Source organism: Glandiceps talaboti, chromosome 23 (assembly GCF_964340395.1).
Source record: "Glandiceps talaboti chromosome 23, keGlaTala1.1, whole genome shotgun sequence".
NCBI lineage: Eukaryota > Metazoa > Hemichordata > Enteropneusta > Spengelidae > Glandiceps > Glandiceps talaboti.
The window spans coordinates 2,026,741-2,098,829 of NC_135571.1; the positions used below are offsets into that span (position 1 = coordinate 2,026,741).

The window sequence follows — 72,089 nt, forward strand, 5'->3', positions numbered from 1 at the left end:
GATACAATGGTTAATGTATCTGACTTCACTGAATGGGGGAACTTTGAAGCAGATGACACTGGAAGAGTTGTTGAGGATCTATTTAAAGCGGCTAAATTACTTCATGACTCCGAGTACTACCTTGACAACATCACCATTAACAATGTCATGATTGATGTATCCAATGTATGTGTTTTTTAGAATATTTGCGCTGAATCATCTTTTAGTTATGATAAACGTGAAGCCTTCTGAAGACAATACTGTATAATTTGATTAGCATGTATTCCTCTCATGCAACATGTCAGCTTTTGTTCTGTTAGGATACCTATTACACTTTTCAAGATCACAAATATTATGAATAAACTATATTTCCTGACCAGATACACGATTAAAATGCTATCATCAATAACTACATACATTTTCTTTAGTGTATACAGTAGAAGGCTTTGTTCCAGTGGAAATTGTCAAATTGGGGTGGAAAGGCAAATAATTAACTTGTTCATTGTATTATAAACTATATTAACAGCATAACAGATCTGAATTCTGCTTCAATAAAGAAATAAAGAAGTATTTTGAGTCATTCGTCAAATCAGAGAAATCAAGATATGTAAGGCGAAAAAAAAATTAATTGCGAGTTTCCAATAACATGGCCTAGAGAATTTGGTAGGTACATCGGGGTTTTATTTTATTTGATTTTATTTGTATCTGTTTAGTTGAGAAATATTGCTTCGAACCAAAACCAAACAAAATGTCGGACTGAATACCCCTTCTGTGATAGATTGTTGAAATATGTACATTCATTACTGGGGAAAGAAAACACAGAATTTTTTATCTTTTTGACAAGTTTTAATGTTTTAATAACGTTTAGGGTCGGCGGCTTAAACCAGGATCAGTCAGTTATCGGAAACACACAATTTTTTTTTAAAATTTTTGCCTTGTAGATATTCTAAATTATTCAGCAAATTCTGGGTATTTTCCCCAAATTAATAGATATATGCCGATAGTGATATACTGTGTCTTTCTTTTTACAAGAATGCAAACACACAAATATACGCATTGATAAATACAAGTATGTTTGGAAAAATCATTTTCGCTCATATTTTACTCTCTCATATAGAGTACGTGCTATGGAGCATTTCTGATGGCTACACAACTGAAGCAAAGACCAAAGGAAAATCCTAAGGAACAAAAAAAGGAAAAGGAACCTAGGACAGAGACAATGAACACAGGGGGTGAGACAGTAATGCCAAAGGGAGATACAAAGAAACAAGTGGAGGAGAAAACATTGGCTGCTACAGAGGAGGAAGGAAACAAATCATTGGAGAAAACAAAGACGCTAAGTGAACACAATATGCAAATGGTTGAGATAAGTGTGCATAATGAAGAAACAATAATCTCAAAGGAGGGGATAAAGAAAGCAATAGACAAACGAGTGAAACCACAAGAAGAGATAAATGTACCCTCGGACGAGACACATGAGCCAGAGGGTAGGACCCCCGGGGGGACCACACAGACATCGCAAGAAACAAAGAAGTGTTTGGAGAAAAGAAATTCAATTGAGGAGACAAGTGATCCTAATAAGAAGAGGGAGAGACCGAAGGAAGAGGGGGAGATAGATGGAGGGAAAGCGATAACAGTGGGAGCGACAGCAAAACCAGTGAAAAGGAGGGAGAGTGAAACCACTGGAAGGGGCGACGGATCATGTGCAAGGGAGAGTGAAAACAGGGAGAGGATTATCGAATCGGATATCGAAATCGGAAAAGGGAGTGAAACCAGTGGGAGAGGGCTAGAGAAACCAGTGGGAGGGACAACAAAATCAGAAGGAGAGACATGAGTCAAGTTGGGGGAGGGGGGGGCAGAGAATCTGGTGGAGGAACAATTAAACCATAGAGAGGACAGTGAAACTAGTGGAGGGCGGGGTGAATCCATTCATAGCAATACACTCGGTAGTAGTGTTTTGTGTGACTGTAGATGTCTTTCGACCCATTACGCCAACTTTTAAATTATGTCGGCTTCATGTGCCCTCCTAGTCTCGGTTACCCAGACTCTCGCCTTTGAAGGTGTTACACTCCCCCAGCTGACTAGTGTTCTCCCTATTCATGTTGTGAGGTTGTTTATGAATATTAAATAGAGTATCTGTTACTCACCAACCTTGGCATATACGTAGCAGTGTTTTGTAGTGTACTCTGTGAATTTGGTTGTCTTGGTATGTAACTTTAGTCTTAGACTCATAGCAATAAAGGTAGCAGTGTTTTGTAGTGTACTCTCTGAATCTGGTTGTCTTGGTGTGTAACTTTAGTCTTAGACTCATAGCAATAAAGATAGCAGTGTTTTGTAGTGTACTCTGTGAATCTGGTTGTCTTGGTATGTAACTTTAGTCTTAGACTCATAGCAATAAAGATAGCAGTGTTTTGTAGTGTACTCTGTGAATCTAGTTGTCTTGGTATGTAACTTTAGTCTTAGACTCATAGCAATAAAGGTAGCAGTGTTTTGTAGTGTACTCTCTGAATCTGGTTGTCTTGGTATGTAACTTTAGTCTTAGACTCATAGCAATAAAGATAGCAGTGTTTTGTAGTGTAGTCTGTGAATCTGGTTGTCTTGGTATGTAACTTTAGTCTTAGACTCATAGCAATAAAGATAGCAGTGTTTTGTAGTGTACTCTCTGAATCTGGTTGTCTTGGTATGTAATAACTTTAGTCTTTAGACTCGTAGCAATAAAGGTAGCAGTGTTTTGTAGTGTACTCTCTGAATCTACTTGTCTTGGTATGTACATTTAGTCTTAGACTCATAGCAATAAAGGTAGCAGTGTTTTGTAGTGTACTCTCTGAATCTGGTTGTCTTGGTATGTAACTTTAGTCGTAGACTCATAGCAATAAAGATAGCAGTGTTTTGTAGTGTACTCTCTGAATCTGGTTGTCTTGGTATGTAACTTTAGTCTTAGACTCATAGCAATAAAGATAGCAGTGTTTTGTAGTGTACTCTGTGAATCTGGTTGTCTTGGTATGTAACTTTAGTCTTAGACTATCTAGTGCCTCTCCTTGTCCACCCTCTTCAGACAGTGCCCACTATGTCCACCCTCTTCAGACAGTGCCCACTCTTGTCCACCCTCTTCAGACAGTGCCCACTCTTGTCCACCCTCTTCAGACAGTGCCATAGACATCATACCTGACATATTCACCAGAAGGATCCATTCTACGACCATATCGAACTGGGCAAAAGCACTAAGGCCACTGCAAGGTTCGTTCAAATGCTGAACTGGAAACCCACATCCAATTACCAGCGCAAATGCTCCAATCAGCATCAAGAAGGTTCTCCAGGAAAAAGTGAACATAGAGTTGAATAGAATATGTTTATATTCAAATTTTCATGAAAACAAAAGATTGCAGAATTTGGCCATTAGGAGCGCTATTCAGACACAGCTTTTTGACCAAAAGTTAAAGTCATGAGGGCCGAGTATGAGAGCCTCTTTGAAAAACATTTCAACCTGCAACCAGCCTGTAACACTGATGTTATTCCCAAATATGTTTTTTTTCTTCATCCACGAAAAATTCTCATGACCTAAGGGGGCTTTGTAACGACAAGTTGCTAGACAAGTAGTGACAAAACCCTTTGGTCATGAGTATTTTTGGCTGCCGCTGAATGAAAACAAAATACTGGAGAATAACATAATTATATCAGCATCAGTAATATTAAAGGTAATTCAAAATGCTCCATGCCACAACATTGAAAAATGTTCTTTATATGTGTCTTAACCAGTAAATGCAAAGCCGACTTTTCAAAATTGCATGATAAGTGAGAAAAAAGAGTTAAAATTGGTGATCAGTGGCGACCCGAGCAGCCCTGAAGTTGAAGTTATACTGCCTATTGTTCTCCATTTTGAGGATTATGACGTCATAGAGAGTTCCGGTGCATGCCAGTTAGTATAGTAAGAAATGGCAGACAGTAGTAATACTGACTTTGATGTCTTAGGTGTCATATCCTACGATATTAGCAACAATAGTGAAAATGCTACTGATGTTGGAAAGTACATTGGGTTCAAGTTGATTGCCGATTCGGCCCTCGATAAAACTAGGAGCTCAACCACTGTTACAAGTCGATATCAAAATGCCCTATTCGAAACGTCGGATTGCATTTATTGATTAGGACTGCATCATTCGTTGCTTATTATGCACTTCTATGTATGTATGTATGTATGTATGTATGCACGTATGTATGTGTGTGTATGTATGTATGTATGTATGTATGTATGTATGTATGTATGTATGTATGTATGTAAGTCTGTCTGTACAGTCCGAATCAATAAATGCAATCCGACGTTTCGAATCAAAATTCTTTATCAAGGATATATTTGTGTCAAAAACGTAATGTCCAATGAGTGTAACACCAAGCCTTCATCATTTTAGCTACTAACCATTTTGCTCTAACATACGATTCTTAACTATGAGCATGCGCAGTGAATGAATGATGTCATCATATTCCAATAGGTTTGTAAGATTGACAATCCTGCGATATGAAAGTGCTGACTATATCAATAGATCATGATGACATTATGTTTGCCCGTTTAAGAAATACTGAGCTTGCTACTAGTCTCCAGTGTATATATCACAAACTGTATCACACAAATACTGTAACTGCTGTATTGTATATAGTTATTCCCTGTTGTACATGCATCTACCTGTAAATTGTCAATGTGGCACTCATAAACAAGCAACAGATGTGGAACCTAATGTTTGACTGTTATTAACAGCACCTACTTGTTTTGAGATTTCCATTTGTACCTATCATACCTAGAGGGAATATCCAAGTAGTTTGATTTTAGAAATTGCTTGAGAAATGATGTTGTACGTACACTCTATTGTCGTTGACCGTTTGTATGTACAAAAAAACTGGTTGACCGTTTGTATGTACAATTCCAAGGTCTAGGGTTTTTTTCCGCTTCTTTAGAACAGTGACGTGATCAGTTGACAAAAAGTGAACATCAATACAGTATCTGTCTTTACACTCATCAGCAAATTCTCTGTCAAATTCATTTTTTCCAGAAGGTCCATTATCGTTACTAATTACATATAGAACAAACGATGGCGATTTCACTGCTTAAGACAAGCAGACGTGGTTTAAAACCAAAGTTTTACGGTACAGGTAAATAAATCCAGTCTAATGGGGTATATATCAGGAAACAACTCTTTCTTATCCAATGTATACAATATTAATCAATAGCGGTATGATGACACCTAAAACCTTATCAACATATAAAAAATAATGCTGTCACATAAGAACACATTTTAATTTCTCATTCAACTAGTGAACAAATAAATGTAGATTTATAGGTATATAGATATGTATGGCCGTTCAGATATATAAATGGACGGATGAAGATATGGACGGACAGACGGACGGATGGACGGATGGATGGATGGTTGGATGGATGGATGGACGGACGGATGGAAGGATGGGTGGGTGGGTAGATGGATGGATAGATGGATGGATGGATGGATGGATGGATGGATGGACAGACAGACAGACATGCAGACAGAGAAAGACATAGATAGATAGATAGATATATATATAGATAGATAGATAGATAGATAGATAGATAGATAGATAGATAGATAGATAGATAGATAGATAGATAGATAGATAATTTGTTTATGTATAATCTCAACAATGAAGATTTGAAAAATAGTTTATGATATATGAAAAAATAATAAATTTAATCTATTTCTTTGCAAATGAAAAACTCAACATATTGCCATTTCATATGTTAAGCTTCTCTGTAAATATGTTGAAGTAGGTTGAAAATTAAAGCCGCTGGTGTTGATAATGTCGAGTGCATATCAACTAAGGAACCAGACTCTGTGACTGCACTGAATCTTTGTGGAGTTATACGACATTGTAAGTGCCTGTACGTTGATCAGTGGGTGGCATCTCTGAGTGATGACGTAGACTGAATTCAGCAAACTGCTTTGGTCCAGATTGCTTATATATACAGGGTAGATACAACAACCCACGAAGACAGACACGGTTACTTTCCCATTACATCTCCTTTGATACTAGTGCTGCCTGGTAAGAAACCTTTGCTTATTATTCACGCTTTTATACAACTGTTCACTTCTTTTCGTTGTTATTGTCGATATTTACGACTTAATTAAGGTAGACAGATACAATTCAATCGAAAGAAGTCAGAGAACATGTTTACTTCGTGACGCAGTTAAAATAGAAGATGAATATCGTCCATTTTTACAATACTTTTATTTATTTCTTAATACTGTTATTGAAATACAATCATACATGCAAATGTATCGCATTTACTTTGACCATACCTTCTTTGCATGATTTTATTTCCTTATATATCTCACTTTATATCAGGCTTAACAAATTGTTTGGTTCCGGTTACCCGACCCTGCTTAGTTTATCACTATCGACCCTCAACTTTTTTTACGTATTCAAGAAAAAAATAATAGCGAAAATTATGAAGTCTCACAAGAAATAGTATATGCGGAAACTGTACATCTGACGAGAAGAAACCAATAACACGGAGACCATATGGAAAAAAAACCGGAAACTGCTTTGGTCCAGATTGCTTATATATACATTTGCCCAGAGAGAATCGTATTCTTCATTAAGCTAAGAAATCTAATGTTCAAACACCAAGTACATTTCTTCTTTCTTTGTCCGTGGTTCTTTAAATCAATGTCTACCTGCCTGTCTGCAGAAAATCTTTTCACCCTAATAGTCTATGTTTGCTAATATTTGTGTTTTTGATAGGATTTTATTAAATGAAATTAAAGCTGCAATAGGCGCTTCTTTGACCAGAAAATATATCTTTACATTTTGGATGAAAGCTGTAGTATTAATTAGACTGAAATGTGTATTTGTTTCAAAAGCGATTTTATAGTTGTTGTTTACAATTACGGCCACCTAAAAAATTGCATGCTTCCGATTACGTTAGAATATATTAGAATAGAAGGGGTGGGTAGATTTCTTATTATATATATATTTTTTTTTTTTTTTCGTCTGTGAGTGTCTAGTTTCCTGTTGTTTTCCGTATGGTCTCTGTATGTATTATTGATTATCAGATGTACAGCTATTACAGATTGGGAGAACAGTTCTATATCGTCTTTTTTAAGTTGTTGTCAGTTCACACTTCCACTATTTCTTGCGAGACTTCACACAATTTTCGCGATTTCTTTAATTTTTTCTCGAATACGTTAAAAACAAAGTTAGGGTCCGCGTGAAAAACTAGGCGGGGTCAGATAACCCGAACGAAACAAAAGTTTGCCTATGGCTAAACATATTAGATTGAACAAAGACGGGGCACCTTGTGACTTGGCTCTGTGACACTAGTATTATATATTAGTGCTATCAATGACATTATGTTTCATGAACCCTCTGCATATCAATTATCGTAATTAATGTTCGCAATTTTTCACGATTTGAGTCCATACATTTCAAGGGATATTCCTATAGGAATTATAAATTGCTACATAGATTTAACTAATCTTTGGTTAACAGATGTACATATCAATTTGGCTTATTTACGTTTTCGATACATTCCAAGTGTTTTACGGCGGCTGCGGTGGTGGCGGTGGTTTCATTCAATACTGTGGTAGATCCACATTTTGATCCTATTCACAGACAATTCCAAAGATGACAAACACATCTACTTGTATAGATTTTTATGTTCGGCTTGCAATCACTGGCTTAGTGCTAATGCTGTACACAGTGTATGTGACGTCATTGTCAATATCACCACAAGACTTCATCACAACGTCACAACAATTTATTACTGCAACGTCACCACCTGACGTCACTGCGTCACAACCTGACGTCACTGCAACGTCACAACCAGACGTCACTACAAAGTCACCATCTGACATTATTTCAACATCACCACAAACGATTACTGCAACGTCACCACCAGACATCACTACGTCACCACCAGACATCACTACGTCACCTTCAGACACCATTACAGCGTCACCATCAGACACTATTGGAACATCACCACAAGATTCCACTGTAACGTCACCACCAGACGGCACTGCGTCACCACTAGACACCATTACAACGTCACCATCTGACATTTTTGGAACATCACCACAATACTTTACTCCAATGTCATCACCAGACGTCACTACGTCACGATCTGACATTATTGAAACATCACCACCAGGCATCACTGCAACGTCACCACCAGACGTGACTACACCACGATCTGACATTATTTCAACATCACAAAGGATTACTGCAGCGTCACCACCAGACGTATCTACGTCACCACTAGACATCATTACAATGTCACCATCTGACATTATTGCAACATCACCACAAGACTTCACTGCAACGTCACCACCAGACGTCACTACGTCACCATCTGACATAATTGCAACATCACCACAAGACTTCACTGCAACGTCACCACTAGACATGACTACGCCACGATCTGACATTATTACAACGTCACCACAAGTTGACATTGCAAACTCAACATCGATAACTGTTGCAAACACACATCGCGATTTAGCAAATGGAATTCTGCAAGATCAGTTGAGCATTTCCTGTTTTGGAGAAACTACCGACGAATATTTGAGTTGTTTTGATAAAGATGGCAATAAATGCACATGGCCACTGTCCAAATATCTCAAAAATCGCCGTTGGGCATGTTACTGTGATGAGTTTTGTTCTTACTTTGATGATTGCTGTCATGACTTTTACCAAGTTTGTGACTCTGTCGATACTACACCAACTCCCACTAGCCCTCTACAACATGGTGAATTGCAGGAAGGATCCGATGACTTGTATTATGTACAGCAATACCAGGTGTGCACTTTATATAATAAAGCATATAAAAGAGGTGTTTGGACAGTAGCAAGATGTCCCACTTCTTGGACTAACGACAAGACACGAGAATTATGTGAACTTGGTAAAACAGGTATGTTGGTATTTCTGGGTTGGTATTTAAACACCTAACTTCTAGCCTTCTTGTGCAATGGTGAATAATGATTTGGGGTATAGGGCTGTGTTCAGAAGGTAAAGTTACTCAAATACCTTGTCACAGTTAGGCAGTATTTCGAGGAAATATACGTATGTAGAGGAAATATACAATTTCATGAACTATGTATTCTGGTGAGTTCTTTCATGATTTTACATCACCTACAATTACTTGCGAACTCATAGAAATATCAAGTTGATCTTGTGCATGTATAGTGTATCTTTGATGTGACCACATTCCCTCATGGGATTTAATACAAATGATTAATCGTAGATAAACAATAAATATTCATGTCAGATGAATTTGTCATGAAGATACTTGCGTGATATAGCGAAAGGTGATGAATGAACATCACCCAATTACGTCATTTGCATAAATTTAGTCGTTTGAACGCCATTTTTTTTTATAAACGGTGACCATATAGTGCGAGGAAACAATACCGTATTTGTACAAATCGATTCAAAGTTGTGGAAAATGGTAATATGATTATGTATAATTAATAAATTAAATGTATTCCTAACTTCACAATCTTTCCATTTCCAGATGGGTTGTCATCGTATTTTATGTCCACACTTGTTACCAACCAACACGGCACTACGTTCAAAAATGTTTACTGTGCTATATGTAATGGGCAGGAAACATCCGAGCTCACCTTCTGGCAATTAAAATGGAGTTGTACAAATGATGGCGTGTCCGATTTTATGGAAAATCGACCAAATATCACTTCAGTATTCGAGTTTATGTCAGATTCCTGTCCATGCTCGCAAATACCCCCGGCGCCTTATAACCAATTGTTCAGATTCTGTACCTCAACTATAGACTCATGCAATCAATCAACGATAACTGGTAGGGACAATACATTAGTAGCATTAACTGAATTGTGTACGAATTCCAGCAAAGCTATAGTGTCTATAGTAGAGAGAGTCGGTCTCTATGTCAAAGAAATATTTGCATTTAAGAATATCTTTTGTGCTAAATGCAATGCCATGGAAGAGGGTTTTTATTTTTGTGGACTAATAAATCCAGATCCAAGAGTAATTACTTATAATTACTTTTTTGATTACAAGTCAGGAGACGGAAGCGAAGGAAATCGGGAACGTTTGGCCGTAACAGGCACAGGCATAGGCCAGAATATATTTCAAAATAATTGTCCTTCTCATAAAAGATTCGACCCATTATTGGGGTTGTGTGTGGAATTGAATCATGGTACCAAAAGGGCTCTTAGAAATGGTTGTGTACTGAACAGTTCATATGATATGTCCCCTCATAATGATACACACCTATCAGTGTTTCTACTTAATCTGGCTTTTCTTGTGAATAGATCACTGTCAGCATGTGCCGCTAAAACATATCTGAATAGCAGTCAGATGATTGCATGCTGGATTGAGAAATATCTAGCTAATATGACAGATTTCCGAATATCTGATCATGATTGTGAACTACAATCCTACAATATGGACGATTTCAATAGAACTCACTCTATGTCAATCTGGTTGACATTAACTAGACATGGTTTCCTTAAAATCATGGAACTGATATCAACTCAAAATCTAGACATACATTTAAGTGTACCTTGTTTCGGCTGTTCAGTTTCCTTAACGTCAATGTCAGTCCGTAACGTGAATGCAACAGTTTGCAACAATAAGACGTCTTACTATACGTCGTTAGGACTCGAGGACTACAGTTTTGAAACTGGTAATATATTGCGCAGTTTGGGTACGAATGAAACCTACCAGTTTGAAGACGTCCAATGTGGTATCCATCCATCAATGTATGCCACATCTTCAAAGACACCTATGGTATGTGTGTTCAAAGTTTGTAGTTTCAATGTCACGATGGCAGAATTCCGCTGTCCGTATTCGACGACTCAAATGGTTGAAATACAAAATTTTACGTTGAGAAATGGATACATTTCGTTTTCGACAAATGGTGTGATGGAGGAAACATATTTATTTCATCTCACCAACAATGCTTCTTCAGTATATGTATGTATCAAGACGTATTCAGATACTTTAGGATGGTTAAGTCTTGTCTGTACTGGTCTATCATTGCTAGGCTTAGTTGCAACAGTCATTCTCCACATCTTGGTTCCTCATCTGCACAATTTACCGGGCAAACTTACTTGCTCGTTGTGCGTTGCTCTAATCTTCGCACAAACTATGTTTATGTCGGTGGTGAAGGATATAAGAAACCCTCTTCTGTGTATTGGAATCGCTGCATTGTCACATTATTTCTGGTTGTCATCCTTCATTTGGATGGCTATCATGGCATTCGACATTGCGCGAGTATTTACCAAAGATTTTGTGATGTCAGACTTATCTAAAGGACCAATATTCTTTTATTATTCATTGTTTGCATGGTTGTTTCCCGGTTTGATTGTTGGCTTAGCACTTTTTCTAGATTTTTGTGACGGCAGTGGCTTTACAGTTGGATATGGCAAAGTGGCGAATGGGTGTTGGATTGGTAATCCCACGGCTGTTCTCATTCTATTTATACTTCCTGTTAGCCTCGTTATTGTTTTCAACTTTGGATGTCTTATTTGTACTTTATATAAAGTAATTATTACCTCGGAGACAGGAGCAGAAATGCAGACTTCAAGAGAAATTGGTTTAACTCGCAGAATTACGTATGCCAAAATGGCTTGCAGGATGTCAGTCTTGTTTGGTCTAGTTTGGGTGTTTGGTGTTATTGAATCATTTGTACAGTCTGAAGCACTGACATACATATTTACAGTATTGTGTGCATCCCAAGGAATTTTCATTTTCCTGACAATTGTCAGTGGCGAAGCCGTGAAATCATACATCAGAAAACGTATCAAGGAATTCAAGACTCGGGCTTTCTGTTCGTCACTGCAAAGTCAATAATTTACATCTATGAAATGTTGGTGTGTTTCCAATAACTGCCCAAACAAGTCGAGTGTTATGGATCCACTGCCCACTAAATTGGTTAAAGCCTGCATTTCTTCACTGCTCCCTGTTTTTCTGAACATTGTTAATCTTTCATTGTCAATGGGGAAATTTCCTGATCGACTGAAACTGGCAATGGTAACCCCAATTCTGAAGAAAGCATCATTGGATCAGGATGTTTTAAACAATTATCGACCAGTGTCAAACTTAGCATTTATATCTAAGATTATAGAGAAAGTCGTCTCGGCCCGATTACAGAACCATCTGAATATCAATAATTTACATGTACCTCGTCAATCTGCGTATAAGAAATATCATAGTACTGAGAGAGCTCTACTTCGATTACAAAATGATATCGCTTGTGCCATTGGTCACCAGAAAGTTGTTTTGCTTGTCATGCTTGATTTGTCAGCAGCCTTTGATACTGTTAGTCATGATCTTTTGTTACACAAACTTCGTTCAATTGGCATTACTGGAAAGGTGTTATCATGGCTTTCTTCCTATCTCTCAAACCGTGATCAATGTGTAGTTCTCAATGGTACTGTGTCAGCAACCAAAAAAATTGGAATGTGGGGTCCCCCAGGGGAGTGTACTCGGTCCCATTTTATTTAATTTATACACATCATCATTGGCTGAGCTGCTCACTGATCGCGGTGTTTCGTATCAATTGTATGCGGATGACACGGGCATTTACATCTCGTTCGAGGTTGATGACTCTGTACCCGCCATTGCTCAGATATCTGATTGTATTAGGGGTGTGCAGTGTTGGATGCTGAGTCACCGTTTGAAGATGAATGACAGTAAGACGGAGGTCATCTGCTTTGGTACGAGGCATTCCCTTTCTCATCTCGGGCATGTGAATGTTGCAATCGGCGGCTCCCTCGTGAATTCGGCGCCGGTAGTTAAAAATCTTGGTGTTCTTCTCGATAGCCAATTGACGATGGAGCGGCATGTGACATCCACATGCAAGAGTGCATACTTTCATTTACGAAATATAGCTCGCATTTGTAAATTTCTTCCACGTTTGTCACTTGAAAGGCTCATTCATGCTTTCATTTTTTCTAAGTTAGACTATTGTAATGTACTGTTTCTTGGGCTTCCTTTGTGTTTACTACGGAAACTACAGCTAGTTCAAAATAGCGTGGCTCGCCTATTGTCTGGCTGCCGCAAGTATGATCATATATCTCCTGTTCTAAGATCACTTCACTGGCTCCCAATCGAGTGTAGAATTGAATTCAAAGTTTAATTACTGGTTTTTAAGGCACTTCATGGTCTTGCTCCTATGTACATTGTTGATCTTTTAACACCCAGAAATACTAAGCGTCGTCTGCGTTCTTCAGATTCGGGCTTGCTCGAGGTTCCGTTTACGAGGTCATCTTTCGTCTACAAACGGGCCTTCAGCCATGTTGCTCCGCGGCTATGGAACGATTTACCGAGTGGGATTAGAATGTGTAATACCGTTGACTGTTTTAAGAAAAGTTTAAAAACGCATCTCTTCCGCAAAGCTTTTAATTAATCGAAGTATTGTTTTATTGTCAAGTGCTTTTTCTTTTTTTTAACTTTGTGAACCGTTTAGAGCATTTTATGGATTTACGGTATATAAAAATAAATATTATTATTATTATTATTATTATTATTATTATTATTATTATTATTATAAATCTTATTAATTCATAGCCAAACTAAAGTGACATTTCGTAACCGGAGAACCATTTTCATATCCAAAAATATGCCCTTTTTATTTAGATTTCAATCATGTGAAAATAGAAGCAATTGCAACAAGGACAACTAACACTGCAAGAAGGACTGACACAAAAATTCCAACACGTTCCGCTATGCAGCATATTATATATAATAGAACTCAAAAACTATATCCAATCAGCAGAGTAAATATAACCCCAGACTATAGACGATTTCACAATAACGTGCAGCTTTTTCTATTTGATACAACCACGCAGAAACCAACAAAAACCGGATATGCCATTTTATCATTTTTATCACATTTTATGCTACATTTAGCCTAGAAGAAATAAACTATTTAAATGTATTGCAACTCCATGTAGACATGTGGGCGCCAATGTTTTTCTTAGTATCAAACCCCCGATGAAGGGCGCTTAAAATGTCAGTCAGGTGTTCATTTGATGTCTGTATGGTGGCATGTATAGTTCATTTCACTTAGACAAAATGTAGGAGGAAACTGTAGTTATTCAATCTTGCTATTTTAAAGTGTAGCATGTCCAGTTTCTTATTTCTGATTTTATCAAACAGATAAGCTGCACAGTATTGTAAAATTGACTGTAAATACAGTCTTATGTTACTTTTCACTTGGTTTATTTAAATTAGATCTAGTTTTTGCTTTTGTCTTTTGTCCGTCTCTTTTTTCTTAATATATAGATTTGGTAATATTTTACCATTTTCTGTTCTTTCAAAGCTCGTATGTATTTAAAGTGATCAGCCTTGCCCAGAATATACTAATTTATAAGATTGTAACATGTGAGAACTCCACTAGTTGCAGGAAAACTAATTTTCGGCTCCATTTCCCACAATATATACTTAATGTGTTTCAATGTTACTTGAAATTTATCTTAAATATATCTGGGAACAAAATATAATCATTAATTACTAATCATGTCACATATTATATGTCATTAATTCAAAATAGTTAGAATATTACTTGAACTGCACCAATAACATTCGTCTAAATGACAACAACAAATCGTATTTTGCATATGTATCAGTGATTACTTAAACTGTTGCGCATGTATGGAGTAGTGGTATTTGCACGACACATGTATACCTGTATGCAAATGACATGCAAATGAAGGCGTTATTGTTCATTGTACACAAAAGCCCGAGATCGCATAGTATTAGTTTTATGGAAATTTGGTGTTCGAATAAAAGTATGTAATAATAACAGAAACCGTTCCGCTTGAGTTCCGGTGTGGATATTTTCACTCGTGTTTGCAGTATTTTCTGCTGCACTTTCAATCGCTAAGCTCATGAAAGTACAGTTGCAGAGACCAAATACCTCGAGTATGCCACATTTCCACTCGCGTGTGTCATGGGGTTCTGTCGTATTAAACTATCACAATAAAGAACAGTTTGAAGAGCAATTTCTCTGTCACATTTCATAGACGTCATTTATATCGTATCATTTATCAATATTGTGACGAACTCGTGGAAAGTACACGAAAAACTCTGATATTTAACACCTAATAAAACTCTAGAATAGATTGCCTACGAAAGCTAATAAGTGGTAGAGTTAGCAAGCCTTCGATAAGCGTGAAAAACCCGCTCCGTCACACCAAGCTGTTCGATTTGACCTTGTGTATGGCAGAACATACACTATAAAATTGAGTACAGACACATTCGCCAATGCCAGCGTCTCTAGACTATGGCACAACCCAAGAAACCTGAAATATAACGACCAACTCGTGAAAACCCACGACCCAACCTCACAGAGGCATACAAGAAAACGTTTCCCTAAAGGAAGAAGTAGGTTTTAACAGAAAAGAAGTGAAAATGACGGTAAACCAAGAGATTATGTCAAGAGCGTATTTGACACGATGTTGACTACTCGGTGTCCAGCAAGAGAGAGCGAGCATGGGAGAAAAGTGTTGCTATAGCTACCTGACCATGTGACCAAGACTCCGCCCCTCAGCAACTGACTAGCATATGAAAAGTGTGCTTCGACTAAACACGGGATATCTAGACCTGAAATACAGGGAAAAATCCGACTTTCTCCAGTAAGGTACTGAGACGAGCCAAATACAGGCACCCGGGGGCGTGACACCCGCAAGCTTTCCGCAACAATATATAATTTCTCTTTTACTAATTAAAAATGCAAATGACAATTTATTTTATTTTATCTTTTATGCTCTTTAGTTCAAAATTTATCATCGACATTATTGACATTCATATACACCTTCATTTGGTCTGCAAATCAACGTAATAAAATAGTTATTGTTACACAACCAATGGTTTTATTTATTTACGAGAAATGTGTCACCTGTTCAGGTTGATAGCCTTTATCAAATTTATCAAATGTATGTATGTATGTATGTATGTATGTATGTATGCATGTATGCCTGTCTGTCTGTCTGTGTCTGTCTGTCTGTATGTATGTATGTATATGTATGTATGTATGTATGTATGTGTGTATGTATGTATGTATGTATGTATGTGTGTGTATGTATGTATGTATGTATGTATGTATGTATGTATGTATGTATGTATGTAATAAATGCAAGTTGTAGTAAAATACACCATTCAAACTACAAGGCAATACCGTCCACAATTATTGTGACTTTTAGTCCATTCCGTCTTCATCCCTATCTTCGGCCCAACTATTCCAAACTTGCATGATGAGCTAGTATTTTTTCTGTGTATTTTTCAGTACACTTGCCTTCAGTTTTTGATCTATGTCCTCAGCTGTCATAACAGCAAACCGTCGCTTTCTCCCTGCCATTATACGCTTTCTCCCTGCCATTATACCGTCTACCTTGTAGTATATGTATTTTATTCACCTTCTAAATACACTCTGATTGGTCAATAGCCTCATTTGTAACTGTCAGTCGAAATTTAACGCCCAGCCGGAGTACAAGTATGTATGTATGTATGTATGTATGTATGTATGTATGTATGTATACAAGTAATAAATGCTGTCTGGGTAAATACACGCTGACGTAGGAGGCGTGTATTGCCCGGATGGCATTTGTCTTGTACCCCCAGCTATTAGTCCCTTTTGTCATATTCTTCCCAGGGAGAATTCCATACACTCATCGTCTATGTTTTGATTTTTGATAAGAAGACTGACGCCTAAGCCGACATGTGTCAACAAAGTGGATACACGCCTGTGTCAACATTCAGTGTCACACACATATATCGTTACGTTGTGACGAAAATAGCCTACACCATTCAAACTTTTCAAATGTCGTGTATTACGAAGCAATATAGTCTACATCAAGCTGAAATCCAATAACACTTGATATATCATAAGTCTGTCATCAAAGTACAAAAATACAGACCTCAATTATTACCAAATGTTGCTTTCTCCCTGCCATTATACCGTCTATCACTTGCAATTTGTAGTACACTCTGAGGTAATGTTTATTATTACCAAAATAGTGTTCAACGTGTGAACGGAAGTCTTATCTGTTCAGTCACAGTCAGGGGTCATGTTTTTGTTATGATTGTCTGCATCTAATCACTCTTCCCTGGATGACATACACAGAAAATACACTTCCGCCACCGACATGACATACATTTGTTACTCTGCTGATACACCGGTCTTCACGATTTTCCCTGATACATGAAATATAAACATATTACAGCGTATTCCGGTTAGGCGTTTACATTCAATAGGTGGGTACGTAGATTTTTTTATATGCGAGTTTCTAGTTCAGGTAGTTATGCTGTTTTCCATATGGTCTCTGTTATTGTTTTCATCAGATGTACAGCCATTACAGATTGGAGGTACTGTCTTTTTAAGTTGATGTCAATTTCGGCATCCACTACTTCTTGCGAGACGTCACAATTTTGCGATTTTCTTACTTTTTTCTCGAATATGTAAAAAGAAAGGTTTAGGGTCGGCGTAAAAAACTAGGTGGGGTCGGGAAACCTGAACCAAGCAACTTTTTGTATTTGGCCTTATCAGGAAAGATAAACGATATCATGGTTTAGCCACCAGGGGCGCTGTTTTAGAATCGGACGCGGGACCCAGAATAGTTGAGCATTGTCGCATAGTTCTCGAATAGTTAACGGCTGACACGAAGTTTTCTCTCACTTTCCGTGCTGTAATATTCTATTATTGACTAGCAATAATCAAAATCTGCCTAACCAATACTGTAATGCTCCTGGGTGTAACTGCCTCGAAAAAAAACACGACGGTATTTTTGGCGAGTTCAAGTAGATCGGCTTTTCTCGTTGTCGATGAGGTAATTTTCCGCTCCTTTAAGAACGCATGATGAGTTCTTTTACGCACATTTTGTTCACAGCTTCGTGCATTGCCATACTATCAGTATGATCAGCAGCCATGACGAAAATTCTGGCCCTCACTTTTCAAATATGGGGCGCCCTCTTGCGACGCTTACCTGTTAAATGACGTTCGATAGCCGACTGTATTCATAAACGCAGACCCGAGAGGCTATAAGCTAGAACCGGACCGCCTGCATTATTTACTCATGCCACCAAATTGCGTACGTGGCACATTTGCAATGGATTTGACACGGTTGAGTTGGCATATGTACATTGTTCTTACAGTACAGTAACATATCTTTTGGAAAAAAAATACACAGACACAAATAATTTTAATAAATATAGCTATCAGATGAGATGTATGAATGATATTCATTATAAAGATATTTCAGAATTTGTTATTTAATAGTTTTTTCTTGGGGTGAGGTTATAATACACTGCATTCATGGCCTCTGTGTGACTAACATGTCGGAATACCTTGAGGCACGTGATTCAAGGTTGTTGTTTTTTAAAAAAAAACAACCTTGAATCGCGTGCCTAAATGGTGTGTTTTTTTTAAACACATCTTCAATATCTTTCTGAAGCTGGCCTTGCCGCCTTTGAACAAAGGTCAATGCAAATTTTGATCTTGGACGGGTATATGTTGTCTGGATGCTAATGTGGTTTCTAAGTAAACCATGTCTGTGGGTGGAGGTGTAAACGGTACACGTAACGATATACCGTCTGGAAACTAGACTCAGTCGGTTAGAAACACGACGTATATGTATTGACAGTATATGTTTACAGTGCGGTAATTTAAGGTTACTCAAACAATGACCTTAACACTATCCCTTTGTCAGACAGGAGAGGTCAACCACGACCATTGTGACTGGACTTTCAGCCTTATATTTGCTTATCTTAAATAGTGAGAGAATTGGGTCACTTAGCTGTCGAGCTTACCTATTAAAATGCAAAGGTATATTATGACGCTTCGTTGACTGTGACATAGCAAAAGGCCACTTATGTGCTTGAATTTTAGTAGGGATCCATGGCAACAGACTGAATGTGGAGGAAGGGTTATTACAAAGAAGGCTGAACATTAATAAGTTAAGGGATATCAACCTTTATACGCTTTAAATTCCCGGATCCCTTTTTATTTTGTATTATATTATTCAGTACGTGGACACAGCACCATAAACTAAGATGGCGACTGCGATTCCAGACTTGGAAACATTTCTAAAAGAACTTGGAGATGATTACCTTTCCTGTACAATCTGTTTAGAGGAGTACAAGAATCCTAAAGTGCTACCATGTGATCACACATTTTGTCAGGATTGTTTAATCAAGGTCGTTGAAAGAGAAGGTGTGTTACAATGTTCGGTTTGTGACACACGCTGTGTGTTGCCCGACAATGGCGTTCCCGGACTTGAACCCAATTTCCTCATGAATTCACTGCTTGACATAGTTGGGAGACCACAAAAAGTCTACTGTACCGATCACCCAGGAAACGAAGTTGAAATCTACTGTAAGACCTGTCAAGTCACTATGTGTACAGACTGTGCCAAGATGAAACATCCAAGTGAGAAACATGTCCACAGAGAACTCAAAGAGGCAGCAGGTGAATACACCATACAGTTGAAAGAAATGGTGACAGAGCTGAGACAGAAAGAAAAGGAAACTCAGGAATACAAGTCAGTAGCAACTCAGTGCAGAGATAAATTGCAAGTACATCGTCTGGAAGAAGAAACGAATGTGATAAAGAAAGCAGAAGAGATGGTTAAGGAAATAAGGAAGGAAGAGAAGCGACTACTGGAGGAGTTGAAGTCAGAGTATGGACAGAAAGTGAAAACTGCTGAAGTCCAAATAGATGAATGGGAAATAAAACATGGCAATATTTCATGTACGCATGGTTATCTAGAAGTACTGATGCATCATGGGAGTTCTGCTCAGTTAATGTCGAATAAAGAGAAAACAGTGCAGTATGTGAAAGGCCTTCTTTCAAAGGAAACCAAACAAAGCACAACATCAGAAGTGATGGGATTCAAACCTGCTGCAGCTGTTAAAACACGAGGCATTCTGGGTTTGCTGTGTATGAGCAGTGAGGCCAGTAACGTTTTAAAATATCTAGATGGAAAAGAACATGCAAATGATGTTGCCATGGCAGCAGAATATCAAGAACCATCCAGGTTACCTAGTGCATTGGAGTCAGAAATAAGGCTTGATAAATTTACTGAAGGAGAGTGGTTGTTACCCAAACCAGTCACGGATGGTAAACCTAATGTTATAGGTCAGAGGTCAAGGTGGGACCTCTGTGACGCTGGTGTAAAGACAACAACAATGTCGCCAGAGAGTACCTCTACACAGATGGCTGACGACAATCCGGAGAGACAGTTAGAAGACAATTCAAGTGATGTAGCAATGACGCCCAAACACAGCAAGAGAAGAAGAGTCATACCAGTGCCAGCTGTGAAGACAGAGATGAAAAAATCTGATAGAAACGGAAAATATGTCAAAGTAACTGACAATAAAGATGATACTCTGAATGTCACTGATACTGAAGAAATGGGAGAGGATGCTAATGCTAACCTGGCAAATAATAATCAACCAATTCTTGAATCCCCACTTAGAATTCCAGTCACCAAAGGATTTGTTAAGACGCTAGGAAAGAGAGGTCGTGGGATAGGATGCTACAATTCCCCTCATGGTATAGCCATGAATAGAAGAAAACAACTTCTTGTAGCTGAAAAAGAAAATAATCGGATTCAAGTCGTCGATTTGGATGGAAATCACATCAGAAGTATTACATTCACTCAGTTTAAGAATGCCTTCATACCTTGTGATATAGCAGTGTCAGAAGATGGAAATTATTTCATGACAGACCAAGGTAATCACCAAATAGTTGTTAGTGACGAGGATGGAAACCTAATCAGATGCTTTGGACATAATGAAATGAAGTATCCATATGGTATAGCTATCAGTCCTGTAGATGGCACTGTTTATGTAACTCACTGGGTTGGACCATACCCATATTTTGCCACTTACAGTGGACAACACTGTATTACCAAACACACTCAAAGTGGTGAACACATCAAAGTACTAGGAAGATTTGGATGTGAGCAGGCTGAATTCAATGGACCTGCACATGTGCATGTAAGCAGTCAAGGAATGCTATATGTACCAGACTACAGGAACCATTGTGTACAGGTGTTCAATGAGAATTTTCAATTCCTGTACAAGATTGGATCCTTAGGGATGCAAAATGGTGCTCTTGATGGTCCAATATCAGTGGCTCTTGGCAAGGATGAATGTTTGTACATTGCAGAATGTGGCAACCAGAGAGTTCAGAAATTTGACAGCAAGGGTCAATTCATATGTCGTATTGATGGTAAGGAGGGTGGACTGAAGAAGCCCACTGGAATAGTACTAACTGATGACTGGCCTGTCAAAGTCGTGGTAGTAGACAGTGTTGGTCAGTGTCTGAAGATATTCACTCGATGAATAGGGAAGCCTTCAACTGTACATCACAGACTTGTGTGTGTGGAATATTGGTCCGCGTTGATGTTAGACATACCATCACTGCAAAGTAAAGAATAAAAAACTTCCCTACCTACCCACCCTGTTTTGATATTGGGCGTTATCGGAACCCCACATTTATTTTCTTTGGCCAAATAGAGATAACTTAAGGAATAGTAACAGTGTGGCAATGGAAGAAACTCTGCCAATGCCAGCGGTAAAAAAGGCAAACTGTATTTAAACACATATTATGGCATCATTATGCCAATATGTAATTTTTAAGTTTTTCAGTAGGTGAGAATATTCACATTATTATACTTACACTGAAGTTAACTACCATGGTGAACAATACTCATACACAAAGACATTGTCTTGGATAGCTTACAAGTTAACTGTTTACTTGAATGACAAACTTATCAACAATCACTGATACTCCACAGCCTAAATATACAAAAGGCAACATGACTTTAAATCGAGTTGAATCCCCAGTACAAGTACTAGCACAGTTCCTGAACTACAAACTTTAAATATCAATTGCCAAAGATGATGGGACAGTAGTCCACTTTCACTGTTTTTTTATTTCATATTATCGCTCGTTTTTGACAATCACTGGCCATCTGCAGCTGTAAAATTCCCATGTTATATGCCAACTTTCTTGTAGTATAGGTTAAGTTTGAATTTGTTATAATAATCAGATTTCATAAGGGTACCCTCACTTCTGGACAAATGACTGCTCCTAACAGTGCTCCTAGTGGCAACACATACAATTATTATGTAAATGACTCATTAATATTCATAGGACATTCAGTAATAAGTATAAAGGGATATGTATCAAGTTTCATTTTAGAATGATGTAGTGATGTTTCAGATACTGTATTCATGCATCGTACAGCCAGACAGACAAATAGACAGACAAATAGACACACACACACACACACACACACACACACACAGAAAAAATCATAACAACCCTTCTCTTACTGGAGACAGTCAGACAGAAAGACAGACAGACAGACATATAGATAGACAGACAGACAGACAGACAGACAGACAGACAAACAAACAAACAAAAAGCATAACATAACCCTTCCCTTACAGGAGACTGACAGACAGACAGACAGACAGACAAAACCATATCATACCCTAGTAAAAGTAAAAATGAAAAAATGTTTGACCAGTTAAATAAAATAAATTACAAATACTACCAAGCACCTCTCAAACAAAATTTTAATTCTTGAAAATAAACAACATTTATGAAAACATGAAGAGTTTAAAAGTAATTATGAATATATCTACATAATTTGAAAGTACTGATAGATAAGAACACTCAAAACAATCATACCCTTCCTTATTTCTTTCACAAAACCAACAAATAAATTATTTGTAAGACAATCTATTTATAAGTAAAACATTGCATCTATCAGTGTTATTCTGTGTTGTGATTGGTTAAAAACTATCATGTGACTCGATTATGACCTTGTATCTATCAGTGTTATTGTGTGGTGTAACTGGACAGAAGTTATCCTGTGATTACAGATTTGTATCGATCAGTACTATCCTGTCTTGTGATTGGTCAGAAACTATCACATGACTTCAACATTGTATATATCTATCCATGGAAATCCTGTGTTCTGATTTGTGAGAAACTCATGTGACGACAATCGTACAGTAATATTCTGATTAGAGTCAGGAACTGTCAATAATATTAGTAGTCATATGACTACAACATTGTCTCTATCTATGGAAATCCTGTGTTCTGATTGGTTAGAAACTGTCATGTGACTAGGTTGGCGGAGTAATTTTATTAGTGTGTTGAAGTTTTCTGTGATTTTATTATTATTCATGTATCCTTGATTATTTTGAAACAGTTTGTTGTTTTTGTTTTTGGTTTATCTTGTTTTATTTTTTCCCAGTAACGGTATTTTAACTTTAGTAACTCTACCTTGTATTTGATCAGACTTTTACGACTTGTTTTATTGATCAACTTGGCTTGTTTGTTTTTTTTCCTTTTGTTTTTGTGTATAAGATATTTATTTTACTGTGTGAACTCACGCAATTTGACGATTTTATTTTGGTCAGATTTTTGTTTTCATAAACCATGTATTATAATTGTACAGAATTTTTCTGATTGGCATCAGAAACTGTCATAAATATTAGTAATGGCCTTGAAACAATATTATATTAAATAATTCACTTTCAGAGAACTGCAAACAAAAATGTTTGAATTTGATTTTATTTAAAAGTCACATGATAATTTGTTGTCACAAGGTATGGACACAATAGGATGAACCATTTATTATTTCACTGGCAATAAATGACAGCTGTAACATCTACACATGTTTTTATAATTATAATAATATTGAATTCTATTATTACACGATTCTTTCATCCTTCGTTGGTAACACAACATCAATAAACAGATATGATACAATAAATTCAGCTGTCTACATTATTCATGAAATTATTCAGTTCCACTTGATAGCAAACTCTTAAATTGTTTATAGACAGTAACACTTCATGAAGTTCTGATTGAAATCAATCTGCAGATAACACTGTGATTCACAGATTATTCTGTCTGCTCGTCTCTATGTATGTGTGTTTACACATATGCATGTACGTACGTACATACATACATACGTACGTATGTATGTATCTATCTATCTATCTATGGATGTATGTATGTATGTATGTATGTATGTATGTATGTATGGATGCATGTATGTATGTATGTATGTATGTATGTATGTATGTATGTATGTATGGTACGTACGTACGTATGTACGTACATATGCATGTATGTATATATGTACATATGTATGTCTGTATGTATGTATACAAGTGCATGCATGCATGCACATGCGTGTATGTATGCATGTGTTTATGTACAATGTATGTGTGTGCCAATAGTAACATTTGAAACGTTACAAACATTCCACAAATACATTCCATAAATATATTCCATAAACCCATACCAAGGTAAAGTAAAGAATATAATGTATGCATTATAAAACATATCCCCATAAAAGATGTATGGTTCAGAAATAATCAGTCTATATTTATAGTCAAAACGTTTGTCTTCTTGTTTATAGACATATATGGGGTGCAGTCCTGAAAAAGATATACATGTATGATACACATCATTCTATTACAAGTTTCCACATGCACATAATGATCCTATTTTTATATCTGCATGCACAGTGCATGATTTTAATTAGTGTCCACATGCACTTAATATGATCCTATTTCATATACCTACATGTACATTTCAATGTCCACATGCACAATGCATGATTTTTACATTGTCCACTTGCACATAATATGATCCTGTTTCACATTCAATGTAGTATCTACATGGTGTATTTAATGTACCGTGTATAGAACATAAATTTAAACCAACCCTCAAATGAAATGTCCATGTGCACAGTACATAATTCGTACCATTCCACATGCTCAATATTTCCTTCCAAAATATCCACATGTACAATTTACCACCCCTTAAAATGTCCACATGCTAAAGTACATCATGCCTTACAGAACATACACATGCAAAGCACATGATTTAAAATAGTGTCCACATGCAAAGCACATGATTTCAAATAGTGTCCACATGCACAGCGCATGATTTTGATATACCATTCACATGCTCAATATTTAATCCTATACAAAGCTACTTAATCTGAATTTAAGACATATTCTTTGATCAAATTTAACATATTAATATTTCTTTCCTGAAACTGACCAGTTATATATAAATTTATTATTTATCCATATTAGATAATATTATCTCTTTTACATTTAACTTGAATTAGAATTAAAACCAATCTCCACGTACTAAGTACAACCAGAGTTTGGGATTCACATATCTATCATATACAACTACTGACATCAGACCGTGGACGAATGGAACCTGTCACAAACAGGGAAAGTAAACAATTGAATTGGATTAATAACACTTGGCACAGCAAGTAGGAAGCACAGAGACTTGTATTACACTCCATCATTTGATAAGAACACTTTTATGGCCACTTTACTTAATAGTTCACTTTCACAAACAAAGTTCCAGTTCCCCTGGCACTTCATGTACACATAAAGATGCCATAAAACTGTTTTTTTCAAATGATGGAATGTAATACTTGTAGAAGTCTCTATACTCCCAAAATGCTATGCAAAGTGTTATTAATCCAATTCATTTGTTCAATTTTTCCTGACACAGGTCCACGTCTACGGTCTGATGTCGGCAGTTGTAGTTAACCCTACTCTGGCCATTGAGATCTCAGTTTATAATTTAGACACAAACAAAACTATTGTTTTTGTAGATTACACAAGCGGATAATAGTGGTAATTTGTTCTGCCCATATAATCACCCTGTAATAAAGATAATTTAGACACTGCAAGTCCCCAAAATGTACACTTCCAGATTATGGAAATCATCAGAAATGGCAGCATATTCTGAGTACAATTCTCAGTACCTGCAATAGCTTGTTTTACCTCATACTAGAGGGTCAAAATAGAACAAGAAGGTCGACTTATTCTCAGTACCTGCAATAGCATTTTACCTCCTGCTAGAGGGTCAAAATAGAACAAGAAGGTTGACTTATCCTCAGTACCTGTAATAGCATTTTACCTCATGCTAGAGGGTCAAAATAGAACAAGAAGGTTGACTTATTCTCAGTACCTGTAATAGCATTTTACATCATGCTAGAGGGTCAAAATAGAACAAGAAGGTTGACTTATTTTCAGTACCTGTAATAGCATATTACATCATGCTAGAGGGTCAAAATAGAACAAGAAGGTTGACTTATTCTCAGTACCTGCAATAGCATTTTACATCATGCTAGAGGGTCAAAATAGAACAAGAAGGTTGACTTATTCTCAGTACCTGTAATAGCATATTATCTCATGCTAGAGGGTCAAAATGGAACATGAAGGTTAACTTATTCTCAGTACCTGTAATAGCATATTATCTCATGCTAGAGGGTCAAAATGGAACATGAAGGTTAACTTATTCTCAGTACCTGTAATAGCATTTTATCTCATGCTAGAGGGTCAAAATAGAACATGAAGGTTAACTTATTCTCAGTACCTGCAATAGCATTTTATCTCATGCTAGAGGGTCAAAATAGAACAAGAAGGTTGACTTAATCTCAGTACCTGTAATAGCATTTTATCTCATGCTAGAGGGTCAAAATAGAACATGAAGGTCGACTTATTTTCATGGGCACCTAAGGTAATACATATGAATCGTGTGCAGCAGATGTTATAGTGTCGACCATAAATCAAATCTTCGTTATTTTTATGATGCACCTAGTCAATAATATTTCTATTTTAGGTACCAAGAATAAAACAAACATCGATTTCATGGCTTCTATCAACATGCTGCTACAATATTTTTAGTTTGTGTTTATGTCCGTAAACCATGACCTTGATTTCCAGAGTAGAAAATGTACAAAATAATCGCAAAAGATCACTTTAAAGTACATGTACTTGTAATTCTTCTCTGTGAAAGATAACAACACATACTTTACACAATCACAAGAGATATTGCTTAACAATAACTAAGCACCAATAACAAAACTAGAAAAGTTTACATCATTTGTAAATCCACGTATCATGTAATTTTATTTTTATATGTTATCACCACTTGTGATAAAGTGATGCCAAATTCATATAATCATTCACGCTGTGATAACCTTGGTTCTAAAAAGCACTGAACTGTGTACATACATTTAAATGGCATAAGATGAGTTGATAGATTGGGGGGGGGGGGGGGGCAAGTTTTTCTGCATATTAAAATATATCTTATTATTCTATAATTGTGTGATTCCAATTACGCTCAATTTTAGAATTTTTTTAGGCCTTACTGAAGTATATTTAATCATCACTTGGTGTTGACACAACTCAAACCTAGCATTTAGGAGTAACATATGAACAATTGACAACATCATATATTGTCAGTGGCCGAGTAGTTAAACCACTTGCCTCTTACTACTGTGGTCGGGGTTCAAACCCATTCAGGGTTGGCAGTGACCGAGTGGTTAAACCACTTGCCTCTTACCACTGTGGTCGGGGTTCAAACCCATTCAGGGTTTGATTAAATTTACCCCACTGTAAGTAGAGTAAGAAGAGTTTTGTTCAGTTTGACTCTACCGAACAATGCAGGTTTTCCCCCGGTACTCCGGTTTCCTCCTGCATTAACACTGAACCCATGAGGGAAAGCCATCACTGGACTACTTGGGCTACAAATGTTTATATACTTAAAGAACAATCCAGTATAAATAAAGATTATTATTGTAGGTATACTAATATGTCATGGAAATAGTTGTTATGTAAACAACATGAGTGATAATTTGTAGTTGGTACAACCTATGAAAAGTGTTTGCTTGCTTGTGGTAAACAGGTATGAGGCAAGTTTCATGCAAAAGACAATACAATGTAATTAGCGTCAGTAACTTATCAAAGTATATATACTACTGGAACCACGATCCCATGACTCTGTTTACTGACAGAACACGACACATTATAACATTGAGTATGACTGTTACTGTTACATTAAAACGTCCACAGATATAAACAAACTGTTCAAAAGCACTGCATGAACTTACAGACTCACTTGCCATTGTTTTTGTATGAGTTATATTTTTTTTTACCTAAGTTTGTCTTTGCGTGAAGTGTTTCCATGGCTCACTTCATTCAAGCAAACACATCAGTGTTTTTTGGACTGTTGTATTTCTCTTATAAAGCAATATCTCATCCTGGCTGTGCGATAGCCAGTGTTTCCTTTGTACGAATTTCATTATGACAATTCCATAGTTGGTATATTCTTGTATAATTTCACCATGATGGTGATTTCATGGGTGGTATATTCTTTGTATAGTTTCATTGTGGTGATTCTGTGGTCGGTATTTCTTTTGTAAAAACCTCATCATGGTGGTCCAGTAATAGTTTTGTGAAGGTATTGATTTGGTCCATGGCAGCTAAAGACAAAGCATGATTGGTTGACCACACCAAGTTTGGACCAAAGATGATGGCCAAATTGACGGAATTCATCTTATTTACATCCGAATGGTCAAGAACCTGAAAACAAGAATAGTAACAAATATGTGTTAGTGTGTAAGTTATATATGTTACTCCACTTTTTATCAAAGTGGACATATGGATGAGGATGGGATATTTATTTTGGATTTCTAATATCTAAAGCAATTTTATCATGGCTTCCTACTTGCAAAATCAATGTGAAACAACATATGCAATGTCCTTCTTTGTAACTCAATAAATTGCAAAAGCTTAATAAACGTGCAAAATCTTTGTTATTGTACGTATGTTTTAGCTTTTCGCAAAGTATTGAGTTACAAACAAAGACTTAACAAATAAAAATTGGTGAAGTACTGATATTTTGGATATTGCCAAACCTTAGCAAGAATTCTTTGATCAAAGTAATAAATGCAATAAATGTGCATTCTTGAACCAAATCAAATTTGTGAATAACTGATATTTTGAAGATTTCCATATCTTACCTGTTGTAGGAAATCAAAGAGATACTTCAAGACTGTGTATGTATCATCTGATAGATTCTGATTTACAATAGATTGACAGAATTTCACTTGATTGGACAATTCAAGTGCTGGAATACAATGAATAATATTCTAATTAACCAAAAAGTTAAAATTCTAACGTAGATTTCTAACAGTTATTTGCAAGTTCCAGATACATGTAATCCCAATATTTAGTCTTGTCATGCATGACTTTCAAGTTTTCTTAGGACATTTCATATATGTACCCTAATATTTTGCTGGAACTATTTCACCCATTTTAGGAAACCTTTCGTTTCACACTTGAGTTTGTAAAGTATCTTGAAGCACGCTGCTGTGGAATACATGGATAAAATCTTTTTTAATGATCTTAAATATGATATTACAAAACAATAACATAAAATATCTTCCCAAAACTCTTTCATAAATCCATTTACACATTTTGTAAAATGTCCATTTTTGACAATGAAATAAGACAGTTTGAAAGTGGAAGAAAAACAAAAGGTACAGCTAATGATTGTGTTGAGGGCAGTATCACAGTAGGTAAAATCTATCTGATCTTCTTGACATTTTAGGGGTGTTTCCTATCCAAATTTGACTAGAGTGTAGAAAACCATGTAAGTTTTAAAATCCAAGAACATCTTTCCCAACCCCCTCCCCCCCCCCCCCCCCCCCATGATACCAAACATTGCACATAGACAGTGCCTTGCCAAAGTTTTTTTCATTTGATAACGGCTTTGAAATTCTGATAAAAAGTGTTTTAAAACAGAAATAAGTTATTTGTACACATTGAACATTGAACATTGAATGCATAAATAAATTGTACCACAATATGGCACAGATAATTTACTTACAGACATAGATTTCACTATCTGTATGTGTCTTACCTTTTATCGTTATAATTCTATCGTAAGTTTGATATGTTAATAGCGGTTCTGGTAATTCACGCAGAAATGTTTTCAGAATGGCAGCTGGTATGTGAACATCAAGTAACGCACTATAATCAACAGATTCTCCTGTGAAAGAGAGAGAGAGAGAGAGAGAGAGAGAGAGAGAGAGAGAGAGAGAGAGAGAGAGAGAGAGAGAGAGAGAGAGAGAGAGAGAGAGAGAGAGAGAGAGAGAGAGAGAGAGAGAGAGAGAGAGAGAGAGAGAGAGAGAGAGAGAGAGAGAGAGAGATATCAAAAAACACATTTATTGGTGATGTGTGTATGGGGCATTATTCAGTGTTTTCCCAAAAAGCGTGTTTACAGGAGGGCTCAGAGACTAGTAAACACCTTCTTTAGTTGCTAGTGTAGAAACCACAGTGAGAGCATCTTGGATCTGATCAGTTTTGATGTCACTCTGTATAAAATGTATATAGGACTAAGAAATTACAAGAGAGTTTGGTGTCCACAGAGTACATGAACCTGGGCCTATGGTGGTTTAATAGGCCTAAAAAAATTGCTTGGTTCTGTTTACTGAACATACATCAACATCAATGTTACATGATGCAAGGAAGATACAAACACAAGACTGTTTTTGTGTTCACAGTGAGATCAAATGTAACATTTCATGTGAGTGGATTCTATCAGTGCCTGTATTTTGTTTGTGTAAATTGTAAAAAAAAAAATATGTTGCGTGATATGTAAAAGAACATTGCGTTGGCTAATTGAAACTTTCTGTTTTAGTGGTAATTACATGTATACACCAGTCTGATCAGTTCAATCAATCAATCAATCAAATTTCTATAGCGCCAATTTCCAGAGCAATGTTCTGTTTAGTAGTGCTGAATGGCACACCATATGCTTCGGTGAACAAATAAGTCTTCAGTTTTGTTTTGAAACAATCCAGGCTGGAGGCTTGGTGAATGTCAAATGGCAAAGAGTTCCATAGTTTGGGGGGTGACATATGAGAATGAATGACCTCCATAGGTGACTTGTCTGTAATTTGTTGTTGGAAGCAGATTCTTGTTTGTAGAACGTGTGTGACACAGTGTGTATGGCTGGAGAAGATCACAAATGTACTCTGGAGTTAAGTCATGAAGGGCTTTATATGTCAACAGTAAAATGTTGTAATCAATCCTGAAATGAACTGGTAACCAATGCAGTTCTTTTATGAAGAAACTCATAATTTGCCATGATTATTTCATTACCTTTATTGTATCTACTTTGTACATCTCTGACGACAGCGGCATTGGGACATCGTCTAAATATACCTTCAACCTCAAGACCTAAAATAAAATAATGTAAACACATTAGCTGTGATTCGGTATTACAGCTAAAATGGTGTACACTTGGTGTTTCACTCATGTGACATTACAGCTAAAATGGTGTACACTTGGTGTTTCACTCATAGGACATTATAGCTAAAATGGTGTACACTTGGTGTTTCACTCATAGGACATTACAGCTAAAATGGTGTACACTTGGTGTTTCACTCATAGGACATTACAGATAAAATGATGTCAGCTTGGTGTTTCACTCATAGGACATTACAGCTAAAATGATGTAGGTTTGGTGTTTCACTCATGGGACATTACAGCTAAAATGACGTAGGCTTGATGTTTCACTCATGCAACATTACAGCTAAAATGATGTAGGTTTGGTGTTTCACTCATGGGACATTACAGCTAAAATGATTTAGGCTTGGAGTTTCACTCATAGGACATCACATTTTGACACAGAGGTAGACATATTTCAACTCTAGACAAACAATAACAGAGATACAACAAACACAACAGGATCCTTTGCTCAATCACATTGAACACTGATAAACATAGCTATTCTTTCACAGTGCAGTAAAACCAGGCTTCTAATGAAAACATTACACATTGACTTGACGATTTTAATGGCTTCAACTGTTTATTTTCTAATTGATAATCAACATTCAAAGGTGACTACTTCTATATCCCCACTGTGCACGGTACCGATGTAATTGTTTCTTTTTCATTAGAAGTTGTCTGAGGGTGAGTAATAAATGTCATGGTGCATAAGAGAAACACCAAGCCTACACCAGTTTAGCTGTAAGCTGAAATACTGATGGATATCAACAAGACTTGACAAATATGAAGCATCTGGTTTGTTTTCTTAGCAAGAAACTTTAAATTGGATGTGATTAAAACTACAGAAATGTTTGAAATTAATTACAGAAATGACTGAATTGTCAGGATAATTTGAAATTCTAGGCTTAGTTTAAAATTATATTCAGGAATACTTTGAAATGCAGGAAATGCATTGTAATTGAGGGAAATGTAGGGAAAGGATTGAAATACAGGGAATAGATTGAAATTGAGAGATTGGTTAGAAATACAGGGAATGGTTTGAAATACAGGGAATGGATTGAAATTGAGGGAATGGTTAGAAATACAGGGAATGGTTTGAAATTGAGAGATTGGTTAGAAATGTAGGGAAAGGATTGAAATACAGGGAATGGTTTGAAATTGAGAGATTGGTTAGAAATGTAGGGAAAGGATTGAAATACAGGGAATGGTTTGAAATTGAGAGATTGGTTAGAAATGTAGGGAAAGGATTGAAATACAGGGAATGGTTTGAAATTGAGAGATTGGTTAGAAATGTAGGGAAAGGATTGAAATACAGGGAATGGATTGAAATTGAGGGAATGGTTAGAAATGTAGGGAAAGGATTGAAATACAGGGAATAGATTGAAATTGAAGGAATGGTTTGAAATTCAAGGAATGGTTTGAAATTCTGAGACTAAATGAACTTTCAAATATTGTACTTACCTTTTTCCTGTAGAAATGTGATTGTTTCTTTCATCACCTTGGGGATAACAGTTCCCTTGCTGTGCTCTTTTAAGCTATGTAAAGAGTAAAAAAAATCAAATTTTTTAATTGAACAGTAAAAATACAAAATCACTAGTTGCTATAAACAACACAATAATCCAAACTAGAGACATATTTGGACCCCAGACAAAGTTAAGAAATTATGGAATACTAAACAGTAATTTATGGGTTGTCTTTGGAGCTGGAGTGCTACATAAACAATTGACTTTAATATTTACAATAAAATCATAAGATATGCACTCTGACAGAAATATATTACTATAATATTCAAATTAAGTCTATGATAACCATAACATAGATATTTCAGTGTAATTTGGGGAAGTACTCAACTTAGGCGATGTTAACTTGACTGTTAACTTTAAGGGGAACTCCACTCCAGGAAATAGAGATATTTTTCATAAACTTTTGTTTCTGGTGTGTCATTTCAAGATTTCACATCACCTAATTTTCGCTCGATTGCCAAAAAACATAAACTTAAAACTCTTTTTCACCTATTGTTATTTCAGTAGAACACCATTGCATTATGGATCTTAACAGACATGAATATTTTAAATGTAAACTGAATATTAAATGACTCCTGAGTGCTTATTTCTTTCAGATAAATCATCATGAATATGCATTGTGCATGTAATTAATATTCATATCTGTGAAAACCCATGATGCAACAGAAGGCGTTACAATTTGGAGTTTCCTGCAATCAAGCAAAATTCATGTGATGTGACATCATGAATTTACCCTCCAGAACCCAAAGTTAATGAAAATCTGTTTGTTTTGTGGAGTGACATGGTAACATTCTTGTTAACATTATATATTACTTTAAAATGGTTGAGATTAGTCAATTGAACAATAACCGATAAGGCAAGACTGAAGTACACATTCTTTGTTTTCAGTTCTTTCAACTGTGATAGACTTGATTCAACAAACTTTTACATGACAGTTTTACCCAGTCTTGTTGACGCCCCTTCATTAAATCAAATTGATAAATGACCATTTATGGTTGTCAGTGGCCAGGTGAGTAGTTTGTATGCATACTATAGCCACTTTAGTCTGAGTTCTAACTACAATTGTGATAACTTTGGCTCAACGGACTCTTGCATCAACAGTTTTATCAAATCTAATATGCCCTTCCCTTTAAGTTGCATTACGACAAACTGGAAAATAAACTGGTCTATACATTGTACATCTTTATTCACTCCAGTTGTAGGCTTATTCAATTAAGGCCAAAAAAAAAAAAAAATAGTTTCTGGTCAGGACACTTTGTCTAAAATGGTGCTGTTTTTTTTTGTTTTTTGTTTTAAATTCAAACTTGTCACTTAGTCTACTATCTATGGCAGTTACTGTTCTTTTTATTTACAACTTTCAAGCAAGTGTATATGTGGAGCAGATGTCATTTGTTTGTTCAAGATTGGCTCTGCAGTTGTCTTCACTGAAGAAGGGAGGGTTATTACTGTGTTTCCCAACAGATCTGTAGACTGCATGGGCTGAATAAATACACAGAAGAAGACCGATGTGAGGGTATTTAAGTGATGCATGTGCTGACCAGAAACAATCCTTTTCTTTTTTTTTCTGGCCTAATATAATGACAGTTTGGGAAATAAACTACCATATAATTCATACTATGTTCAGTTCAACTAAACCTTTTCAGTGTTTTACAGACACCTGTAATAACTTGACAAATCAGTGACTAATTGTCACACTGTAAACAGAACTATTTTGAAATTCTAAACACAACCATAGGTCATAGGTCATATTTCACTTATCAGACTACAAAGGTATTTTGTGTCCATACCAACAATGGCTGAACTCTGACCTGGCACAGGACCACTTACGTGCGTATAATAAAGTATGGGAACCATGGTAACGGACTGATAGGCGGGGAGGGGATATTAAAAGAAAGGCTGAACATTGACTGGTTAAGGGGTATTGAAGTTAATAAGTTTTAGAAATCAATTGATATACATGTACTTTTTTTGTCGTAGAGAAGTATTATTTAGTACATGGACACAGCAATATGAACAAACATGGCGACTGCGATTCCAGACTTGGAAACATTTCTGAAAGAACTTGGAGATGATTACCTTTCCTGTACAATCTGTTTAGAGGAGTACAAGAATCCTAAAGTACTACCATGTGATCATACATTTTGTCAGGAATGTCTGATCAAGATTGTTGAAAGAGAAGGAGGGTTGCAATGTTCGGTTTGTGACACACCCTGTGAGTTACCAGATAACGGTGTGCCTGGACTTAAAACCAACTTCTTTATGAACTCACTGCTTGACATAGTTGAACGGTGTCAACCAACTGATGTGTCAGAACCAGGGCTTTGTGAAGGATGTGATGAAAACACAGCAACAAACAGGTGTGTAGATTGTAATATCAATTTTTGTCCTTCATGTACAAAACCTCACAGAAGAGCTAAAGTGAGTAGAAATCATACCATTATCACATTAGAAGAGTATAAAGAAGGAAGGTCTACTAGTAGGCTACTACCACAGAAAGTCTACTGCAGTGTCCACCAAGGCAATGAAGTTGAATTCTACTGTCAGACCTGCCAAGTTACTATGTGTACAACATGTGCCCTCATCAAACATCGCAGTGAGAAACATGTCCACAGAGAACTGAGAGAGGCAGCAGATGAATACACTATACAGTTGAAAGAAATGGTGACAGAGCTGAGACAGAAAGAAAAAGAAACTCAGAAATGTAAGTCGGCAGCGACACAGAGCAGAGATAAACTGCAAGTGAAGTGTAAAGAAGAAGAAAAGAAGGTGAGAAAGAAAGCTGAAGAGATGGTTCAGAAAATAAGGAAGGAAGAGAACAGACTAGTCGAGGAGTTGAAGTCAGAGTATGGACAGAAAGTGAAAACTGCTGAAGTCCAAATAGATGAATGGGAAATGAAATACGGCAATATTTCAAGTACATGTGGTTACCTAGAAGCACTGATGCATCATGGGAGTTCTGCTCAGTTAATGTCGAATAAAGGGAAAACAATACAGCACATGAAAAGCCTTGTTTCCATGGAAACCAAACAAAGTGTAAAGTCAGAAGTGGTGGAATTCAAACCAGTTACAGATGTTAAAGCACAAGGCATTCTGGGTTTGCTGTGCAGAAAGACTGAAACAAGCTTTGTTACAAAAAGTCCAGTTGAACAAGGACATAGCGCAGATGGGGTTGCCATGACGATAGAATATCAACAACCACTCACGTCATCTAGTACAGAAATATCAGACAAAGTCCCTGACAAATCTACTGAAGAATGGCTGTTACCCAAACCAGTCATCGACACGACACCTAATGTCATAGGTCAAAGGTCAAGATGTTACCATGGTGATGCTGATACAGTAAAATCAACAGTATCAAATGAGAGTACCGCTATGAATTTGGCTGATTACATTCCAGAAACACTATCTGAATGGAAGACAGACGAATTAGTGGTGAGAACCAAAGACAGCAAGAGAAGAGGAGCCATAACAAGACCAGCTGTGACGACAGAGATGACAAAATCTGATAGAAGAGGAAAAGATATCAAAGTAACTGACAATAAAGATGATAAAGTGACTGTCACTGATACTGGAGAAATGAGAGAGAGACCTAAACTTACTACAATGGCAAGTAATAATAACCCAAAACCTGGATTCCCACTTAGTATTCCAGTCACCAAAAGATTGCTGAAAACCCTAGGAAAGAGAGGTCGTGGGAAAGGGGGCTACAGTTTACCTCATGGTATAGCCATGAATAAAAAGAAACAACTTCTTGTAGCTGAAGGAGGAAATAATCGGGTTCAAGTCATCGATTTGGATGGAAATCACATCAAATATATTACATTCACTCAGTTTAAGAATGAATTCCTACCATTTGATGTAGCAGTGTCAGAAGATGGAAATTATTTCATGACAGACCAAGGTAATCACCAAATAGTTGTAAGTGACGAGGATGGAAACCTAATCAGATGCTTTGGACATAATGAAATGAAGTATCCATATGGTATAGCTATCAGTCCTGTAGATGGCGCTGTTTATGTGACTCACTGGGTTAGATTGCATTCTTTAATCACTGACAATAAAGAGCACTGTATCACAAAACACACTCAGAGTGGTGAACACATTAAAACAGTAGGTACATATGGAAGTGGACTGGATGAATTCAATGGACCTGGACATTTGTGTGTCAGCAGACAAGGAATGCTGTATGTACCAGACTGCTACAATCACTGTGTAAAGGTGTTCAATCAGAACTTTAAATTCATGTATAAGTTTGGATCCTATGGGACACAAGATGGTGCTCTGTATGGACCAATATCAGTATCTGTAGACAAGGATAAATCTCTGTATATTGCAGACTGGGGCAATCAGAGAGTACAGAAATTTGATAGCAAGGGTAACTTCATATGTCATATTGATAGGAAAAAAGATGGATTGCAGTATCCTACTGGTATAGTACTAACTGATGACTGGCCTTTTAAAGTAGTTGTAGTAGACAATGATGCTCACTGTTTGAAGGTATTCACTCAATGAACACGGAAATCGTCAACTCAACATAAAACACTTCACTGTGTTGTAAAATATGGCTATCTGAAGGTATTCACTTAATGAACACAGAAACCACCAACTCAACATAACACACTTCACTGTGCTGTAAAATATGGCTGTCTTGCGGAATTCACTCAATGAACACAGAAACCACCAACTCAACATAACACACTTCACTGTGTTGTACAATATGGCTATCTGAAGGTATTCACTCAATGAACACAGAAACCACCAACTCAACATAACACACTTCACTGTGTTGTAAAATATGGCTGTCTTGCGGAATTCACTCAATGAACACAGAAATCGTCAACTCAACATAAAACACTTCACTGTGTTGTAAAATATGGCTGTCTTGCGGAATTCACTCAATGAACACAGAAATCGTCAACTCAACATAAAACACTTCACTGTGTTGTAAATATGGCTGTCTTGAGGTATTCACTCAGTGAACACAGAAACCATCAACTGAATATCACAAATTCTGAATATAACAAAACATGGCTGTGAATTCACTCTACGAACACAGAAATCAGAAACTAAGCATCACACATTTCTCTGTATGGTAAAACATGGCTGTCTGAAAGTAAAATTCACTCAATGAACCTCAAACAGAGACCCTAAACTTTTTTTTACGTATTTGAGAAAAAAATAATAAAATCACAAAAATTGTGTGAAGTCTCACGAGAACTGGTGGATGCAGAAACTGACATCAACTTAAAAAGACAAAATAAAACTTCTTCCAATCTGTAATGGCTGTACGTCTGATAGGAAGAAATAAACAACACAGAGACCATTTGGAAAGCAATGGAAAACTTGAACTAGACACTCAAAAAAAAAATCTACCTACCCCACCTATTCTAGAATTAAGAATAATCGGAACCACACAATTTTTTTATTAGACCTAACAGAAAATGGCTGTGTGAAGATTTTCACTCACTTAACACTGAAACAAATTCAACATCACAGGCGTCTTTCTTTTCATTGGAAACTGACTCGTAACGACTAGTAGTTATATGACTATGCTAGTAATATTTTCAATGGATCCCTTCGACTTGAAACTTTTATACTTTGGAATATAAAAATAGTGCAATTAGCACTATAGTACAATTAACTATTGATATGACTACGCTAGTAATATTTTCAATGGATCCTTTCGACTTGAAACTTTTACTTTTTAATGCTTTGGAATATAAAAATAGTGCAAAATAGCACTATAGCACAATTGACTGTATTGATATCCATGCCGTTACAATTTGAAACTTTATAATAATTAACTTTTTTTATTTACCATTCTTACGATTACTTTGGATTTCGTACTTCTGAACCAAATTATCTTAAACCTACTTTGCAAACCAACAGGAATTGAACATCTTGCATTGAATAATATTACATTATCTTGATACCTAGCAGTATATCTAAATCCAAATTAAAGATCTATAAAGGAGGAGAAATTTCAACAGAAAGTGTTTCTTTTAAATCGTATGTAATGTAGGTTAATGTAAGATCAATCATTTTAAATGACTTTCCAGAACCCAACATTCATGAAAATGCTTGCGTGGCGAACATTCTAACCAAATACCAAGATCTGCAATCCTGACAGCATTTTACTAGTCTTGTTGGATGAACTTTGTCAGCTGTTAACTACACCAGAATCTTGGCCAAAATTGTAAAACGGTGACTCAAGAGGGCGCACTTTATAAAATACTTACAACTGTAATGGTACACCAAATTGCTGTGTTGGACTGGGTACTTTCTGCTGTGCTGGTGCCACTGTGTTCTTTTGTATCTTGGACTGGTATTTTGCCATAACTTTTCTGTCATGTCTATAAAATATAACATATAATAATGTTTACATCACAAGTCAGTCAACATGTAAAATTTCCTAAAGTTATTTTATTAACAACAATGAATGTAAAATACACCTGATGAAATGAACTCATACAATGCAAGCAAAATGAGAGAGTTTCTTGAGCTGCATTATATATTGTCTATGTTATAAACTTTTTAAATTTTAACTTTTTGTATCAGAGGAAAAGTCTAGTCAGACTATCAGCTTAAATATGATTTCAATGATAAAATAGCACATCACTACGTCTGTAAAGAAACCCTACTGCATTTGACAAATACAAAGAATGTCAAGACAAAGATTTTGAAAGATATGCGGATAAATATGATGTCATCACTTAGTTGTTTCCCATAAACCCTTGCAAGAAATCCCCAAAATGGCCGAACACATGTCATTTGCAGGAGAGCTTCTTTACGAAGCTCGCAAAGCTCAGTACAAGGTATTATTTTGTCTCTTACAGTCATATGTAAGTTGATAGCAGTAATTAATGTATCTGTACTAAAGGCACAAGTAAGCTTACCTGGACTGTTCATTTAAGGGAACACGACTCCAGGAAAGAAAGTCATATTGATAAACATTGAGTTCTGGAGAGTAATTTTATATTTGTCTGTTAATGGAAATGCATTCATTTCTTGGAGTAGTGCTCCCCTTTAACGTGAAAATCTGTAATTTCCTATATTTTCTAACACTTGTTATTTCACCCACCAAACCTAGGAACAGTGGATAACTGTATCTGATTTAATGGTTTTGAGTTGCTAGGGTCGCTGCATGACAGTTATTTTAATGAGTAATTTGTTTTTATCTACTAGCTGTCTTTTGAAATTTTATCCTTCATATTTGAAAGAAGTTTTGACCAGTACTTTTATACGTAATTAGTGCTCTTTCTTCTGAGACATTTTATTGGTGGTTTTTTTTCTGTGTTTTCATAGTTGTATTATTGTTCATTTCTAGTTGTTAGTTTGTTGTACAATGCTCTGAGACATAGTGTAGCATTTGTTTAGGAATTAAAGAACTGCTGACATCAAACTGTGGATGAACGGGACCTGTTGCACACGTACACGGAAAGTAAACAACTGAATTGGATTAATAACACTTGCCACAGCATGTTGGAAGTACAGAGACTTGTATTACATTTCATGACTTGACAAAATTTTCATTAACATATTTCAAGTTCCCCTGCCATTTCATGTACACATAAAGATTCCATAAAACTGATTTAATCAAACCATGAAATGTAATACAAGTCTCTGCTGTTCCAACATGCAATGCCAAGTGTTACTAATCCAATTCAGTTATTTACTTTCCATGTTGGTAACAGGTTCCGTTCGTTCGTTCGTCCATGGTTTGATGTTTGCAGTTGTAATAATAGCTCTCTTGTTATGTTTTCAGGTGAAATTACATTACAATTATAACACATTAGTAACAAACATTGCAGCTAGTTCCAGTAAACAAAATGCATGTACAAGAGTTGTGTGATCTCTGTACTGATCTCTGTAACATTACATCACTGGTGACCAAAAAAAAAAGAAAAACAGATGAATTCATATTGGCTGACTTTTACTTTGTAATGCTGGGAAGAGACAACTTTCAAAATATGGCACAATATGCAGCGATTTTTACTTCCTGTCAAATAAAGTATGTTGAACAGCACTCCTAGTGGCCAAACTCTGATTTCTTTTGTCTTTATGAGCAATAACATATATGAAGTGTAGTGTTACTGTAATATGACAGAACCATATGACATTTCAGTGCAAGTGTGGACATACTCAGTGTATTTGCACAAGTGCTGGCAGTGTTCTCTAATGCTGTCCTTAGATGACCATAATGAGTGAAAGTGCAGCAGAAGACATCATAAACATGACTGCAAATACCCTCAAGTCTCCACACTAGTCACTTCTAAACAAACACTTTGAACAGCGCCCCTACAGGCCAAACTATAGAATCTTTTGTTTTTCTGATCACTTGCATACATGTATGGCATAATACTTACTCTTTGATAACATCTGGTATGACGAGGTGTTCAACATTGATGACACTTTCTAACTGTTTTAGGTAATTGACATATTGCACTTTACGTCCAAATTTCACCGAAATGATCGGCTTGAATATTCCCCACAATATCTTGATGAAGTTTGTCGGATGAACCAAATACATGGCTTTCAAATTTTTTTTGTATCTGTAGAGAATAAAGTTGGTGAATATTACATGTCGATATATTTTAGTTTAAAAGCAAGGCTTTACAATGATCTAGTATTGTTCCTGTTCAGTGACATGGAACATTATGTCAGCTTCTTCATATTGGATTTTGGTGCTATACAAAGTTTTTGAGGGATGGAGGGATGGAGGGAGGGATGGAGGGAGGGATGGTCTGGATGGAAGGGTGCAGTGTGCCCTCATGATAGCCAAATTTTGTTGTCATGAGTCAAAATGAGAAAGACTGGCATTTCTAGTGAGTCACCACATAGTAAGAGATGGGGGGGGGGAGTCATATTTTGGTGCGTCACTAGAAATTGTGTGCATCAGTGGCACGTTAAATTGGCCTAGAGGGCACACAAAGTAGAAGGGTGAGTGGATGGGAGGGTGTGGGTGGGGTGGATGGATGGATGGGTGGGTGGATTGATTAATTGATTTGATTGATTGATGATTGATTGATTGATTGATTGATTGATTGAGTGAGTGAGTGAGTGAGTGAGTGAGTGAGTGAGTGAGTGAGTGAGTGAGTGAGTGAGTGAGTGAGTGAGTGAGTGACTAAGTAATTTATTTATTTTTAACAATACATTGAAATCAGGCTATTTACAATTGCAACCTCCTGACAACTGTAAAGCTTGGAAAAATGTGACCACATTCATGTACTTGAAGCATACAGCAGATATGGACTCTACTTAACTTAGGTATGAAATACAGCTGTCTTGAATACAGTCTGATTGAGTAGAAATTTCCATTACTAAACACTGTAATAATATTGTAGCAGGATACTTACTTTCTGTCAAATTCTCTGTACGCTTGCCTCAACCAACCAAGAGATGGTTTATTACTTCTACTCAGTCCATGATGAAAGTATATCAATGTGTAATCATTCTCTACGTATTTATCCAAGGTGAACTTTAAGTACCTGAATATCAAAATATCACAAACAGGAAACATGGTAGTCGTTAAATTAATAATTATATACGTTTTGTTTCGGGGAATTTGCATAAGGCTTAAAAAAAAAATTGTGTGGTTCCGATGACCTTCAATTTTAGATTTTTTATTTTATTTTGTAAATTTTTTTTTCATGTGTGAGTGTGTAGTTCAGGTTTTCCATTGTTTTCCAAATGGTCTCTATGTTGTTTATTTCTTTCTATCAGATGTACAGCCATTACAGATTGGAAGAACAGTTTTAGAGTGTCTTTTTAAGTTGATGTCAGTTTCCGCATCCACTATTTCTTGCCAGACTTCGTGATTTTTGCAATTTTAATATTATTTTCTCGAATACATTAAAAAATGTTTAGGGTCGGCATGAAAAACTAGGTGGGGTTGGGTAACCGGAACCAAACAACTTTTTTTTATTTGGCCTAAGTGCTTGCAGTGTTCTCTACGGCCATAAATTCACTAGCAAATCAGTGAAAGTGCAGCAGTAAATACTGCAAGCACAAGTACCCACACTGGAACTCATGCAACATGCGGTTCTGTAATTATTACATCTGTTTATTCAAAATAGCAAATTTCCATAAAAATAATACTGTTTGATTATGTACTTTCAACTATGCAATTCTGTGTACAAACATAGACCTTTTGTGTAGGGTCTATGGTACAACAAGCAATGACCATGTATGTAGTTCTTACAGTACATGAATGATACTTTACTGAGGTGTAGTAAATTACAGCCTCAACATAACTTTGTCTAAGGAGGTCACCATTAAATCATAAATGGCTTTTCTTGCAAACCAAACCTCTTCAGGGCATCTTGCACACTTGTGCCATAAAGAATTGACCTGTGGTTTATAATGATGGTAAATGACAGCAACAATGTGATAGGGGGGTGTGGCCAGTGCTGGAAACCCCTAGCCCCATTTTAGACCCACTTTGACCAAAAATCAATACCCTATATTAGATCATTACAGGATTTTAAAAGATGAAAGTTTAGACCTAAATACATTTTCCTTAGGAGGCAACATTTTGGGGCAATTAATGACAATTATATGATTTGGTAAACGACAATGGACCACACTTTAGACCAAGCAAAATTGAAAATAATGCAAAGTGGACCCCATTTTAGACTCTTCAGATTGAAAAAAAGCAGACCCATTTTAGACCAAAGGGGTAGAAAACACACCCCAAAAGGCGGCACATATATGTATACTCAAATAAGGGGAGTAGTCTCCCAAGGATGAAACTATGCAATATTATTCATCAGTCTTGGTTGAATTTGTCTGGAAGAGTAAGTTAGTTTGAACAGTTTTATCGGCTTTCATGATATAAATAGATGTTATTTCTGAGTCCATGTAGTTGTAAAGAACTGAGATATGGAATGTCAATGGCTTACAGTAGAAATGAACTGTGGCTGCCAGATGCAAAGTCTAAGGTCAGTCAATAAATAAACCCAGAAAAGAAGGTAAGGAATTTTTAGTTTTGCTGCATAGCATGATTTACAACGGTTATGACCCTGATATACTAATGACAATACCTAACATACCACACACAGATAAGACCAAATAAAAAAAGTTGTTTGGTTCCGGTTACGGTTACACCGACCCTAAACTTTTTTTACATATTTGAGAAAAATAATAATAAAATCACGAAAATCATGAAGTCTCACAAGAAAAAGTGGGTGTGGAAACTGACATCAACTTAAAAAAACACTCTAAAACTATTCTTCCAATCTGTAATGGCTGTACATCTGATAGGAAGAAATAAATAACACAGAGACCATTTGGAAAACAATGGAAAACCTGAACTAGACACACTCACACATGAAAAAAAAATATAATAAAATAAATTTAAAAATCTACCTACCCACCTATTTTAAAATTGAATGTAATCGGAACCGCACAATTTTTTTTTTACGCCTACCCTTAAAATCACCATAAAAAGAGTTATTTTTATTACAATTTGTCAGCTCCAACCCAATTTCATTTGAGTTTGTTGCTGATGTAAAGTGTTAGCAACATAAATTACTTAAGAAGAGTCATATGGCCAAAAAAAAAAGAATTGTTTGTCTAAAGTGGTGCGACACCATATTTTTTCTATTTTCATTCTCAACAAATCTGTCACCCAATCGACTATTTATAGCAGTTACTGTTCTTTGTATTTAGTACTTTAGAGCAAGTTTGTATGTGGAGCAGATGTCATTTGTTTGTTCATGATTTGCTCTGCAGTTGTCTTCACTGAAGTAGGGAGGGTTATTAGTGTGTTTCGCCACGGATCTGCAGACTGCAAAGTCAAGCTTTTGCTCAAAGATTTAAACTCATTTATAGCATTCATATCAAGTGTAAAAGTATACTGTTTCACTTTGTTTATTTACAAGCCTAGCATGTGGCCTTTCTAATGTGGTCAATTAGCAAATGACACAGTACACTTTTACACTCAATACCCACTTGTTACAGGTTGTACTTGATATGGATGCTATAAACGATTGTGGTACATACAGAAAATGCTTTACTTTGGTGTTATGGGTTGTACTTGATATGGATGCTATAAACGATTGTGGTACACACAGAAAACGCTTTACTTTGGTGTTATGGGTTGTACTTGATATGGATGCTATAAACGATTGTGGTACATACAGAAAATGCTTTACTTTGGTGTTATGGGTTGTACTTGATATGGATGCTATAAACGATTGTGGTACACACAGAAAACGCTTTACTTTGGTGTTATGGTTTGTACTTGATATGGATGCTATAAACGATTGTGGTACACACAGAAAATGCTTTACTTTGGTGTTATGGGTTGTAATTTCAAAAGTGTGAAAAAAGTTGATTGCTTGTGATAACTAAACAATAACTCAGGCTTCAGCATCACAGTATATGTGAACCAAAATATGAACAAAAAGAATCAGACAAATTAGTTCCAGTTTCAATTACTAGCGCTATAAAACTAGTGGTGTATTGATACGCTTACCTTAATAGATGTAAATGGTCAATAGTGGTGTACTGATATGCTTAGATGTAAATGGTCAATAGTGGTGTACTGATATGCTTACCTTAGTAGACGTGAATGGTCAATGGTGTTGCTTGGAGGTAACTGACAACTATAAAATGCAATAACAGGACGACCCAGAATATCAGAACCTGAAATATTTCATAACATGCAATAATACATGAGTTAAAAATGCAGTGAACATTATTCAGAAACATATGTACAAGCCAATGATGTCCATTGTTTCCAGCAATGGAATATGATGTAACCACTTGTTCAAAAGTTCAAACAACGCTTATTCTGTACACAGACACACACACAGACATGCACGCATACACACACACACACACACATACACACACTGAAACAAACATATATGCACACACATACATGCATACACACACATACATTCATACATACATATATACATACATACTAGTTCATAGTTCATACATACATGCATGCATACATGTGCTTGCGCACGCACGCACACACACACACATGCACGCACACCATCTCTTTACACAAATCTATGATAACCTGTGATATTGGCAGTCAAAAAGTCAATAAAATAATATGTGATTATTATTACATGTATAAGTATTGCTATGGTGACCAAATCACACAGGTGAGTAAATATTCAAAACAATGGGTTATGAATTAATTCTAGTGGTTTGAACAAATATGTGTCGTGATATTACATACCAAATATGACAAGATAAATATTTCAGTATTCTATAATTTTCAATCTTTCTACCTTAATATTACAGTTATCAGCTATATGGTAATATTATGCATACATTATCATGTAAAGAGGGTCTCTGTTTTAAATACCCCACCCTCCTTTCCAGTATTTAAACCATCAAACCCCATTGTGTACATATCTCAGTAAATAAACATATCTCCTAAAATAATCACTGCTGTAGATACTGTCCTCTGCATGGTTTCAACTACTTACTCACTTATGGCCAGAGTGTTGTTGCGTTTAATTTTTTTGCTGTAACGGTTCATGCCAAGCCAAGATGTAGATATGCAAACAGACTATACTTTAAGCATTGTGTTGGTAATCCATCATATATCAACAGACTCTAGTCATTGGATATGTCATTCAAGATTAATTTTCAATTAAATAGTCTAACTGTGTTTGTCTTCCATCCCCTGTTTCCCAATGTAAGTTATCTTCACAATCACAGTGACATGATAACGTCATCGGTTTACGTCACACCACCAATTAGATTCAGCATAGTTTTTGGTGGCAATTTCAAACTCAGCACAGGTTTCTGTGTTTTCTGGGCCTTGAGTCATGACATTCAGATTACAGCATGATCACACATACCAAGTCTCTAGGCTAGGTGAATATTGGAATCAGTGAGAGATTTACTCAAGAAATTTTACGTCTTTCAAGTTGCTACATTTTGATTGTTCTTTACTTATGATTTGACCACCAAGCATATTTGACAGGAATGAAAAACAAAGTGATGTACATGCTTCACTTGACCATCTAAGAAACAAAGATACACACATGATTGTCTAGTTTGTAAGATACGCCATGACGCGGTGCCCTCACACATCAGTCAACCCCTTTCACAAAGAGCAGACCGGCAAGGGCAGAGCGACAAGACATATGTTACTATCTGATGATTGACCACCTAGCATGAGAAATAAACAATATACATACAATAAGTTTCAGGCTAATGTAGGCTCAAGGTATGTACATTCACAGCAAAAGAGACAAATTAAGCCTAGGCTAGGATGTCTGTCCTTATTCAATACCTTAACTAACTCTAAGCAAACCCCCTAGCTTACCTAACTTATATACCTATAATACATTCTGTCACTATTCACATTCCTACAAAGTTTTACATGGGATACAGCTGAAATGATGTAGGCTTGGTTTTTCACCCATGTAACATGATATTTATCACACACCCTCAGACAACTTCTAATGTAAAAGAAACAATTACATAGGTGCCATTCAGAGTGGGAATGTAGAAGTAGTCAAGTTGAAATGTTGATTATCAGTTAGAAACTAAACAATTGAAGCCATTTAAATCATCAAGTCCATGTGTAATGTTTTCATTAGAAGTCTGTTTTTACTGCACTGTAAAAGAACAGCAATGCTTATCAGTGTTCAATGTGATTGGGCAAAGGATCCTACTGTGTTTATTGTGTCTCTGCTATTGTTAGTCTAGAGTTGAAATATGTCAAGCTCTGTTTTAAAATACAATGTCCCATGAGTGAAACACCAAGCCTACATCATTTTAGCTGTAATGTCCCATGAGTGAAACACCAAGCCTACATCATTTTAGCTGTAATGTCCCATGAGTGAAACACCAAGCCTACATCATTTTAGCTGTACAACTCTTAACACACAAGTAAAACATTTGCATGATTTGCAACAATTGTTTATAACATCCGTATCAAGAGTAAAAGTATAAGTCTGTTTCAATTGCTCTGACCATCAGCCCTGTATGTGGACTCTCTCTCTCTCAATGTAATCAATCTGTGAAATGTTAGCAGAGCAAAGGAAGTCACTATTCAAAGACTAGATGGTAAACATAGATATCATAAAACATTGTCTCGCTCTCACTGCCAGCTAAATATAATCAGTATTGTGACGGCTGTCATTCACTGTAATTGAGTCTGGATGCCAAAGTGGTCTCCGAGTCTAACTAAGTCGAGTTGATGGGTAAATCATGACGATACTGTATAGGCATTACACTACTGTAATCAGAATGAAAACACTGTTTACAATAGGGAACTTGCAATCCAGACTGAGCATGCTCAGATGCAAAGGACTATGGGATTATCTGTGGTTATCGTAATACGTAAGCTGGAGCTACTGATAAAATAATCCCCCCCCCCCCCCCATGGTCAGGGTGGCTATGAATTGAATATTTGTGGTTACAAACAATGTATCAACATTGTTTACAATACTAATTGATTATTATTACATTTCCCATGATGCAACATTCAACATGGCGGGTTTGCAAGTTACAAATTGACTACATTAGAAAGGTTTCATACTACACTATAACTACAACAATTGAAAAAAATATACTTTTACACTTGATATAAATACTATAAACAAGTATGCCAAATACAGAAAGTGCTTTACTTGGGTGTCAAGGGTTGTAATACCTACCAGATACTTCTATTACTTTATGTTTGGCAATATCTTCAAAATCATCATCGACAACTTCAATGTCAACTGGTGTCTCTGTTGTTGGCGTTGTTGTTGTGTTTGTACTGCTGCCATCTACCTGGTCTGGTGTGAAATCACTATCTGAAGCAACCATCAACTTTGTGTTCTTAAATTCTGTTAGTAACAAATTTACATAATTTACATAAAATCTACATAAAATTAACATAGTCCATGAATGTTCTGACTTGAATAATAGCACTCAAATATTCCATGAGTATCTGGGATATCATATCTTGTCTAAACAGTATTTTTCTAAGGTCCGGGAAACCTAGGTAACACAAAGCGGGAAATGTGGTAAAATTGGCACAGTTTCCCATACATTATAATTATTATACCATAAATTTGGTAGGAACGTTAACCCTGGTAAAATAACTGGGGAACTCAACTAGATTTTATCCACTTCCCTACCTTAACAAAAACACTGGTACTAGTGGTAGGGAACCTTGGTAAAATGACTGGGGAACTCAACTAGATTTTACCTGCTTACCACCCTTAACAAACACACAGCTAACTATATCTCTATACATATATATATTAGTTCAGCTGTCTGGCAATCATTCACTTTGCATACTCAAGGTTTGAACCCACTAATCTATAATACCCTGAGGAGGACCCTGGTAATTATTACATATATTCATATAAAAGTAAACCTATTTGACATTTGCCTGACCTCAATGTAAAACTACAAAACATAATTACAAAACGATTTAATATAGACACATACTGCCATAGTACATGAATACAACATAGACACATACCACCATAGTACATGAATACAACATATCAATGCATTTGTTGTCCTTTACACAATAACCTTGTCACAGCTGCAATAAATTTTTTTTCCACATTTTGAATAACCATTAGACAAGGAACTAACTGCAATATTCATAAGTATTTTTGCTAAGGGCGGTAAATAGGGTAGGTAAATACTACCACATTCCCCAGTAATTTTATTAAAGTTCCTATATCTTCATCATCACTTTATATATTTATTTATTAATGGGTAGTTCTATAAATATTCATTTCCCAAGAAGTCATGTGAAGGCCGTTCCCCATGGGTTCAGTGTTAGTACAGGAAGAAACCGAAGTACCAGGAGTACCCGTGGGAAACCTGCGTTGTTTGGTAGAGAGTCACACTGAATGACACTCTTCTTACTTACAGAGTGGTAAAGTAAATCAAATCTGGAATGGATTCAAACCCCGACCACAGTGGTAAAACTAAAAGGCAAGTGGTTTATCCGCTCGGCCACCGTCGACCCACAGACTTATGCTGGATTGTACAGCAAACTATTACCCTTTCTCCCTTTCTGTTACCGAGGTTACACAACCTTCATAAAAAAACCAAAAAAAACTTTGTTCTATGTTGTCTGTTTTCCATCAGAAAGATTTGAGATAGAAAATGACATACTTGAACAAGGAAGTTCATATTTTTTACATTTTAATATCAAAACTATCAAAATCTCATTTCTGATCAAAATCATACTCCCAACATATCAATTCAGGGGTGAACAAATCATTTTGTGATTTGGTGGTCCCCGGACCAGTGCCTTTAAAAATCCAGTGGTCCTGCTGAAAGAATTAGTGGTCCCAGGTCCCACTAATGTGAAATATTAAATCTTGCATATGAATCTGTATATTCAGACGACTTTTTAACATAGTTATTAACAGTAAGGTACTGTTCTGACAAACCAGACAATGTAAAATTTGTGTGGTCCGCCCAAAAAATTGCTAGTCCCGAACCCAGGACCAGTGGATTTGTTCACCCCTGCAATTCCATGATAAAATATTGAATCGTACCTTACAGCTTGTGGTATGCACATAAGTCAGTTGCACAATTATATAAATAGCAGCAAATAAAAATTTTTTTTAACTACATACATTGTACATTTGGTTAAAAATACAACAGAAAAATAATTAACAAGAACACAAAAATAGCAAGGTGTGTACATGCAACTTTAATAAAATTGTGTGGCGAGATTTCAAAATTGAAGTTATTTGCTTGAACAACATATGAATAAAAGATAACAGAAAATGTCATTTGTTTAAAATTGGAAAAAAAAAAATTTGGAAAAATACAACAGAAACGTACGCAACTGACAAAAATTTCGAAGCGGGAGTAATTCAAATACATGTAACTTATCTAGTAACTAGATTTATTTATTTTTTCTATCAGTTAAGTTCATATATGAAATTGAATATATTAACACCGTGTCGTGTTTTTTTTTACTGATATTCGATTGTCGTCTCGTGTCGTGATCATAGGTCAAAAATTCTATACTAGTGCCGTGTGAAGGGGTTTTAAATTGTTGATATTGTCTGGCGCAGACTATAACCACGCCTCTTCCTCAGTGTGTACGTGTTATTAGCACGTTCATGAGCATTGGTACTGTGGTGTAAATAATCTCCAGTAAAAACAAATGCATTGTAAAATATCAACAAAATACCACACAATATTATGGTGAATTTACAACAATATTGTGAATTAGTACCGTGGATTTTAGTCAAAAAATAACAGAAACATCGCGTGCCAATAATTTAGTCACTTCAGCAACGAAGCAATGCGTGAACATTTTATCGCAACAAGACTCAGTGTATGTACATTGACGCAGCTACGAACGGGGAAAAATCGATATATACCTTCTTCCGTCAATTTTTCGAATTCTTCCGTATCCGTCTCGAAATAGTGTTCATTTCCATGTTCGTCAACTTCTTTGACAAGGCCATTCTCACTCTTTTCCAGTCGTCCATCAGACGATGTTGCTGCAACGAGTTCACTGCTGTCTGTTTTATCGTCCGCCATGATGTATATCTGTTCGTAATTTATTAACTCAGTTGTTGACGTGATCGGGGCATCGATCACCGGCATTCCATGGCATACTGGTCAGTCAATGACGCTTAGACTAGCTAATAAATAACTTTGATTTTTGATGTGTTTTTTTTTTCGCGCAATAATCATCACATGTTTCACAATACATTATCGGGGTTTTTGAGATTTTGTCTCTTTCTTTTTGTCATCTAGGTTTACGGATAAAAACAAAGTTCGTCAACATCATAAAAACGCACGAAGCGATGGAAAAACCACAGGGAGCTCAGGCTCAGTTATTTTTCGGTTACAAATACAAACAAACAGGTAAACAAACAAACAAACAAAACACGAACACCAACAAGTAAGTAAACAAACAAACAAACAAACAAACAAACACAAACAAACACACGCACAAACAAACAAACAAACCAACCAACCAACCAACCAACCAACCAACCAACCAACCAACCAACCAACCAACCAACCAACCAACCAACCAACCAACCAACCAACCAACAAACAAATAAATAAATAAATAAATAAATAAATAAATAAATAAATAAATAAATAAATAAATAAAAACAAAACAATTAAACTGCCAAATGAGTAGATACATACATGAGCAAACAACAACAAACCAACGAACAAACAAACACTACCCCCCCCCTCCCCCCAGCAATGTACAATATATAGGGTTGGATAGGCAACTGCATAACCATTCAGCAAATATCTAGCATGCATGATCAGCATGTAGGTAAATATTTTTAAAAACTGTACAGTTGTGCTACGCCATTGGGTCTTTTTTTTATAATTATGTCCCCCGAAAATAAATGATGACCCAGAAAAATGAAAGTCTTGGAACAGTATGTCCCACTCTTTCAAAAGGTTGCAACACTACTTCAACAGTCTGTCAAGATTATAGTCTATAAAACGGTATGTAATATCCTAGCTCTGCCAGGATATGCACTCGAAGAATTCCGACGTCGATACATCTCCGTTATCGAGCCCTCCGTAAACGTGCACATGTCTGAGCGTATACTTTCATACCTAGTTATCATATATAAAAAATATGTGTTTAGTACCGGTACCTTGTTTCATCCATGGCATTTAATTATCATGGAAGCATGTATTGTAAGGCATATTAACCAAAAAAAAATGTGAGGTTCCGATTACGCTCAATTTTAGAATAGGTGGGATAGGTATATATATATGCATAACTTTACACTCAGGTTCTATAAGCTTATTTAAATAATATGGTTAACGATACAGCTCTCACATAGATATTTCGAAGAGAGTGAGCTCATCTTCATCGGTGGGTCTCCAGTTCTATCAAATGAAGAGGAGTTCAGTCTGTTCGAAACATTTGGGTCAGAAATGTATGGATCGCGATATTTTTATAGACAGAACCTCACTTTGTAAATATATATATATATATTTATGCAGGCGCCCCGATGGAAAGAGTTCACCTTAACTTCCTTGGCCCCCTCCCACTGACGGACCAAGGCAATCAGCACATCTTAGTAATGGTGGACCAGTTCTCCAAATGGGTAGAGTGTATTCCACTCTCATCCCAGACAGCAGAAGTGACTGTCTGTGCAGCAGTGGACCAATTCTTCTCTTGGTTAGGATACCCTTTCGAGATCTTTATGGACCAGGGACCCAACTTCGAAAGCAGGCTGTTCAAGGCAATCTGTGAAATGCTGCAAATCCACAAAGCAAGGACGACTTGTTATGAATGGTACCATGGGCGCTTTGTAAAAATAACAGCACAAGCAGCCCATAAATTAGACAAATATACCTGTCCAACCTGTCACTAACCGTTGCTGTACTTTCCCCTCTTCTCTTTTTCAGACCACTTACAGTTATACTAAAGTCTGTGCTGATGGCTTCATTTGATTCTTCTCCATCCGCCAAGTGTGACTGGCTCCCAAGCGGCAGTACCAATGACCCACAACAACTACAATGAGTCATAAATGGAGGGAGCGGGCCAGTCGCATTTGGTGGCAAAATGAAGAAAAGATATGAGAAGCAACCCGAAAAAGCAAAGTCATGCCCCAGGAGGGCAAAAGCCCAACTCCCCAGCCTACATCAGTGATGTAGCCGGGCTTGTTGCCAAGCTCCGTGGCATCAGGACCACCCAGTTGCTTGACATCACGGCAGCAAACTCCAGACGCCTCTTCGGCTTTCACGAATAGACATAATACGGCTCTGTGACGGCACACCTGTCTATCTGAAAATACATGCACCCAAATTGGCATTCCCTGTAGGACAAACTGACACTCTTACAGTGGGAGCAGAAATTTCTCTGTCCCTGAACTGCTCTCGACATGGGAGACATGGTCTGGCACATTATACATAAGTGAACTCTCCCCATCCATTTCCCCAGTTTTGGAACCTGGATGGGGTAACCTACCACAGTGGTTTCCCATCACAAAACAATAACCTGCCACTTCCCTTTTCTGACAGAGTTCTTCACTATAGAAATAAACCAATAAACCTGCCACCTTGCCCCCCCCCCCCGTTTGGCTGATGGGAGGGCGTAACCTACCTCGGTGGTTTGTTTTTATTAAATCTCCCACCTTGTCCGGTCACCCTGATAATGAGGGAGACCATAATTAAGCCCAGTAAAAATGACATAATTATTTGTTAGTCCAAAACTAAAAGGACATATTTATTCCTCTTTCACTATTTACAATTGGTCAAACTATAAGACACCTGTACAATTACTCCCCCCCCAACAAAACATAAAAATGATGATAATTGTGATGTGAATATTAGAAAACATAAAAATAATGATAATTGCAATTGGCCCTATTTGTAGATGTATTTATACAATTACTCCCCCCCCCACCATCACCAAACATAGAAATATTACCAACTGTTCCCCTCAGTCCTTAGTTTAGTCTTAATCCCATCAAAGGGGGGAGCACAGCCCCACTAGTCACTAGTTCTATAAAACTGGGGGTTTGTAGTGTCAGGTGACTGACATGTGACTAAAGCCCTCAACGCCCACCAAGGACTGAATGGAATATTTCAAGCAACTACAAACAGAACAGATCTGGACAACGATAGAAGCACATCTCCGAGACAATTTTAGTGATACTTCGGCGATACTCTACTATCTAGATCCAGATAATACCAACACACAAGACTTGGGAAACCAACTCAAGCCAAACCAAGTATTCTGATCTACCCTAGACTAATAATACAAAGGTAAGAATACTTTAGTATGGTATGGTATGGTATGGTATGGTATGGGAATGGTATGGTATGGTATGGTATTGTATTGTATTATATGCATAGACCCTCTTATTCCCAGGGTGTGAGATCAAAGTACAGTAATATGAAATCCATACATTTCATATTACTAAACTTCTGACGCCTGGTCTGAACTACGTTGAATTATTTGTAAAACATTAACCTGTACAGCTACGATGAAAGTAAATTTTTAATTTTTTTAATTTTTTTCTCACACTGAATATACAATTAGTTCTTATTTTCACTTCAAGCTCTCTATTTGTCGATGTATTTTTATGTTCAAGGTGACTCATAAGCCCGATGGGCTGGGTGTCACTCTATTGAAATTGTTAATTACTTACTTACTTGCTTACTTATTTACTTCCTTATAGCCCAGTCAGTCTAGCTGAAATTTAGGCCGTATCTCGACAAAATTGTACCCGAAATATTTTTTAGCGTGTTGCTCAGAATTTCATGGTAAATAATATATCAAAACTCTAAGTGGTGGAACATGGTGAAAAATGGCGTTTCTTAATTACCATAGTTAGTGAAAAAATAATATCCATGAAATATCATTTGTTCAAAAACCCATGTAAGTAACTTTAATTGCATTATTTCAAAACAATGACTTGTATGGTATTCACATGGAATTTACATACTGACCATAATTCCATATCGCCATTAAATGAAGTACTTTGTTTGGGTTTTTGCTTTGTTACTATGATAAACAGATTTGCTATACAGATTGATTCTATGTCGTTTTGGAAGCATACCGCTCGATAGGTCAGCAATGTCACCAGAGCTAGAGGGTTATTGATGGGGTCAAAGCACAAGATCAATCATTTGATTGTTTGTGTGCGTTTTCTCAAACCATTGATGTCTCATCGATGCTAAAATAATGTTTGTCATTACAAGAAAAACAACAATGATAATTATTAGAAACCGTACGACCGATCGTGGAGGGAAAAAAAGTGATAAAGCTACTTGTATGAGAATCGACAGTGAGCGTGCGACTGGTCGTGGACAATAGACAGTGAAACAAAAAATACTTCTTCTTCAATGGGCTGTGACCGTGGAACTGGTCGTGGACAATAGACAGTGAAACAAATTACTTCTTCTTCACTGGGTCAAGACCGTACGACATACCACCTAGTGCACCTTATAATCAAGTTCTCACCACTCATCCGAATGTACCGATAGAAACGTCTTTGGTAATATCACCATACTCCGCCATTTTTTCCTTTAGGGAGTGTCCAGATTTTACTTCCAGGGGGGGGAAAGGATTTTCAGGGGGGGGCATCAATTTTTCTCAGGAAAAATTAGGGGGGGGGTAAACAAAAATTTCACAATTTTCTAGGGAGGTCATGGTAAAAATCATGATTATGTAATGCAATATAAATCAACTGCAATTCTGGCACTTCTCAAAGTAATATATATTTCTTGTGTTCTCTTTTTTTCTGTTGCTCTTCCCAATATTTGGATCTAATGTTTTTTACTCTCTCCAGATTTTCAGATATTCAATGTAGTTTTTGACAACACTTATGCTGACAATATATTTCTTTGCAAAACGAGATATAGAAATTTCATCATGTAACTGTTTGAAGCATACAGCCTTTTATGTTGGCATGGGGTTGGAAGTCGTCAACAGTTTGGTTTGTGATTGCGAAATCACCTAATACTGGAAATAGAAGTTAAACTTATATATTAGTCAAAGTATAACGAGCAAAAATGTTGATAGTTATTCTGTTTTTGAGTATTCCTTCCAACAGTAAAAATGTTCACATTTATACTTGCATTGTTGACAAGTTGAGCACCACAAACTGGCATTGGAACTAAAGTTGTTTTCAATACGTATCTAAAAAGTAGAACAGTTGTAATTGTGTAGTATTTAAATTAAGTATACCCGCATTGCCCAATGGAAATATGGTGTTCTTGCCATTGTGCATGAAATGGTTATCTTCCTTTTTTCAATATAATGATTTACCCTGTAAATGTTTATACACAGAAACTTTATAAGTTATTTTATGAGTATTTTTTTTAGCACAACTGAACAAAGGTTCAGAGGTTCAAAGGCTATACGCGTGGCGCTGAAGTTGTGTTTGTGTGTATGTGTGTGTTATGTAATTGTATGCATACATACATACATACATACATACATACATACATACATACATACATACATACATACACACACACACACACACACATACATACATACATACATACATACATACATACATACATACATGCATGCATACATGCAAACATGCATACATGCATACATGCATGCATGCATACATACATACATACATACATACATACACACACACACACACACACACACATACATACATACATACATACATACATACATACATACATACACACACATACATACATACATACATACATACATACATACATACAATTAACTTCCACAAACAAAAAAGTAGATCAAAACATGTTTGCTTGTTTTGTAGAAAGCTTTTGATAGTGTTTGGCATTTAGGATTGTTCTACAAATTATCAAAACAAAGTTTCAGTAGTAAATTTTGAATATCATCAAGTGTATTTATGATAATATTCAGACTTGTATCAAACTCTCAACTGGCTATACTGATTTCTTTTCTTCTCGTATTGGTACCAGACAAGGTTCTAATCTAAGTTCCACACTGTTCAACCTATTCATTAATGATTTGCCAATGTTACTTCACAGAAAATGTATCGATTCCCCCTTTTTGCTAGATAAGAACTTACCTATCCTTATGTTCGCGGATGACATTGTACTGTAATCATCTTCTAGTCATGGTTTACAACATTCACTCAGATTGCTTTAATCCTTTTGCAACAAATGGCAACTAACAGTGAGTCTTAAAAAGACAAAAGTTATGGTGTTCAATGCTAATTTTAAACCACTTAATTATCACCAAGTTGTGTCTGTTTATTTATAATGAAAGAGTGGATATTGTTGCATCATACACTTATTTAGGTATTTCATGAAAGAAGCGTTCATAATCCTTCTCCCCTAATACATTCATGGTAGTAGTAAGGACGGCACCTGGCACGATGCCGACTACCTTCAGTATTTACAGGGGGGGGGTGGAGGAAATCACACATGGTCTGTTAAGAAAACCATGACACTACCCCCATTCTCCATTTGTAAAAAGTAACCCTCCCCTTTGTCCCATTTTGTAAAACATGACCCTCCCCATTACAAATTGCATACACTGAACGTTAATCAATATTCCCATTATATGTATACATACAAATTAAATGATTTTGACCCTCTAATAGAAAGCAATATTTGTACATATAAAGTGACAAACAGTAAAAAAAATGGCTAGTGACCTTTCTCTTATAACATGCTTTCCATGTTGTGCACACTCTGCCTGATCTGGTCACTTGTAAAAGTTCCCTGATATCATTGTCATCATCATCATCATCATCATCATCATCATCATCATCATCATCATCAACAACAACACCTTCAGTATTGCCATTATCAGTGTCAATCTGACTCACTGTTACTACTTGAGTCAGTACATGTATCACTGTCCGTGTTCTCTATGACATTCAAATCATCACCACCACCACCACCACCAACATCATCATCATCATCATCATCATCACCATCATCATCATCATCATCATCATCATCATCACTGCTACCATCACCATCATATTTTAAAAACATTCACGGACAGTGTGAGTGATAAGGTAAGATGGTAAACTCAACAAAATGCATCGTTTTATTAAGCAATTTTCTTACAATATATGTATTTTTATTTTTGTATTTTGGCATGTAAAACTTGTAAAAATAAATGTTGAGTGCTCATCTCACTTTTGCATCTCAAAACACACAAAACAAATTGACAATAATTGAATTGTCATTTTGGTCACAAAACTACGGATTGTAAAATGTGACCCTTCCCCCAAATATTGTAATGCAAAATATGACCCTCCCAAAAGAACAGGTTTGTAAAATGTGACCCCCCCCCCCCCGATTCCTCTGCCCCCTGTAAATACTGAAGGCCTAATAATTCTGAAAAGTGAATGACCAGCTGGGTCCTGTAGCCCCATGACTTCATAAATTAATGTGCGTTCATCCTAAATTTTGAATATTTTGAATTAAATATTTCAAAATTATATTGAGAATATTTTAGATTAAAATTGTCATCATAATAGAACAAATTAGTGGGTCTATGTATATAAGAAATAAATAATCTCCTGGTATTTCTCATTGGTGCTCTCGGACTCATGGCTCTCCTATATCTGAATCCGTACGGCCTATCGGCTCGGAGGGATATGGCCGACATGAGGGGAATCATTCATCCTCGATGACTTAGCACTCATATCATTCGGAATACAGGGAGATTATATAATTGTAACTGTATGTATGTATGTATGTATGTATGTATGTATGTATGTATGTATGTATGTATCTATCTATCTATCTATCTATCTATCTATCTATCTATCTATCTATCTATCTATCTATCTATATAAAGTACAGATATTGCCAATGCTTTTAATTCGTTTTTTGTTGACATTGGACAAAACTTGGCATCACGAATAAATTGTCGCACCAACTTCAGTGAGTACCTTGATAGTCAGCAATCTCAGTCGTTCTTCTTTCATCCTGTTCATCCACGTGATATTTTTACAGAAATTAGTCAACTTGACCCATGTAAAGCTGTAGGCTTTGATGAAATACACCCAAAACTTGTCAAAGAGGCAGCTGAACATATTGTTGAACCACTTGCCCATGTCATTAATATTTCTTTGTCGCAGGGTGCCTTCCCAGAAAAGTTAAAAATGGCAAAAGTAACACCAATTTTCAAAAAAGGTTGTGCTACCGAAATCGGCAATTATAGACCTATTTCTGTATTGCCAGTGTTTAGCAAACTCTTTGAATCTGTTGCAAATAAACAATTGTGTTCATTTTTTGAAAAATTTAATATTCTCACTGATAGCCAATATGGCTTCCGTAAGAAATACAGCACACAACTAGCTTTAGCAGACCTCATAGTTGAAATATCTAAGCAAATTGACGACGGTTTTGTTACTTTTGGTATTTTTATTGATCTCAAAAAGGCTTTCGATACGATAAATCACTCTATCTTGTTATCAAAACTGTATCATTATGGGATTAGAGGGTCGACTCTTAATTGGTTCAAAACTTACCTAGAAGGCCGAAAGCAATATGTTAATATAAATAATTGCACTTCAAAAGCCAAAACAATCCCTTGTGGAGTTCCCCAGGGATCCATCCTAGGCCCACTTCTCTTTTTAGTTTATATCAATGACATCAGCAAATCTTCTGAACAATTCAAATTCAGGTTATTTGCTGATGACACCAATTTGTTTTATTCAGAAAAAACACATAAAATTGACATAGATACTATTAATACTGAGTTTAATAAAGTGCATACCTGGTGCAAGTCTAATAAACTAACTATTAATATTGACAAAACAAATTACATCATTTTTAAAACGACCAATAGAAAGTGCAACATTGAGGGCGCTTTATCTGTCGGTGATCTGCCAATACAAAATGTTCCATCAGCCGTTTATCTCGGGGTAACTCTTGACCCCTCACTAGCCTGGAAATCCCATATTGATACAGTCATTAAGAAAGTCAGCCAAAAAGTAGGCCTTATCTCATATTTACGCCATTATCTCCCTAAATCAACTATGTTACTTTTGTACAATTGCTTTATTCTTCCCCATATAATGTATTGTATTGAAATTTGGGGCAATGCATATAAAACTCACTTAGACCGCATTTTTAAATTACAAAAAAGACTCGTTAGACTGATCACCTTTTCTGATCCAAACACACCTAGTGCTCCTTTATTCCGACAACTTGGCATTCTTAACATTTATAAGCTTTGTAAATTCCAAACTTGTGTATTTGCTTTTGATTTAAAGACAGGTCATTATGCTCATTCAATAGATCGTTATGCTACCTCTATATCACATTCATATAATACACGTCTTGCCACTGGCGACAACTTCGTTATTCCAAAAGTAAATTTAAGTACAACTCAAAACAACATTTATTACTCTATCGCAAAACACTGGAACGAAACTCCAAATCTGATAAAATCAATAACCTCAAGAAATTTATTTAAAAAGTCGCTTAAAAATTATCTTTTGAACACAGTATAGTGAAAATCCTGTATCATATTTTTTCTTTCTAATGTAAGTTTCAGTCTTTGTTGACACTGTAAATATATTTAATGTTTATCTAATGTATATAAGATGGCAAAATTTACTGCTTTCATTTAACAAGTGTATGTATTCAGGGCCAGAGACTCGATTAGTTCCACTAGAACTACCTCTCTGGTCCTCACCAATCATGTACATGTACATTTATTCTTGGTGAAATAAACTTATTATTATTTTGTCTTTATTCTTTTTTGATGTTTTAATAACAGTACCAAGACACATTCCTGTTCGGCTTTAGAATCGTTTTATTTTTACAAAGTAATCTAATCTAATCTTATGTAATCTAATCTAATCTAATCTAATCTACTTTAATATGAAAACAGAAACAGTAGATATTAAAACTGATAGCAGCTTGTACCATATTCTACATATTGCAGCTGAAATTCAGATCGTATTCATTCATCATGACGGCGCTCATTGGGTAAGTTGAACATTACACACATCTTCTAGTAAATACAATGATATATCTAGATTATTAAGCGGCAGTTTTGTCCAGAGGTATTTACGATTCGGCCAAATGGATGGGGAAAATATCAGCGGTATTGTTTGTTTTGTTTAGTTTTTGTTTGGTGTGTGTGTGTTTTTATGGGGTTTTTTCTTTACAAGGAAAAGGGAACTGTACAAAAGGTTACACGACAGACAAAAACAGAACAAAGACATTTACCAAACACAAAAGAGTGAAAGTTTTACAGGAACGGTTATGTTCACAAAACAGTTCATGAAATTTGTGGAATTCATCGCTGTCGATGATGCCCATCGAGCACTATAGTGACATACCCTTCACATGGAGGGTTTATGCTCATATCAAGAGATTTGACAGTTTATTCGTACTACGGTGGCCGAGTAGGACAAAAAGGCTTGCCCTCTCAAAACGTGTGTTTCCCAATCAAAAAGTGAAGGTTCCCAAAAAGTTGCGTTCCCAATCAGCATGAGACATGATCACACCAAAGAGGGTGATGTACTCTCACCACAGAGCTCGAGCGGCTTTAATCAAAAAGCAGACAGGCTCTCACCAAAGACTGACTCGCATCATAAAAGAGCCACGCTCTCACCAAGGAGAGAACATCTCCTCTTTGATAGGAGCATGTCTGGAACACCACTTTTTGAATAGGAACTCTCAATTCAGTGGTGAGAGCACGTCTCTATTCAATTAGGGTAGTTTGTCTTAATTAAAACAGACGATTGTTTTGGTGTTGCATATATTTAATAGCATGAATAGTTAAAATACATAATCTGATTTATTCCAAACAATCTTTCAAAACTTCGGCGAGTTTGAACCATGCCATTATTTCCAATTATATCTTTTATAAATGAATTGTCAGAATCCATCCAATGCTTTGAAACACAAAAATCTTGCCTTTAAACATATTTTTTTTATGGGGGTCACTCTTTGGTGAGAGCTCGTCTCCTCTTTGATGGAAGCAGGTATTTTTTTTATTGGGAACCCCACTTTACTATTGTGAACCCTTTGTGTAGAGAGAACACGCCTTTCGTACTAGTTGGCACGTAGGCCAAGAGGGTTGATAAATTATATACACCCAGATTTGTGAGTGTCAATAATACCTTCAGATTATGGTTTATTAAAATAACACGACATCAAAGCGTGGATGAATGGAACCTGCTACAAACAGGGAAAGTAAACATTCAAATGAATTGGATTAATAACAGTTGGTGCAGCATGTTGGAACAGCAGAGTTACACATCATGGTTTGATCAGAACAGCTTTATGGCCTCTGTATGTGTACATGAAATGCCAGGGGAACTTAACATTTGTTTGTGAAGGTGGAATATTCTGTAAAGTGGCAAAACCGTACAGTTCTTATCAAAGCATAAAATGTAATACAAGTCTCTGTACTTCCTACTTGCTGCCAAGTGTTATTAATCCAATTTAGTTGTATACTTTCTCTGTTTGTAACAAGTCTCTGTACTTCCAACATACTATGCCAAACTTAAATGGTATTAATCCAATTCAGTTGTTTACTTTTCGCTGTTTACGTTTGTAACAGGTTCCTTTCGACCATGGTCTGATGTCTGCAGGTATACTGACATACCTCTTCTACTATGTTCTCTTATGTACAGGAGTGGAGATTCACTACATAAGATACGTAGTTTGACTACAACAAGGAGATTCATAACAGGGTGTATTTTACTAAGTATCATCTGCCTTTGTATTCTTTGCCATGATGTTTATATTTATAAACCACGCAGCAGTCACCTATTACCATACATGACCGGATCAGCAGAACAACACACCGTTAGTCACTATACGACCGCCCCAACCAACCGAGTTACTTTACAAGAAAAACTTGATCAGAATAACACCGTCTTAACAAAGAATGGTAAACTTAGCCGACACGAATCGCAGCAATCACAACTTCGTCACATGGATGGTAAGCCTAGCCGTTACGAATCACAACAAACACAACTTGGTGATAATAAAACCGTTCGAACCATGCATGGTAAGGTTAGACTAGATACATCAGACCACAAACTTGCAGTGAGAAAACACATTCCAGATGTAATCATCGGTGGAGCTAAAAAATGTGGCACTGGAGCCTTAACAGCATTTCTGTCTTATCATCCATCGGTAGCTATGACAAGAGGAGAGGTTCATTATTTCGATAACAATTACTCAAAGGGTATACATTGGTACCTTCAGAAGATGCCTGTATCAACACCAGACCAACTGGTTATTGAGGGAACACCGAAGTACCTTATCAAACCTGGTATACCGCAAAAAGTATACAAAGACATCTCACCTAAAACAAAAATTGTCTTTATATTTTGTGATCCTGTGTATAGAGCTGTATCTGATTATGTCCACGAGAGAAAAATGAATACAGATGGCTACACAATAAAAAAAACTTTTGAAGCCTCAGTTCTCGACACAAAAGGAACACTTGTCAGAGATAATAAACTTATCAGCACTGGGGTGTATATACAATATCTCCAGAATTGGTTGCAAGTCTTCCCTTCCACACAAATACACATCGTAGATGGCGAAGTGTTGAAGACGGATCCCAGTGGCGAATTACAAAGCCTTGAAACGTTTCTAAATATAACGCAATTTTTCACCAGAGACAATTTTTACTTCAATAAAGAGAAGGGGTTTTATTGTTTACGCAAACCAAAAGAAAAATGCCTTAATAAACATAAAGGTAGACATCATCCGAAGGTTCGTCAAGAAATTCTTGAAAAGTTGACAGACTATTATCTGCCTTTCAATAATCAACTTGAAGAAATTTCTAAGTTGCAAAACCTGACAGATCACACCTTAAACTTTATATGATCTTAATCACAATTTGGTATTGATCTTTTTATTATATGCCCTGACCAATACTTATTCTCCTTTCCACCATTCATTCTTGCAAACCTAATCAATCATTTATGCCTGTAGCTTTGAATCTGTACATGTACTGCCCTGTTTCACATACCTATGTCAATTAATTATAAAACATAGACAACCAGGTCTATGGCTAGGCAGCTATCCAAGCTGATAGCCATCAATAGCCACATAGTAGCTAGCTATTAACTTGCTATCATCTAGCCACCTCTAACTCTGCCAGGGGCCTGGCAAGGCAGCTATTCAAGCTAATATCCATTAATAGCCGCTAAGCCCCTTCTAGTCAGCTCTTATAGATTGCTAGCATCTAGCAGCCTCTGACTTTGCCAGGGCCATGATAATAAGCTATTAATTAATCGGGTGTTATTTGTAGAACAAGGAATATAATCATGTATATGAATCCTTAAAATATACAACAAGACTCGTAATATTTACAACGAAGTAAAGCACTTTCTCTATATGTGCTGCACTCATTTATAGTATTTATATCAAATGTAAAAGTATACCCTTTCAATTGGTTTATTTACATGCCTAGCACGTGGCCTTTCTAATGTGGTCAATTTGCAAATGAAACAGTATACTTTTACAGGCTGTGATGCATTCAGAAAAGGCTTTGCTCCAGTGTTATGGGTTGTAAATATCCCTTCCCAGGGGAGTTTTTCGTGTTTGTTATATTTGTTAAACCTTGAATATAATATATTTATTCACATAATTTCACAATTGTGACATATTATACCAACAGGATTCCTTGTATCTGTGGAACAATGTAATATTATGTATGTAATCACAGCAGTCCCAGAGTCCTATTTGTTTAGTTTCAGTTATATTTTCTAATTTTTGGTTTCACTGAAAATCTCGCTCACGGCTCTCTACTTTAATACCACAATACTTTTGCACGAAGTTCATGAAGACCGTTTAGGTATACCCCTGTGTCGAATTGAGAGTCGTGTCTATTGTTTTGAACTTGAAAGACTGTCTGTAGCCATGACAACCTTTGTTTGTGTGAGTGGCATCTATAAAAGGGTTTAGTTTAAACCACAGACAAGTAAGAACTTTACTTGTCTGTCTTTAAACTCAAATGATCGCTAGCGTTGCATGAATTGTTTGATTACTTTTGTTACTCGTCTGTGCTGTAAATTATGGCAGGCATGTAGGCTGTATCAGTAGCAAACAAGCACACTTTCATTTAAACCCTTGGATGTCATTTATAATTTGCATGCTATCTATTCAGACAAGTGTCTTCTTTTGCCACAAGGGGCAGCGAGAATGTAATTGATGGACCGATTGATTGATTGATCGATTGATTTATTTATTGATTTATTATTTCATTGAATGATTGATCGATTGAATGATCAATTTATTTGGTGCAATATAACTTATTTTGTGTGTGATATTGATCAATTCACTCATTAAATTTGAAAACTATTTTTTTCTTTCCCTGTCTACTTTGCTCTCATCTCTATCTCAGCCCACTTCAAGTCTGAAGCTGTATGTAATTCTCTCTTTTCTTTATTGACTGAATAAAGATGCCTTGTCCATTCTTCTCCTCTTATCTAAATTAAAACACCCTAATGTTATAATTGGCTAGATATTAGATACCGCGAAAATTCCTTTATGTCTAATTTTCTGGGAAGTTATCACCCTTGACAAACAGTCAACCTTGCATAAACTAGTAAGGAAGAAAATTCTCTTACTGGTTTATCCATGATCGACTGTTTGTTCAGTGTGATAATCTCCCAGAAGATACGAGATAAAGCAAACTGTTAATGTGAGTGAGCTCTCGCCAATTATAAGATTAGGGGTGTTTTAATTTAGATACCAGGAGATTATCAATCATTTACTTTTTCGCTGCCCCCTGTGGTTTTGCCTGCATAATCCAAACATTCTGTAGGCAAATATTATGAGAAAATAGAATAGAAGATGTCACTCGAAACGTTCGAAATGATATGACCTTAGATTGCAATGTTATCACAGTTGCAGGTAGGATAAATCTTAACAATGATTGTGATATTCGCAGGCCGAGTGTTGTTCAGCGTCCTCTAACTACAGTCTACTTCAAAATACCGTGCAGCTTTTATGTTTGTCACAACCACTTAGAAACCAAGAAAAAACTGCATATCCCACACTTCAATAGCATGATCGCAGTTTTTGCTATATTTAGTCTCAATAAAATAAACCATTTAAATCTATTTTTATTCCATGTAGGCATTGGGCGCCAATGTTTTTCGTAGTATCAAACACCCGATGAAGGGCACGTAAAATGTCCTTTGTTGTGATCATTTGATGTCTGTGTGGTGGCATGTGTTGTTCATTTCACTTCGACAAATTGTATCAGGAAACTGTACTCATTCAATCTTGCTATCTTAAAGTGTAGCATGTCCACTTTCTTATTGAATTGGTTACTGTGTGTTTATATCTGCACGGTATTGTACAATTCACTGTAGTTATGGTCTCTCATACCACACAAAATACCTGTCATTAAAGGTAAAATAATTACACTAAGAACAAGTTCAGTCAATCTCAGAAGTACGTGGGTAGGAGGGTCAAGTACAGGTCTTAAATTAAGATAGTGTTCGATTGCAACTAAACCTTCATGGTATCGAAGTATACAAGGACTTAACGTCCATAGAAAAAATGTACTGTGGCTTACCTTGTTGGAATTGGAAGTAATTAAATATTTTAAATGCATGTTTCGTATCCTTAATGTAGGTGGGCTGAGATGCCACAATGGGTCGTAAAATGGCATGCAAATAACGCGTGATGTGTTCCGTAGGGCAGTTACAGGCAGAGACGGTGGGCACACAGGGAATATTAACTTTATGTATCCTGGGTAGTAAATAAAACACGGCTGTCCTAGGTCGACGGACTATAAGGCAGCGTGCTTCTGTTGGTAATTCGCCAGCTGATATAAAAGCATTAAAACATCCGTAATGTCGCGTTGCATGTCTTCTGTTTTATCACCTTCCAATTGCTTGTAAAAATCCGTATTTAATTGTCTCTCTGCCCCAGCTACATATGTATGTATGTATGTATGTATGTATGTATGTATGTATGTATGTATGTATGTATGTATGTATGTACGTATGTACGTATGTATGTATGTATGTATGTATGTATGTATGTATGTATGTATGTATGTGTGTATGTGTGTGTGTGTGTTTATTGTCTCTCTGCCCCAGCTACATATGTATGTATGTATGTATGTATGTATGTATGTATGTATGTATGTATGTGTGTGTGTGTATGTGTATGTGTGTGTGTGTGTGTGTGTGTGTGTGGATGGATGGATGGATGGATGGATGTGTGTGTGTGTTTTGTCTTTTTGAAAACAACACCAGGACACATTCCTGCTTTGTTTACAGTCGTTTTTTATATAAAGTAAATATTAAAACTGGTAGCAGCTTGTACCATATTCTACATATTGCAGCTGAAATTCCGATCGTATTCATTCATCATGACGGCGCTCATTGGGTAAGTTGAACATTACACATCTTCTAGTAAATACAATGATATATCTAGAATACTAAGCGGAAGTGTTGTCCAGGGGTATTGTACGATTTGGTGAGTTGTTTCTTTCTTTCTTTGTTTTGGTTTTGTTTTTTTGTTTGTGTTTTTTTTTCTTTCTAAGGAAAAAAGAACAGTACAAAACTTTACACGACAGAGAAAAATAGAACGAAAACATCTACCAAACAGAAAAGAGTAAAAAATTACAGAAACGGAAACAAAAAAAGGCGAAGTTGAGTTCACAAAACAGTTCATGAAATTTATGGAATTCATCGCTGTCGATGATGCCTGTCGAGTGCTATAGTGACATACCCGTCACGTGGTGGTTTTATGCTCATATCAAGCGATTTGACAAAATGTAGCATTCCCAATCTATCAGTGACGGTTCCCACTCAAAAAGTGGCGTTCCCAATCAAAAAGAGACGTGCTCTCACCAAAGAGTGGCGACGTGCTGTCACAAAAGTGGGGGTTTCCAATCAAAAATTGATATGCTCTCACCAGAGAGTGGCTCCCAGCAAAGTGGAGATGTGCTCTCACCAAAGAGTGGCTCCCATCAAAAAACAAACGTTCTCTCACCAAGGAGAGCACGTCTCGTCTTTGATGGGAGCATGTCACTCTTTCATAAGGAAAGCTACTTTTTGAATGGGAACCCCCAACTTGATGAGAGATCGTCCCTATTCAGTTAGGGTCGTTAGTTTGGGTATTGCATTCAATACATACTTTGATTTGTCCAGAACAGTCGTTCAAAATTTCTGCGAGTTTAAGCCATGCCACCATTTCCAATTAATATATCTTTCCTATATAAAATATTAGAATCCACCCAAACTTTGTAAAATCGTGCCTTTGAACATATCTTGTGATATGGGAGCCACTCTTTGGTGAGGGCACGTCTACTCTTTGATGGAAGCAGGTATGTTTCCGATTGGGAACCCCACCCCTTATATAGAGAGAACACGCATTTTCGTCCGAGTTGGCCACCCTAGTATTCTACTTGTGGTCTTGTGACAATATACAAGTGAAGGTTCCATAAAGCACTAAACTAAGGCTACCGTAACAAATATGTTGTATTACCAAAAATACACCAGGCCAACAGGGATGATATATTAATTATAAGCAGATCTAATAAGTGTCAATAATATCTTGAGATTATGGTTTGTGAAATTACACGACATCAAAGCGTCACGTGGATGAATGGAATCTGCTACAAACAGGGAAAGTAAACATTCAAATGAATTGGATTAAGCATGTTGGAACAATAGAGTTACACACCATATGGTTTGATAAGAAAAGTTTTATGGCCTCTTTATTTGTACATGAAATGCCAGGGGAACTGAACATTTGTTGGTGAAGGTAAAATATTATGTAAAGTGACAAAACCGTACTGTTCTTATCAAAGCATGAAATGTAATACAAGTCTCTGTACTTCCTACATGCTGTGCCAAGTGTAATTAATCCAATTCAATTCTTTACTTTTGCATTTGGTAAAAGCTTCCGTTCGTCCATGGTCTGATATCTGCAGGTATACTGACATACCTCTTCTACTATGTTCTCTTATGTACAGGAGTGGAGATTCACAACATCAGATACGTAGTTTGACTACAACAAGGAGATTCATAACAGGGTGTATTTTACTAAGTATCATCTGCCTTTGTATTCTTTGCCATGATGTTTATATTTATAAACCACGGAGCAGTCAGCTGTTATTTTACAATACCGAATCAGCAGGAAAAAAAGCGGCTAGTCACTATAGGACCGTCCCGACTAACCGAGTTGCTTTACAAGAACAACTTGGTCAGAATAAAACCGTTTTAACAGTGAATGGTAAACTTAGCCGACACAAATCGCAGCAATCACAACTTCGTCACATGGATGGTAAGCCTAGCCGATACGAATCACAACAGACACAACTTGGTGATAATAAAACCGTTCGAACCATGCCTAGTAAGGTTAGGCTAGATCAATCAGAACACAAACTTGAAATGAGAAAACACATTCCAGATGTAATCATCGGTGGAGTTAAAAAATGTGGCACTGGAGCCTTAAGAGCATTTCTGTCTTATCATCCATCGGTAGCTATGGCAAGCCGAGAGGTTCATTACTTCGATAACAATTACTCACATGGTATAAAATGGTACGTTCAGAGGATGCCTGTATCAACACAAGACCAACTTGTTATTGAGATAACACCGGGGTACTTGATCAAATCTGATATACCGCGAAAAATATACAAAGACGTCTCACCTAAACCAAAAATCGTCTTTACATTTTGTGATCCTGTGTATAGAGCTGTGTCTGATTATGTCCATGTGAGATCTAAACACAGGAATGTAACTGATTACACAATAAAAGACACCTTTGAAGACTCAGTTCTCGACGAAAATGGTACACTTGTCACAGATAATAAACTTATCAGCTATGGGGTGTATATACAATATCTTCAGAATTGGTTGCAAGTCTTCCCTTCCAAACAAATACACATCATAGATGGCGAAGTGTTGAAGACGGATCCCAGTGTCGAATTACAACGCCTTGAAACGTTTCTAAATATAACGCAATTTTTCACCAGAGACAACTTTTACTTCAATAAAAAGAAGGGTTTTTATTGTTTACACAAACCCAAAGAACAATGCCTTTCTAAAGGTAAAGGTAGAGATCATCCGAACGTCCGTCAAGAAATTCTTGACAAGTTGAAAGATTATTATCTGCCATTCAATAATCAACTTGAAGAAATTTCTAAGTTGCAAAACCTGACAGATCACACCTTAAACTTTGATTGAAGTTAATCACAATTTGGTATTGATCTTTTTATTATATACCCTGACCAATAATCATTCTCCTTTCCACCATTCATTCTTGCAAACCTAATCAGTCAATTATGCCTGTAGCTTTGAATCTGTACATGTACTGTCCTGTTTCACATACCTATGTCAACTAATTATAAGACATAGACAACCAGGTCTCTGGCAAGGCAGCTATCCAAGCTATTAGCCATCAATAGATGCTATTAGCCACATGCTAGCTAGCTATTAGCTAGCTATCAGTTAGTAGTCTCTGACTTTGCCAGGGACCTGGCAAATCATCTAATCAAGTTTTTACCCATCAATAGCCACCAATAGCCCCCTTCTAGAGAGCTATTAACTAGCTATCAGCTAATCACCTCTAACTCTGCCAGAGGCCTGGAAAGTCAATTTTTCAGGCGAATAGCCGTTATTAGCCCCATGCTAGCTAGCTATTAGCTAGCCACCTCTAACTCTACCAAGGGCCTGGCAAGCAGCTATTCAAGCTATTGGCCATTAATAGCCGCTATCAACCACATGCTAGCTAGCTACTAGCTAACTAGCAGCTAGCAGCCTTTGACTTTGCCAAGGCCATGACAAAATATTTATATCCCTTCTCATTGTAGAACCTGGAATATTATATATATTGTCACATGATGACATGAGATTCAATAAGCTATTAAATACCTGGATATTATTTGTAGAACAAGGAATATAATCATGTATATGAATCCCTAAAATATACAACAAGACTTGTAATATTTACAACGAAGTAAAGCACTTTCTCTATATGTGCAATAGTCATTTATAGTATTTATATCAAATGTAAAAGTATACCCTTTCAATTAGTTTAATATATTTACAAGCCTAGCATGTGGCCTGTCTAATGTGGTCAATTAGCAAATGAAATAGTATACTTTTACACATGATATGGATGCTATAAACGTTACATTAAAAAACCGCTTTACTCCAGTGTTATGGGTTGTAAATACCCCCGGGTTCCCAAGGGAGTTTTTCGTGTAGGCTATATCTGTTTAACCTGGAATATAATATAGTTATTCACATAATTTCATAATTGTGACATATTACACCGACAGGATTCCTTGTATCTGTGGAACTATGGAATATTATGTATGTAGTCACAACATTTCACAATTGTTTTGGTTTAGGGGAAAGGACTCAACAATCGGTGTAAATGTGGAACCAGTAATGTGATAAAACGAAAATTGATCTCGGGCATTTTGGATTCATACACGTATAATAAAACTAAATTTTGTCGGTGAATCATGGGATTTCTGCTTAGTGGTTAATGTAAAGCAACACTTTTGTGTAGCAGTAATTTCAATCGTGTATTGTTTTATTTGCCGAATGGTCTATATATGGAAAATATTTAACACAATGACATTGAAAGCTGGGCTTGTACTTGATTCCACCTCAGTTCTCTATAGTGGTCTGAGATTCCACCAATCAACAACAAAACGAAAGACAAAATCTGTAACAAACACCGGCTTCTAATTCGGTAACATTTCCCCTACTCGAAGTGTTCCTATGAGTTAACAGGTACTCAACTGTTTCCCAGAGTCCTATTTGTTTACTTTCAGTTATATTTTCTAATTTTTGATTTCACTGAAAATCTCGCTCACGGCTCTCTACTTTAATACCACAATACTTTTGCATTGATTGATTGATTTATTTATTGATTTATTATTTGATTGAATGATTTGGTGCAATGTAACTTATTTTGTGTGTGATTTTGATCAATTCATTCATTGAATTTCAAATTTATTTTTTTCTTTCGCCTGTCTACTTTGCTCTCAGCTCTATCTCAGCCCAC

General features: G+C 36.4%; 2 protein-coding genes across 2 annotated transcripts; one reads left to right on the top strand and one right to left on the bottom strand.

Annotated features, from left to right (window-relative positions):
• Positions 1-27,205: 27,205 nt before the first annotated feature.
• On the bottom strand, positions 27,206-51,147 carry LOC144452838 (rho GTPase-activating protein 1-like). The gene is made up of 11 exons (XM_078144016.1): positions 50,996-51,147; positions 48,299-48,472; positions 45,218-45,305; positions 42,014-42,145; positions 41,024-41,209; positions 38,897-39,010; positions 32,596-32,669; positions 31,006-31,083; positions 29,762-29,890; positions 28,860-28,966; positions 27,206-28,419 (listed from the first exon to the last, which is right to left on the bottom strand). Exons 2-11 carry the CDS (start codon positions 48,450-48,452, stop codon positions 28,222-28,224), a joined length of 1,260 nt encoding a protein of 419 aa, XP_078000142.1. The 5' UTR covers positions 48,453-48,472; positions 50,996-51,147; the 3' UTR covers positions 27,206-28,221.
• Positions 51,148-62,858: 11,711 nt separating this feature from the next.
• LOC144453130 (heparan sulfate glucosamine 3-O-sulfotransferase 1-like) lies at positions 62,859-63,920 on the top strand. The gene has a single exon (XM_078144408.1). It carries the CDS (start codon positions 62,859-62,861, stop codon positions 63,918-63,920), a length of 1,062 nt encoding a protein of 353 aa, XP_078000534.1.
• The last annotated feature ends 8,169 nt before the right edge of the window (positions 63,921-72,089 follow it).

What these genes read in the sequence shown, in the direction of transcription:
- LOC144452838 (XM_078144016.1), bottom strand. Translation starts at nt 48,452, where the DNA reads ATGGTTGCTTCAGATAGTGATTTCACACCAGACCAGGTAGATGGCAGC. An exon ending in TACAGAGAATTTGACAGAAA is followed by an intron (nt 41,210 to 42,013) that starts GTAAGTATCCTG and finishes TATTCTCTACAG; the next exon opens with ATACAAAAAAAATTTGAAAG. An exon ending in TAGAATTATAACGATAAAAG is followed by an intron (nt 28,967 to 29,761) that starts GTAAGACACATA and finishes ATTGTATTCCAG; the next exon opens with CACTTGAATTGTCCAATCAA.
- LOC144453130 (XM_078144408.1), top strand. Translation starts at nt 62,859, where the DNA reads ATGACCGGATCAGCAGAACAACACACCGTTAGTCACTATACGACCGCC.